The sequence below is a fragment of the Bacillus rossius genome, chromosome 16 (genome assembly GCF_032445375.1).
Source record: "Bacillus rossius redtenbacheri isolate Brsri chromosome 16, Brsri_v3, whole genome shotgun sequence".
NCBI lineage: Eukaryota > Metazoa > Arthropoda > Insecta > Phasmatodea > Bacillidae > Bacillus > Bacillus rossius.
The window spans coordinates 7,111,055-7,183,143 of record NC_086343.1 but is presented as its reverse complement, the minus strand read 5'-3'; the positions used below and the strand labels follow the sequence as shown (position 1 = coordinate 7,183,143).

Genomic DNA, 72,089 nt, shown 5'->3' with positions numbered 1-72,089 from the left:
ATTCCAGCCAGAACAAGCGGAACTCCGCCTGGGAACACCCACACCGTGGTTGTTTTCGTCGCTGGTGAACAGTGAGTGATAAGTCAAAAAGCCCATTTTAACCACAGCGAGTAGCTTTCAAATCTTTCTTTGGATATGCCACAGTAGCCACATTCTCTCTTACGTTTCAAACCTGGAAGTTCTAGATTTCAGAATCAGAAAAATGTTGAGTCTTTCATTTGAAGTTTATTTGAAGTTTACAGTTGCCCAGGGGTGCGGGGGGGGGGGGGGGGGGGGCAAGGGTATTTTGCCCCCCCTCAAACTTTGAAGTGGGGGCAAACAAGAGCAAATAAAGTCCTGTGTAATCAATTTTTATTTTTAGATAATAAAACTGCTTAAATAGCACCATTTTCCACATTGAAATATAAATTTTCCCGGGGGAGGACCCCCGGACCCCCCTGCTTCAATACGGGGGATCCATGATTCTTTATAAAAAGTTATATTGCCCCCCTTTTGGAAATTTAGTTGTTGCGCCCCTGCAGTTGCCCTATGTATGATGAGAAGACTGCATGTCAGTTCAGAGGAGATACCGCGCTAGAAGCACCAGCGAGCGTTACACTTATCATCCCGCCTCACTGACACAAATACACCCCTAACTACGAGGGCTCCTTAATAGGTATACATTACATTAAAATAAACTCCAGAGCGTCTGTTAATTTTGTGATGGATACCGAGATTTAAACCCTGAACGACTTGGCAGCAGCAAAGAAAGCTACCGACTAAGCCGCTCAGCGGCTGCCGACGAAGTGATACTTATTATTACCTAAGCTGAACTCAAATGTTTGAAGGTTTTTTTCTCAAAATTGGCTGGCTATTGAGCTTTCTTGTTTTGAGGTTTGAACACCCTAAAGAGGTACTACCTATATACCAAGTGAATTTCCCAGGTCATGCCTTCCCCTTTGCAAGCTATTTTTTATTAAATACAAATTATAATAATATTGCAAATAACACCAATATTATTATTATGAAAAATAATTATAAAATAATATTATAGCTGTAATGGATAATGTCAACCAGCATGTAAACCATGAAACACTCATTGAAAGTCTGAACGAACTCAATTTATCTCTGGGATATAAATTGTAGACTCTAGTGGAAATGTAAGGGTTATGTCTGTGTATTAATAAAATGTAAAGTCCGTGGCCGCTTCGGTGGGAACGAGGTTGCCAGTCGAAGGTAAGCGCCTCCTTAATTCGCCGCGCGGTTGTCAAAACTTTCTCAATGCCCGGGAGGCGGCGGGGCGGGGAGCCGCTCACCTCGCAGTCCACGACGTCGTGGTGGGCCCAGCAGAGCATGTCCAGCACGTACAGGGTCTTCTCGCGGGCCACCCAGATGCCGTCCAGCACCGTGAGCTCGTGGGGGCACTCCGGGCTGCCCCCGGGGAGCACCGAGCTGAAGCTCCTCACCTCCTGCCTCCGCCGGTCCATCAGCTTCGTCCGGCCCTGGGGACAAACGCTCTCCGCTCACTACGCCAGCCTGACAAGCCCGTGGAGTTGGTTTGAACCATGAGCCTAGCTGGGAGCAGACCACACACATACACACTGTTCTAGATGAGGCAACATTTTCGAACAGATTCAGTCTTCTGTCAGCTGAATACTGTGATATAAAAAAATCAAAACGAAACACAATATTAACTAATAAAGGATCAGTAACTAGTACTACTATATAGTTAACTAATAAAGGATCAGTAACTAGTACTACTATATTGTTAATATTATGTTGTGCATGTAGCTTCAAATTTAAATCCACCTGATGAGAAATTAATTGTATACTGTATTATGTTTTCTTGTACCGTCGCAAATTTGAAATTTGAAATGCATATTTGCACATGCTCATGTGGATCTTTTGGAATTTTTTTTATATACATCCTATAATTTTTTTTTTATGTAAGTTACAACTGCACAAAGTCCTGACCTGTAAACTGAATAAACTTTTGAGTAAAAAATTTCACTACTAACAAGTTATTAAAACTTGTTTTTTATCGTACATTACGAACGACGCATTGAAACATTCGTGAAACTGCCGCACAACGTAACTGGAAAAAGTGACAAACTCACGTGCACTGCGATGACGAGCACGTGTTTGCCCTCCGGGCACAGCAGCATCTTCCACTTTGACGACATGTCGGTCGGAACATCCACCAGCCACTCCGAGTGCATCATCTTGTACTTGTCCTGCGGCCAAAACCACACAGACTGTACACGTTCGCAGAGTGAGCCGATTAACTTTCCAACCGTCCGGTCCAGTGCAGGGTGTCCACGAGGAAAAAAATATTTCGTACCAACTTAGGCGAGAAAAAAGTACTAGATTTGAAAAAAAAAAAAAGTACTAAATTATAATTTGTAATGGTTTTAACAATTTAGGAAGTTATTATGACATTGCAACGCTCAAACTTAAAATATATCACACCAAACACACACACACATTCCATAGTTTTTAAAAATAATTATTCTTAATAATAAAACATATTGGAGTTACTGTAATAATATTATATTAAAGAAAAAAGTACTAGATCTGTACTTGACCACTAAAAAACTTATAAAAGTACTAGATCTAGTACGAAGGACTTCAGCCTGGTGGGCCCAATGTCCCAGGTTCGATTCCCGACTTGTGTCTGGGATTTTTTTTGCTTGTCAAAATTTTCCTTCGTGGGTTCAGCACTTGGTACTGTGTTGTCCGTACACTTCCCTACGGTGGAAGGCAGTGGGAAACCACTACGGGTTCACCACGCTATGATAACCTCAGGAGCGGTGCGTTCCCACCACTTCACCACTAACCTGGGTTTAACATGGCTGTGAACTACAGCGTGTCCCATCTTTAGTTCGCGGTGTGAAGTGTAATGGACGTTCGCTCTTCCTTTCCAACACACAATTTCTGCCAGATGTAAAGCCAGAGAGCTCCAAAAGTTCCGACACAACTTTGTAATGTTTCAGAAATTCTGTTAACGTCACGAAACATTTTTGGAAACGAAAAAAAAACAAGCTGAAATATTATATGATGTAAAAGGAAATTTTAAATGATAAACATTGCTGCCTTCTTATTGTATTTTGTCAAAAGCATAATATAATTTTCGCTTCTAAGGAGACAGAACTAAAAGTGGTCATCTTGGTTTCAACAACTTTTTTTTAATGCAATTTAAATACTAACGATTTGGCTCTGTTAGAAAAATAGCATACTGTTTAATGGAATGTCTGAATATGATAGTGACAGGCAGCTGCAGGTGTGTCGTGTGAAATAATTGGTGTTTATTATTTAATTAGTGTTTTTTATAAAATCTGCAACTGTAATGATACTGTCGACAGAACACTATTTTATAGTATTAAAAAAAAATTTTAAATATTATAATTTAAAAAAATTTATAACTTAACATAATTTATCATCTACAAAATAATTTTTTTTTAGAGTAAATAAGCCATATGAATAATCAGTAGAATGCAACTAATCTAGGTAGAATCACTCTGACAACAGTGCACCGATTCGCTCTCTACTGCTAACAGTGAGACGCTCTGCAGGTGAAAGCAAAAGTTAAATTTTTTTTTGCTGTGGGGAAAAGTATACCGAGTGAAATTTGCCTTTTAAAATTATTCTCAATTTTGTTCACAAAAGTAAAATTTTAATACTTTTTTCAAGAACAATATGCATTTTGAATTTATTCAACAACAAACAATGCAAAATATGAATTGAAAGTCAATATGCATTATCATTCTTAGGTTATCCCAATATATGGATTTTTATTATGCTCTTAAAACTCGTGCAGACAACCCAAGGATGAGGGCAATAGAAACAATTTATTATTATTTCTTACTAAACAGCTGTCCCACTGTGACTACGTTATCTTACCTTGGCTATCGATCTGTGAGGCCTTCGAGTCTTGGAGAAGATTGCTTCCAAATCCCGGGAGGCATCGAAGCGTTCGCTCCTTCGCCTAGATAAATTAGACGACACATTGACACTTAATTGATTCTACTCACTCTACATGAAGTCTACCTCAGTAATTTGTTATTTAGAAGTATCAAACATTTTAAAAAATCTGAAAAAGGTATTTTTTTGTTACTGTTATTCTTTATAATTCTGTAAAAATGTTATAGTATTGAACTCATGGTGTGAGACAAGTTTTTTTTTTTTTTAGATGAATATAACTTCATCAAACATTATTCATAACTAATGGGTTAACCATATTTCCATTGGGGAAATTGTCAAGGAAAAGGATGCAACCAAAACTGTATTATTTTTTTTTAATAATTCTGTGTAAGAGCAAAGTGATAAATGTGTTATTTGATAACATGAGGAAAAATTATTTTCCTGTGGCATGTTCATGTAAGAAAATTATTTTGGTAATTGTTCCAAAATCACGTATCCAAGTTAATCCCTTGATCCTGATGGCATGATCCTGTATAATTGATCAAGTGGTACCTGATGCTTGCTGTTTTAATTAAGTACGTAGAAAGATCCTGAAATAACAAAAATATCACAATACAAATAAGTAATATCTGGTCTTGTGAAATTTTATTTTTGTATTCAACTCTGAATCATAATTAATTTTTATATCACAAGTTTTTTCTAAAGTTCATAACCAGTTTACGTATGTACTTAACTAATGTACCACACGATCATGTGTACAAGATCATGCCATCAGGATCAAGGGATTAACTTGGATACGTGATACAGAACTTTTACTCATGGTTTGTACTCATTTACATGACCAATACAATTAAAGGTTCATGACATATATTCAGTGAAAATTGGATAAGATATTTATTGGTTAAATTCATTGTAAATGGAATGAACTTATTGTATACAATTAGTTAAGTCGATTTGCAAACATTGGCTAGATTTCTAACTGTTTGACTGTCTATGTAATTTGAAATGTGGTGATTGTTCTGACTGGTGGATTGTTTTAAAGGAGTTATTTCAAAGCACTGGCGATTGTTTGATTTCTTTGATATGCGTTTCCATGGTAAGTTTTCAAAAGTGTTGACAAGTCTTTTAAAGTTAAAGGTCATTCCGGTTGGATTAACTAATTAAATAAAATACATTTAAAACATAATCAATACATAATACGTGTAACTGACCTAACCGAACCTTAGTTTGCATGATTTTACAGTACTTTAAATTACAAACAATTTAACAGTATTTTTAATAGAGCCAACTTGTGCTGAGCAACCATTAAAAAGTGATAAACTACTGCCAAACTACTTAAAATGTCACAATGTACGTGAACAGAGTTAGAAAAAATGTTAGGAAGTCATGATAAAACGCATTTTCGTTACTGCATATTCTTTTTTTTTTTTTTTTTTCAAATGCGCCCCTTTACTTGACCAATACCAAAGTGTGTAGTTTAGATATTAACATAAAAAAGAAAGTATCCTGTAAGATGTCAATATTTCTTTGTTTTTAATGCTTTCTAAAACAAGGAATCCCTCAACATCGCCCTCATTACTACTAAGTATTTAATAATCCGAGAAAATGTATTATTCAAACTCTGCTCAGGGCCCCCTGCGATTTACGAGAGGTAACAGCAGGTACGCGAATGAACGCTAGCCTAGAAGTAAGTAATCCCACCTTTTTTGCTCCTTTAACAATTCTTGGCGTCTTACTTCTTGAGACTCTTCTTTCGACCGGCGTTTAAATTCAGAGTACTTAGGATGTGGTTTAACGACGCTGTTATGAGAATACGTAACAGAAACGGAAGATAAATTTTCCAGTAATTCTTCCATAACGTACTACTAACCGCATCAATGCAATGTGCTAATTCTTGCCATACTCCTTTGACTGCCCAATTCAATTTACCTAGATTACAAGATAAAATAATTGGGTACAGATTTAAACAATGTTTTCCATTCTTTAAAACACTGAGCGGTTTTATTCAACAGACCTGTTGTTGTTGTGTTCGCGTTGCGTGCAACCAACACACTCTACATGACTAAAAAATAATTTTATACTAACCATTAAGAGGAGGCGGGAAATGTAAAAGACGCCATATTGATTTCAAAGGTTTAGAGTGTGTTATGTTTAATACTTAAAATGTGCCTATACTAGACAAAGATAACGAATTATATATTTTGTCGTCATCCCGCCGAAGGCCGTAAAGCCCAGCCTCCACCCGCCAGTACTGAACCCTGCTAGCAGAACGCACTCCTAGCCCACCCCCACGCGTGGAGTTGTGAAGATGGCCGGAAGGCAGTTCTCCTCCGCCCTTCGCCGCGTAAACACGCGCTTCACGAGAGCTCCGGCCACGCAGTCGTGAGCCGTACACGCAGCCGCAGATGGGACGGAGTGAGCGTGTGAGTAGTGAATGTGCAAGTAGTGAACAGTGACTCCAGTGAACCAGTGCTTAGTGAGTACCTATTGTTTTCCTGCCGACATAAGCAGGACCACCCATTCACCGCTAGTTGTGGTCCGTACACGTGCACCACCGCCGACGACCCTAGTGGGACACGCGGGGGCGAAACACCCACGACCCACAACGACGAACTAGCCTGGTGCCCTCCGGAAACACTCAAGCCACCAGTCCCCACTAGGATCCACCAGGTCTCGTGCTCAAGACTGCAGGTGACACAAACAAAGATGATTAAATCAAGAATGAAATTATAAAATTAGTAAATTATTTTCAGCAGCAAGTCACTATAAATAAGCTATGAATTTTAAGAAAAAAATTTAAAAAAGAAAGCTGTGTTCGTCTAAAATATGTTGAAATCAAAATGACATATTTCGGTTTCTATTTATCTCATTAACCTCCTTGGCCTTAATTAAACCCAGGTATCATCCTTGTCTGTGCTATCCACTGCTAACAGAGCTCGTCCTGCGACATGGCCGATCGCCATCAGGGTTGTGCGTGAAGATACAGTTTATCTTTGTTTTAAGAATCAAAATTCAAGAGTGATTGTAGGTTCTTATATATCCATCTAGATATAGACTGGCAGACTCTCATATTTACATAAATGTTATTGTTGATGCCGATTCCAATCCTGTGTAACAGAGGCAATGCCTTTGTACTCCTTGTGAGCAGTCCCATAGACCCAAGACTGGTAGAGAAGAAGGTTGGGCCGTCTCGCCTGTTTTGAGTAACGGTACCCCGGAGGGTCGCGCGTGACGTCACCGCGGCGCATCCCTCTCCGAGTCTAGGGCTGACTGCCACGCATTGCCAGTTCCAGACCGCGATTTTTACCCGCCTTACTTCGGCATGAGTTCGTAGTTAGATCGGAGTGGTTTAAAATTATATTTATTTATAGTAGTTTCCTTATCCTACTTATGTTTCGGAGTTTAATGGTATTACAACCGCACAAACGGGAGAGCTGCGAGTTTTTTGTTGCTGCGATCAGTAGTCGCACGCCGTAGTGGATTTTTTTCGTGCTTCGTCGTGGATGTGACTGTGTAATAAAAATGCCCGCTTGTGCAGTTGCGACCTGCAGAAACGTTTCAGGTCGTGGTGACAGTGCGTTATGTTTTTATAGATTTCCTGAAGATCCAGACATTTCAATAAAGTGGGTGTTAGCTTGCAAGAGAAAAGACAAGTTCAATCCGAGGAATGTTAGCATTTGTTCGGATCACTTCGTTTCCGAGGACTTTGAAAGAGACTTACAAGCGGAACTGACCGGTCAGAAGAGAAGAAAAGTCTTGAAAAAATGTTCTGTGCCACATGCAAACATACCTAATAAAACTGAATGCACTTCAGACTATAGAGGAAAACGTCTTCGTTCGCGAAGCGTGAAGAGGAAGCTTGTGGAAGAATTACACAAATCTGTAAAGGCACGAAAATCGGACGATTCGGTGCATTGTAACACTGTACATGATGAACAAAAAACTCCGAATTGTCAGTTAGTTGCAGAAGACGATGTGAACTCAGGGGCTTATTTGTCAGCGAAAATGCAAGCCATGGAAAATGAAATAATGATATTAAAAATGAAAGTATCTGACCTGGAAAATGAAATAATACGGAGGCGAGAATCTGAAAAGCGCTTGGAAATGGAAAACAAAATGTTGAAACAACAGTTATTGAAAATTAAAATTCTGCATAAGCGATGTCCAAAATTAGTTAAAACTGAATTGCGGAATATTTTGAAAAATGTTTTCACGCCAAAACAAATTGAAAGATTCATAACCAAAAAGAAATGCTGCTGGGGAAAAGAAGACATAGCAGCAGCAATTACTCTAAGATCAATTTCTCGGAAAGCCTATCTTTACATGAAAAATAAAGTAGGCTTGCCACTTCCGGGATTGTCAACTCTTCGAAAATGGACCAGGAATTTAAAATGTATGCCAGGAATTCAAACTGAAGTGTTAGCAGTCCTTGAAGCTACGACTAAAATCATGACTGAAACAGAGCGCATAACAATTCTGTCATTTGACGAGATGAGTGTAGATTCAAGATTATGTTACGACCAAAGTGACGATAGAATACTTGGGCCAAATATAAACGCACAAGTAATAATGGCTCGAGGACTAGCTTCAAAGTGGAAACAGCCAATATTTTACGACTTCGATAGAAAGATAACAAAAGATCTTCTTTTCGATGTTATAAGAGCGCTCGAGGAACGGTCATTTTGTGTCGTTGCGATGGTCAGTGACATGGGCGGAAGTAATATAGGCTTGTGGAAAGAACTAAATATAACACCAGCTAGTACAACGTTTGAAAATCCCCATAGTAGCCACCCTGTGTGGGTTTTTGCAGACATGCCACATGCCATTAAGTTGTTGAGAAATAATTTTTTGGATTATGGAATACAGCTCCCTTGTGGAACAGTTATTAGGAAAGATCATGTGCAAGCCATAATTGAAAACACAGAATTGAAATTGTCTCCAAAACTTACTCCTCTTCATATTCAGCTAAAAGGGAACACTCGCCAGAAAGTAAAATTTGCTGTTCAGCTGTTTTCGCATCACACAGCGACACGGCTTTCCTTGAAATATCCTGAACATCCAGAAATCTGTAACTTCTTTGAATTAGTTGACAAGTTTTTTGATGTTATGAATTCAAGATTTATTCACGATAAATGTAAGCCGTGGCACAGTGCTTTTGGTTTTCGAATTGAAGAACAATTGTCAATAATTACAGAAATGGAGGCGATGGTTCTTAACATGAGAATCGTAGGTCACAAAACATTGATGCCATTTCAGAAAGGTTTATTAATTTCTGTGCGATCTGTAATTGGTCTACACAATTATCTTCAGAAAAATAACTCACTGAAATACATCATAACTTGTCGCTTAAACCAGGACTTACTTGAAAGTTTTTTTTCGCGCCTCAGAAGCATCGGCGGTACTTACGATAACCCTACACCAACAGATTTCAAGTACAGGTTCAGACAAATGTTACTAGGATCTGAACTTCCTCTGCCACAAGGCGCATGTGTTGAAGACGATAGTTTGAAGCAAAAACCATATCTGACCAGCCAGATGTTCATTGAATTGAATTTAAACATTCCAGAAAACAAGAACGAAGAAAACGAGGCGGTTCAAGATGATTTGTTCACGCCCTTGACTACGTCATGGGAAGAGAATGAAGCATTAAGATATGTAGCTGGATATTTGATTCATGCAAGCGAGGACGCTAATCTAAAAAGTATTGAAGAAACAGAAAACAAAGGTAGTTATCATAATTTTATTTGTTGCTATGATTTATTTTATTTTATTCTCTGTTTACTGTAGGATTGTGTGTTTTGATTTTTATAGATGGATGGATAGAAATACTGAGTCGCGGAAAATTGACTGTCCCGTCATCAAAATTTGTGAAAACTGTACAGCATGCTGAAGAAATATTTAAAACACATCACGGGTTAGGATTACAGAACGGAAAAGGTGTTGTGCGAAACTTTTTCGTGAAACTAGTAGAACATTTTCCAGATGTTAACAAAAAAGTTTTAATGAAGTTTGCAAGAACCAGAACTTTTATTAGACTTCGGCATTTAAATCGTCAAGCAAAAATTGCAAGCACGGAAAAGAAAAGGCAGAAGAAGCTTGCACAGCTTGTTCAGAAAACCAGAAATTAAGGTAACTGATATATTAATATTCGTCAATGTGCTTGTTTGAGTGACAAAATGTTATAACTGCATGCATATGAGCAATATACAATGGTATGCGCATTTTTCGAGCCATGGTTTATTTCTTTTTCTAGTCAATTTATGCACTCCCGTCTCGTGTTCATATCAGTAAGGCCGAATTGGTAATAAACACAGCGTGTAGTTTCTACACTACTTAAAAATGAACGTCTTAGTCTACAATATAGTAAATTATTAGATTATTGGTATTTGTATGACCGTCTTCAGAAATGCTCACTTAGTCACTTTAGGAGTATCCTTAAAATAAGTTTCAAACATACATAGTATAATTATAATATAATATAATTACCTTGCAAACAAAAAAACAAATACGAGTAGGTATTATTAGAATTTGTCCGACGAATCGCTTGCACGAGCATGAAACACGATGCGCATGAAACTGTTATTATGTATATATACTCGTAACAAAGTTATTTATTTTTCCTCTCCAAATTGTGACAGCCACATAACTGTGTGAGATATAAAGAAACTGTTTGATATATGTTCCAACACAGTAGCTGTATCGGCATGAAAACGAGTGAAAGATGTAGGTTTTGCCCTTAGCTGAGAGCTCAGCTGGCCGGTTCCTGCGCCGCAGTGACGTCACGAGCAGCCCTTGGAAGTACCGTTACTCAAACCGGCCCTCTCGGGCCAACCTCCTTCTCTACCAGTCTTGCCATAGACCTATCTAGGACACCATAGAGGCCAGTTGCAGTCGAGAGGCGCTCCGCTGTCATTTCGTTTTCTTTCTTGCCTTTTTTTAAGTAATTCTTCACTGCACTGTATTTTCATCATTAAGACCTGAACTGCAAGCAAATGCCATCGTTAGTTAACAGTAGAGGATCCAAAGGGGGACTAAGGGGCTCAAGCCCCCTCCAAAAGCATCTGGGTCCACTATTGTTTTATAGTGTTTGCCTTGATAAAGCTTAGCCTCAGCTGGGTCAAGCTCCTCCCAAACCAAAATCCTGGATCCGCCACTGTTAGTTAAGTAAGTTACTATGTGGTTGAAGTGGAGATAGAGTATTTCTGTAGCTATACACAAAAAATGTATGTGGGTGCTGTAATAAAACCTGGAAAAACTGCTGCCAGACATGTGAGTACTACTTTTCCCTGATGTTATCCTGTCCCAGTGAGTGTGGTAAGAGCCTAGGTAAGAGTGTGTCTACAGGCCTGTAATAAATGGGCTAACTTGTTCAGCTTAGACTACATGCCACCACTGTTATCTACTACAAGTGATGTCTGGTAAGCCAAACAGGTCGAACGATCAACGACTCTCCTCCCTGTGAGAAGTTGCTCTTGACAAGAGAGCTGGCACTGGGCAACAATACCTACACGTAATGCTACTGAATATGTCTGCAATGTCTCTGCACCAGAGCCTGGTGGAGACCATACAGCATTAACAAAAAATTATATCCCCAGTTTTCACCTGACATGACTGAACTACCGAATCCTGCATAAACATGGTATACATGTCCAGGTGGTAATTGATATTCATTCAGCTCTGCAGGAGAGGAGCCTCCACGTAGAGGCGGGTGGACTAACAGTTTGACCCATAGGTTCCACTGGAGAGTACTTTCATGCCGAGAATGGTGATTATGGAGACAGAAAACACATTTAGTTGGCTCATATATTTGAGCCCATGAGCTGACAACACACCACACTCATCTCACCCAATACTATGATGTACCCCTCAATAACCCTCAAGCACGGTCTTCACCCCATCAGCAGTCGCGTCTGCTGACGGAATGGACCTGCCATAGCTCACAGTGGTCAAAATCGCAACCTCTCAAATATGAAAAAATTGTCGCTAGCTTGACGACTCATATCGTTTTCAAATGTTAGACTGATAATTATTAAATCAATTGTAAAGGGGCCACAAGACAATGTTTTAATTAACCATGTTTCTATAAGGCTAGTATGCCAGTTAATATTACTTAAAATAAAGACTTAACATTTTATTTTTATTGATATTTTACAACTTTTTCTGTAGTTTGGCCTGATTGACCCCATCCCCCTTCTTTAGTGCCATTACCTTCCAGAATTATCCATCAGGCCGTGATCTAGGGCGGGCGTTACATCCTATTGGCATCATAAACCTTTGCTCACTAATTCATTTTGGTACATATTATTTTAAAAACCTCAACATTTTATTAATCTCTCCCCAGATATTCCCAGGTAATTTTTTTGTGGTTTAAGGCCTAACCAGACTGTCTTTATCTTCACTTCACCATGCCACAGAATTATCCACTTACAGTACTACTTGCCAACTCCAGAGATACATTTTTATTCATAAGATGCGCAAACCTCTGCTGGCATCAAAAAAATTAACATAGATTAACTGTTCTGACAGAAATTCCAGATCTGTGGTTATATTTTTGAACTTACGTGATTTGAAGTCTCCAATCATCAGCTTAGTAAGACTACTGCTGTATGAAGTGTTTAATTTGTGTGATATATTTTCAACTTAAGAACCAACAAAGTAATTTGTCGGCAGGAGCTACGCCCGTACAGTGGTACATGTCAATAAAACTACTTCTTTTAAAAAAATTTCTGTCATTCACAAGTTTTCACTAAGATGTCTGGAATCAGTACCTTATGTTGAACAAAGACTGTACATATGTATCCAATTAGATCATTAGCCTTCAAGCCCAGTGACCCATGCAAGCAACATTTGTTCAGACATTACATGGACAGAACTTAATGCAGGCCCCGAAAGTCTGCAGGCCTTAACCGAAAATGAGAAGGTGCACATTTTGCCTAACCTGCAGCCCTGTACAGGCGAAGTTGAAAGAGTCTTATCGATTATAGTTTGTTACATGAAGTCTGGGTTACAACCCACACCCAGATGATAATACATAAAATAATTACATAATAAATGGAAACGCCCCTCTTGTGGGCACTCACTATTAGGTTACACAGCTGGTGAATTTATGGAGCTCATGGAAAAAGATTGATAACCTACACTGTTGTTGAGATGTGGTCAATACTGAACAATGATTGAATGACCCTGTGGCGCATTACCTATGCGACTAGCCCGGGTGAGAAGGGGTAGTAAACTAAATGAGACCATAGAGCGCGCGCGACGTGGCCCAGTTCCCGCGAAAACATGCACTGTGCAAAAAGCGATATCCAAGGCATGATCCCAGCCTAGTCATGCTAACTGTAAAGCCAGCTTGCACAGTCGTGACTTGAGACGAAGTGGAGTATTCTTCCATTTGATTAACCTGCAGAGTTTTTTTCTCGGACTTGACTCACCTGACTCTGCAAGCGGCCCTAAGATTTGTTATTAATAAATGTATAATTAATGCGATAGAAATATATCCTACCATTTCGTAAATTAAATGTTAAAATTACTAAGAACATTTAAAAAGATGGGTCGATTGTCACGCAGGCAACAATTATTGACTCATTATGTGCGGACGCCGCTCGCCTCGCTGCACTCCGTCGTACCACACTACACTGATGTACGTTCCCGTCGCACAAAAACAGTGTTAAATGAGGAAGGTTCCATTTCATACATATAACCAATCACCAGGCAAGTTAAGCTATATGGGTTTTGAGTTAAAATCGTACTGCCCTGTGCTGTATACGAAGCCTGTGTTCCAGTAACATCCACAGCTCGTTCTATCGGTGCACATTTGGTGACGATTCTACTGCAGAAAACCAGTCCCGTTACGCATTTCTTACGAAAAACATTATTCCTTAAGGGGGATGGAAAGGTAAAATATCTTGGGAATGCTGGAATCGAATATCAAGGATAAAATCTGAACTACTCATCATATTTCTTTGCGGTTTGTTTTGCCAACTAGATAATTTAATTACAGAGGGTTGTGTGAACAGAAGTGGCCACAATAATGCATAGTTTTTTAGAAAAAAATTAAATAACTTTATGCAGAAATAAGGGGTATTAGCCACAAAATTATAAATTATACCAAAATATAATTTTTGAATGGTGTAATACAATATTATCTAGAGCTCTATAATACAGAATTTTACGTAATTGCTCAACAAGCGTGTCCTTCCTTACCTAAATGTTGCATGGCAGGTTTTAATTGGTTAACATTCCTTTAAAATTCAGCGATCAAGTGTTTTTCACTTTTATTATAATAGAGTTCTAGATAATATTATATTACACAATATAAAAATTACATTTTGGTATAATTTTTAATTTTGTGGATAATACCCCTTATTTCTGCATAAAGTTATTTAATTTTTTTTCTAAAAAACTATGCATTATTGTGGCCACTTCTGTACACACAACCCTCTGTAATTAAATTATCTAGTTGGCAAAACAAACCGCAAAGAAATATGATGAGTAGTTCAGATTTTATCCTTGATCTTCGATTCCAGGATTCCCAAAATATTGTAAATATCCATTCCCCTTAAGATGGAATCGATTTATTACAAGGGAAAATTATGTTTATAAATTGTTGGGATGACCAGTATCCATCTAAAGTATTTCTGTGACATCACTTCTGCTGTGAGTGGGTGTTGGAGGGGGGGCAGGGGAGGGGGAGTGGGAATGACAAAGAGTAACCCCTTCCTGCTATCCTGAACGGGCTGCTGCAGAGAGCAGATACTCTCACAGAGCTCCCGTCATTATTTTGTTTTAACTGATTTCATGGTAATGGTATTTTCGGCAATCTGTTTTAAACCTACATAAATTATTCCCAAGCTCTCTCTCTCTCGCCGGGTTTTTAAGGGGGCTAACCTCCCCATCCCCTTCACCAGCTGTGTACCATCGGCACAAAGGCCAGCAACAATGTGTGCGGCAGACTCCAGGCTTATCTGAGCTAAAAGTCCAGTCACCACCAGACCAGGAGACGGTGCGATGTCACATTGCGAAAACCGTAACTTGAAATGTTTTACGTCACTTCAAGCAATTATTGGGTGTTCAGCCCTCGCGATTGCAATGTTGTAGCACACCAGGTAAACCTTGCTGGGAGCAGTCTCAGCGCTCAGCACTTGACTCACATCACATCAGTGCGCTACACTCGTGGATGTAGTAATGACCCCTTTGTGAGAAATAGCAAAACAATTAATTGTGGGGGGGGGGGGGGGGGGGGGGGGCGGCACTGAAATTACACACCAATACTTCATGATGTTAACAGTACTATTTAGGAATTTAGTTTTAGTTATGAATAATCACAGTTACAATGATTGCTGATTAGGATCCTGTTCAAGATATGAAGGGTGTAAAAATAATTTAGCATAGATTATGTTCTGATACAGATGATTAAAGTGGTAATGTGTGGGAAGAACCAATTGTGTGCATTTCAAATTTAAATACGCTAAGTTTATTCCAATAAATAAATAAATGCTGCACTTCATGTAAAATCACATCAATATATGCAGGACATGAAATACATTGCACCAAGGACATTACCCAATGATTTAAAATGAGATATGATTTTCTTTAGGTACACTATAACATACATAATGCTTTATGAGGCATAAAAAAATACACAATGCTAAGTGATTCAACAAAGACGTATTTTGAACAGCAAACTTGCATTCACAACGTATTTTATTTTGTATTTTAATATATTAACTTTACATCATTAATTAAGGCATTACCTTCCATTTTGCATTTTGAAAAGGATGGAGGGAAAAAAAATCTTAATTTTTTATACACAGTTACACCAATCAAACAAGAAATGTTTATTAAGACTAAATACTATGGTACTACAGAAACATAACTTCAAACTAACGTAAGATTTAAACACTATAATTCAGTCTGTAAGTTACAATTGGCAGTATTAAAGACTGCAATTAAATTTCTGAACTGTTTTTGCATAAAAAAAAAATTTCACAAAATGCTATACTGTAGTCGAACCTACAAGTTATGGTGAACAAAAGAAGTGTGCTACTGTCAAATAATGACCAATAGCTTTATAACCATGTATCTCTACACTATAATTATATCATACAATAGTTAAAAAGCTAGTTTTACATTCTGTCCACCAATCAGGCAATCACTATATAGTTACGATCAAGAATTATCTTGTTACAATTACATTTTAAATTCTTTTATGATATCACACAATTTTTATGCGATATTACATGATACAGTTCTATCACACTGTGTCACCTTTAACTTGGCTACTAAATAAAACTTAATTCAACAGAAGAAGCCATGCATAACTACTGAAAATTCAGCAACAAAAAACAAGTTGAAATCTATACATTAAAATAAATTACTAGTTAAGCGTGTTAATCTAAAAATATAATGAATGAAGGGTAATCATAATATTATGTATGTTCATCTAGATGCAGCCATTTCAGATAAAGAGTTAATTTAAAACTGTATATCACAGGACTTTTCCAAAAATTAGAACCAGTCAGAAATGTACTACCAGTCACCAATAAATATATTCAGAAAAAAAAAAACAGACTCAATGGTGAAGTTATGAAACTTTATACGTAAAAAGAGCTTACTACACAAGACATTAAAAATCAAAATTCTAGCAGTTATTACATGATGTGAACTAAAACCATACAAAGTGTGCACTAATAAAACCATCTTTTTGTCAAAATTTGCACAGCACCTAAAATTGAGGAAAAACTGACATGCATGCATAATGCCACCATCCATGTGAATGAAATAGAACACAACACACAAAGATACCAGAACTAAACAGACTGAGGAAAGGATCATCAATAAACCAGGCTAATAATATGTAAATCAAGAGTAGTTTACGTTAAAAAAAAACCACACTTATACAATGCTGAGAATATTTTCAAAATATACAACCAGAATGATCTGAAACTTTAATTCAAAATAATTTCATGGTGTGTTCATATACATTAACTGGCAAATATATATGGCCTAAGAGGTAATTTAACATTACATTAAATTACCAGGTCCAAAAATGTGGCATTGTGTTATTTTTAGTTTTTTTAACAAAATATAAAAATATGTAGCACAATATTGTATGAAGCATACAAGACATACAAAACCTGAAATAATCTATAACCAGCTTCAATCAAACTTCTTTGACGAATCATAACTAGAAGAACAGAGAAATCATTAATAACGATAACTTGTAAAATTTTAATCGTACCGATTCAGCCTAGAGTATTAAAAAAAAATTAGTTAAGGTAGGTTTACAAATTAAGAACTTGGGAATTATGAACTTAATCTATGACAAATATTTAACTTTACTACCATATAAGTACTATTCCATCTATTCCAAGCCAACATAAAATTGCCGTACAGTTACAAAATATATTCATGAATTAATGGAGTATATTTTTACAGAATCATAACAGCAATAATTGACCAGAATAATCAATTCTCAAAATCATAAAACAAAATAAAGATTCCAACCAGGTTTTTTTTTATTTATTAGTATTTCATGCAATTTTCTTTTAAGTATCCAATTGTTTCTTGTATTACGGTAACTAATATTTTATTATTTCCTACTCCTTTCATACTATATCATAACCAACTTTTCCAAAGAAAACTTTATGTTGCACCAACACAAACTACTCTGCTTTGGTGCTTCCTACAGTTTCTTAAGGAAAAATATAAAATATAACCTCCTCTGTTAAGACATAAGTCGTTTCAATAGCTGATATGCAACACAACCCATCTTAAACAACTTTCTTTGAATACATAATGTCATATCTTAGGCACACTACTAAACCTCAATTTTCAATAGTAAACCTACCTTCATGGAAAAATTTCATGTGATAAAGATTTAGACAAATACATATTTGTGCTATTATTTGGGCTTTGTAGGTCGGAACTCCAAGCCTAGGTCTGATATCCTGTACCTGTACGATTTAAAAGCACCACACAATATTATCACCGTATTTCACGCAAAACACTTACGCATGCGTGGGACAAGAGCCCAAGAACTTCACAACACCAATACTCGTTTGTCAAAATAACCCTACTAAGAAGCAAAACTGCGATCTTGGCAAAAACTTCCCAAATTCAAGCATTATCTAGATCTCCTTCTCATTTACAACTTGGTTTACTTCAGTAACTTATGTCATTTTCAAAATAAATTACATAAACATAGTCTAATGTAATCAAGGTTTCACCAAAACACTGGAATAAGTGACATACGAATGCAGGGGAAAAAATTGTGCCACAGTTATAGGAACACAATATGTACTAAAATCTAGTAGACCATCTTAAAAAAAAAGTGTCTTTTTAAAATATGCCTGGAATGTCAAGTTAATGGTTTAAATGACATTAAAGCAATAAATTATGTGAACCGATGGTAAAAAATATGTTGAAAATAAGCAGTCTTGAGCTATCACAGGATGGTGAAGATGCCAATCAAAAATAAGCATAAGTACATAAATAAAGAATAGTAGTCTTATGACAAAAATTATAAAGCTTAACGAGAGAGAAATTATCAAGATAACAGGAAAAAAAACTCAAAGATAAGGCTGGTTTAAATAAATTTACACTTTAAAAATGTATGTTAGTTAATATAGAAGACTTCCTTTACATACTCTAAGTGATGGTCAGTACTGAGAGGGATATACATTTTCTACAAATTGTAAGGACTTTTAAATCTTCTTAAATTTAAAAGCAAAACAAATAAAACAGCCAGTCTGAATACAGTTCTCAAAAGAGAGTTTTTCAATCAAAACAATCTCCAGTATATTTTTGTAAAGATAATCTAGCTGTCTATAACATTCAAAATCACATCTGTGTTACAGGCACTAAAATTAAGAACATGAAATCGAGGCCTACTGGCCAAACACAAACATTTTGCTACATCATCATCTTACATACTAAGCAATAATATACTGCACGATTTGTCCGGTAAACCACAACAGAAATTCAAAAATTTACTTCTCCAGTGATAAAGCACATTCTAAACTGGAAAAAACATAAAAGATAAATGACAAACTGAAAATTTAATTATGGCCAAACATTTTTTTGCAATACAGCCAGGCTTCCATTCCCTCACTGGTATATATGTACTTAGATTATCCTCTAGTTTTAATCAGAAGTGGTTACACAACAATCTTAGTATATTGATACAATCAAGACAATTCTTTAGTGTATTCAATAAAAACTTTTCTTCAAACCTTCACTGTGCCAAGAATATTATATATATATGTAGAGCTACTGGACAAGTGGAAACAGAAGTAATGATGTTCATACTTGCTTTTGGGATTTAATTTCCTCAGTCATTTTTAACCATAGTGTCCATACAAATCTGCAAAAAAATCTCCCTGGCCTTCCCTGAATATTTTTTTAATACAATTTACACATTCCTATAGATGTTGCAGTTCTCCCGCCACTTAATTTATCTCAAAGAGAACCTGAATAAAATGCTTTCACAGTTCTGGGGGACGGACACAAGCATGAAATTTTCCCCTCATACCAACACTGGGGAATTTCCAGGTCTTTTCCATAATTTTCAGTAATTTCCCTGGCTAATTCTAACTTCCCTGACTTTCCAGTACATGGACACCAAGTTATAAATATTTACATGATCCTCCTTTTCGAAACATATTTTAGCGACCTTCATGGAGCTCATGTCCGCTTGCAAAGCACACACACAAAAAAATGGAATAATTTTTATGTAGAAGATGGATATCAACATGTGGGAGTCTAGGGAAACATAATTTTTGTCCATCGAAAGTTCAGGTACATACTTAACATTGAAGCAACTAACTGAAATAATGCACACATAATAACAATGTTTTTCATTATAAATTATCTCTTCAAAACTGGCTATAATTCTAACTTTTTCCTCTGCACTTCATACATCTGATTATTATCGATGTGGTGTGTACCTTCACGCCCAGTATGCAACAAAAAGAACACCATGATAGATCACAAGGTTGTACATCATTTGCTATGTACAAGTTTAAAGCTGAATGGCTGAGTGATCAGTTCACAGAATGATCGCAGTAAAAAATTAATTCTAATTAATTTAAGCCTGAAAGAATCCACATCAACGAACACGCAAAATACAACTAACAGAGTAAGAAGTTACCACAGGGCAGGCTAATGAAATGGTCGATCATAATGTATACGGTCACATCTGATAAGAACTTGAGCAGCATTCAAGCAACTGAAGCCAAAACCGAACTGCACAGAACATCAAGTAACTGAGATAGCTTTTCACTCTCTGGGTGTCCACACAAATCTGTAGAAATAATTTCCCTGACTTTTCCATAACTTTCCCCAATGAATTTTTGAAAATAATTTTATATATTTTGCAATTTTCTGAAATAAATAAACACAATCCAGCCCCCACCTCCCTACAGCTGTACTAGTTCAAACAGAACCTCACATATCCCAGTTTACTATGCACTAAAACACATCTGGAAATAAAAAAGTGTTCAAAGTACGGGTGACTGATGGCATACCAGGATGACATTTCTGCCTCAAATTATTCTCTCACCGAAAATTTTCCACTGCTTTTCCAGGTTTCAAAGTAATTTCCATGACTTTCCTTGACCAATTTCAACTTTCCTGACTCTCCATAATATGGACACCCTGACTAGTACTCTTTATACATATGGAACGTATGATAGGTCGTAGAAATAAAAACCTCAAACCTCTCCGTTACTTAAAAGATGCTCCAAAAAAACAAATACTTGTCTAGGAACACATGGCAAGATATTTCTCAGTCGCAATATACAGTTCACATGCCACATAACCGGATATCACCAAAATACCAATGAATATGCTTACAACTGCGTAATAAATCAGCACTTGCATAGCTAAGTTATACACGATGAAAATACAAATAACAACTTTCAGTGGCATGATAGTTTTTACATTTGAAATACAGAAAGTGTGTGATTATAGTAGACTTGTACACAATATAGAAATTTTATTTTCTCCCTTTGACCAAATATGAAATATCTTCACAGATAATTACAAATTCAATGTGATATTTTTATGGTAAAAAAAAAAACTACTTTTGTAATTGGAGGCTAGGACATCACTGTATAGTGGTACAGCAGTAAATAATTTCACTTTAACAACCAAAGACATAAATCCAGTCAAACTGATACCACATTACGTCACAGATAACACGTAAGATTTTGATAAAGGCTGCTACTGAAACCTGTTTGATTTTGGTACCACACATCTCTAGGCAAGTAGGACGGTGAAATCAAGAGTGTTTCACATCACAGAATTAATAGTGCAAGTTGTTATGCCTACAAAATACTAACTGGGTAGCCACTCAAAATGTAAGATTACAGTGCTCGATTTTTTTCCAGGGTTTTCCACCAGCTTAACACAATTTTATTTATGTAATCTGAACCAAAGCAAAAAAAAAAGTTACTTTAAACTTACAAATACATAAACAAGGCTAATTCCCTACAAGTGAGTGCCAAAATTCACCCTACCTATCACATTCTCCCAAACATACCGGCTCAACCCATGACAAACTGCACTTGTAAATAAGCCTATCTACTGAAGTTAAAGACAAGGTTGTATTGTTTTATTTTTTGGCCAATTTTGTTACTAAACAATTTTGAATAATGTTGCGTGATACTTGTTTCTATAAGTGTGTCATTTTGACTGATAAATGAAGCACTTTCTCAATATAATAATTTGAAATACGCATGTATATTTAGAATAAAAAACCACTGGCATATATATTCGTGTATTTAAGAATTTTCCAACGTCACGATGTAAACATGAGTTGCAAGATAAAAAAAAATTTTTCCCCAATCTATTTAAAGCTACATTTCAATACAAATTTCAAGCTACATTTCATTTAATTTGAAACAATATTGAAACATGTTTGTGTGATTTAAGTTGTTTAATTAAAAATGCAAATTAATTTCATAACATTTTAGTTGCATTTTAGTACTTAATAGCATAGCAACTTGCACATTGGTGTTATATGGTGTAACTATACATACTTTTTGGTGTTATATGCATTTACATGCTTTTTTGGTGTTATGTATTATAGCAAGTCACCATATAATTCCTACCTATAGTTTAGTGATGTCTGAATAGTACTGGAATAACTTAATAGCCTGAACAAAATATTTACACTATGTACTTTCATGCCAAATAGTTTCTGCAAACCTTTACTGCACAGTACCAGAAATTTGACTGATTTTTAGAGCCATTTCATAAACCAGCACGCTACAACTCGCCATAAATTAAACGTTGATTTAAACTTTAGAAACCAAGTCGAAAGTAGATGGCTGCCAAAGAAGTGGGCGGAAGTAAGTGTGTACATTGTCGTTCACTCTGCCTTTTGCCTTTCCTCCAAGTGGCAGTTGAGTGCCTCTACTGCTTAGAGAATTTACAGTCCCTTGCCTAAACTACACCAATATGCACAAATTAACATACGTCAGTGAAAATAACACAATAAATATGGATGTTTTTCATCTACATACAAAACAAATTTTGTTGGTTAATTTGCAATGAGAAAGTGTTATAGAATATTGCTCGTGGATTAAATTGCATTATCGCGAGGAATGGGTTGATTAGCTACTCTTGCACACATTGAAACATTTTCTTGTCACAAAAAGAAGTGTCGAAATTAATGTGGAATAACGTACAGCTTTATGAATTGTTCAAACATGACCCCAGCTTGCATGGAAATGCACAATAAACAAATTCAAACAACGGGTTTACTCTGCCCAGAAAATTTTAAATAGTTAAATAAATCCCATGGATTTTTAAGAATTTGTTAGGTTAATTCTATTTTCCTTGTCCAAAATTCTCTGAGCTTCCTTACACTTGTTAGGTTCGCCAAATATTTTAAATATACCAAGACATGCTGTGAACGAACAGTCATTTTTGAATAATAACTATTTCAATCCCCTCCACCACTATAGTTAAACACAAAATGTCCACTTGGGACAATTAACAACCTATATCGATACAAAATATAACACATACATTAACATTAATATTAGGTACTTACACAGTAATGTAAAAGGCATTTCAGCTGGTAAAAAAAAATAACAGCAGCCAGTTTTAGTTTAACTTTTCCATTGTTTTACTTGTGGAAAATCCTTTTCGTTTGCATCGTATGGTAATTAATAAAAGGGTTTACAATGAGCAGCTACTGACGAAATATATTTATCTACCTGAAAGTGCTACTGATGCATACAATTTAATGTAAACTCTATGCTAATAGATAGCACAGTAAAAAATCTGCCTTAAAGAAACTTTTGGATGCACTTGACCAAATATAACGGGCACAAAAAAGTGACAGGTGTTTCAAGAAACACTGAGATCATGTCATATGATATCTATGGCAATTTTCGTCATGTAAGGCTGCTTTGGATCTTTTTTCAATGGTCTAGAATACATCAGTAATTTTGTGGTCAAGTGAGTGATGGCATTTAAGAAATATGTTTTCTATTATGAAAGTGACTTGACATTCTATTCATTAAAACAGAATGATTCCACAAAATAACGAAAGAAATGCTTTGAATGTCTACACAAAAATTTAAGTAATATGTTTACTGTACATGCATACATGATTATTAAAAACTAAAAGAGGACTAAACTCAACTATCACACAACACATCTAATTTGTAATGGTAAAACTTTTACTAGGAAAATTATTTAAATTATATATAACTTGGATATTTATTTAGGGATATTATGGTTTATTAAAACACAATTTTTGATCACAAGAAAAAAGTTTAAAAACAAGTTAAATATATTTTCAAAGCTGCAGACCCCAATTATTAAAAAAAAATAGTTTTAGTTACTATAATGTGTAATGTTCTTCTCAAATAAGGATTACCAATGACAAAAAACCATTTTCCCATAACTGTGAGTAGCAAGATTGAACTGTGTACACAAGAAGCTTACCACGACCTTGAGATTGTTTGTTACTTTTTCACAATTCAAGTCGGCTACAACACACGCGAATTAAATTCATCCACCTTTGTGACTGCATTAAACAGTGAAGAAATTACCTGCAATAAAAAGAAAACAAAAGCAAATAGTTATGCCACCCTCTTCATTGAGCAACAGAACTTGCAAAATTGTATGTATTACATTATGTCAAAGTCCAGCCCCACCCCCATGTTTAATTTTATGTTTTTCATTAGCAGATATTTACAAAGAAATAGTTTGAAACCATAACAGTGTCTCCTATGAATGAGATTGAGTGCACTTTTCTGCCTGTTCGCTTTCATTAACTTTTTTTTATTTTGATGGATCTGAATATTTTTCCAGCAATTTTCTCAGATATGAAGGGAAATCAGTGGCTAGCCTAGTTCTTTATTTTATCTAATGGACTAATTTGTGTAGTGACAGCTTAATGCTTCACACGAATCTGTAAAAAACACAGTATATCATGAGTAGAGACCCGGAAAAATCGCGGGTTCAATGACCTCCAGGATAGACTCCAATATCCTCTACACACTCGGGCAAATGACAACTGTTCATTGGCTGCTGACTTGTGAGCCATCTCAACTGGGTGGCCTGTGAGGGTCTCTAATTGGCCCTCAGTCCTCCAGATTAACAGTGAACCAATGACAGAAGCAGCACTAAGGTATAATTATTTGAATTTTAGCATAACACGAAATGAACCCGCGAATTTTCAGTGTCTCTAATCATGAGATAGACTATATAAAAGTTAAATTGTTTGAAATTATCAGCTGCAACACAAGGGAACCAACTTACTATACCCCATGATGCAATTAGCAGAAACGCAACTTTCAAGAAAGATAATTAGTAGTCCTAGGTGAAGATGGTCCATTATATCATTATCAAAAACACTATAGAAATGTTTTTTTCCACTACAGAAAATATGCACAATTCACGGTTGGACACTAAAATATACTCCTTTTCTTGAAATAATCAGAATAACTATTGGTTATCTAGGGAGGGGCCAAGTAAATCCTCAAATCCTTAGTATTTGTAGGATTCAGTATTTGAGGAAAAGATATGAAGTAAAATACTAAAGGAAATTAAATTAAATAATTTAACCATGAAAACCTCTAAAATTTACCAAGTCAATTTTTCTTCTTCATGACTAGCATGTTAGCATTCCCCAAAAAAAGTGTATTTTTAACAGGCAATATCTAAATAAAATTTCCAAAATGTTTAAGATTTTAGTAAGTTAGTTTGTAAAACAAAAATTTAAAGGGTTGAATGTTTCAAAACCATAGTTAATATTTTTAATTTCTTGTAATCCTATTCAAGCGTATATTCAAGGTACTATTTGGGATTCAAATACAAGATTCGGATTCAAGAAAATCTGGTTAATGCACAACTAGGAAGCAAACAGCACATAACATTAGAGATTTATAGTTTTAACCCTTTTTAACATAGCACAATTTTATGGAATGCCTTGATATTAACAGTGACTAACTGTTACAAATAGGGGTAAATATGTAGTGTAACAGTATTTGCAAAAAAAAATGTTAAAAATCCGAAAATACTTTTATTCTATGCTCTTTAACTTCCTCTTTTCATTAAACCCGGCGGAGATAAGAAATTCCAAATACTTCAGGAGATATCGAATTTTTTTAATTTTCATCACAATACCTTTGCATTCATGCGGCATTCACAATTGTATCTTGTTTACGAGTATGAATTTAATTTTTCCGCGACGTAGGTGAACGACTACATAATTTTCTACTAATGACAAAGGAATTGTACAAGCCTCTAACTTAGGCGAGTTTTTAACGTTTCAAATTTTAATGTTTTATTTGTTATTTGGATATTGTTGTGCAAGTAATAAGTAAAAAAAAAATTACGTGAGTTTCTACTGTTCATCCTTTATCCCGGTTGGTTTGGTCAGGTCAGTTACATTATAAATATTTTAAAATTAAACAACCATTAAAATTAATTCACATTATTTTTAATATCCGCTTATTTTGAAAGTATTTATAATGTAACTGACCCGACCTAATCGACCATTTTAATTAATTAGGCATTCACGAACACACGGCAAAATAAAAAAAATGGTTGGGGTCGAATGATAGCACAGGTCTTGCATTGCAAAATAAGAACTGCGATATCTCCTAAAGTATTTGGAATTTCCTATCTCCGCCGGGTTTAATGAAAAGAGGAAGTGAAAGAGCACGCATTAAAAGTATTTTAGGATTTTTAACATTTTTTTTCCTAGCAAATACCGCTACACTACATATTTACCCGAATATGTGTTTATGAACAGAATTTTTTTATTTTTCGGGTAGCATCACCCTGGCGAAAGTGGTCGCGACTTACTCCGCGGAAACAGGGCGGAGCGACTAAGCGAACTTGGTGGTGCAGTCGATGTACTCCAGCAGGCCCTGGAGGCGCTTCTTGACCCGCTTCTGGTCGTCCAGGGTGCAGCCCAGGACGGCCGTCTCGAAGCTCTTGTCGGCGGGGCCCTGCGGCTGGGACGAGCAGGAGTTCATGAAGGACAGGCAGCGGGCCTTGGCGCCGGCCGGGTCTCCGCGCAGCCCCACCACCAGCGCGTCGATCAGGCCGTTCACCTTGTACAGGGCGTCCTCTTGCATGCGGTCGCGCGTCGTCCTCACGTGCACCTCCACCGTGAGGCAGCGGTTCGAGATGTGCTCCGCGTAGTGGAACACCTCTTCCTGCTCACCTGCACAGAGCGGCCACCGGCGCCACGCTCTCCCGACCGTTCTTTCAACAGGGGAGTCCTCGGACTGTCTTTACCCAACGTCGCAGAGAAAACCAGAAAAAAAAAGGACGCTGTCCGTAAAGTCGGCTCATGGACGATAACTTCACGCGACGTCCAGAGACCGAGAAAAAATTCGCGGATTTACTTCACGAGCAGCCCGAAATTCACGTACGTAGTTACACCTCGGCGCCGCCTCCGCCGTTGGCTCGCAACCCGCCCGGACGGACTCCGGGCCGGCGAGAGACGCCCGACCGAAGCTTGTGTCGGAATCGCGGGCCGCTACGTTCGTTGGGACACCCTCCGCAAGACGGCGGCCAATGAGAGGGTGACATTTGAGACCGAGCGTACGTAGAACTATAAAGTTCATCCTAGAGGTTATTGAACCCGCATTTTTTTCCGGTCCCTAGCGATGTCTATGAAAACATTGACAAAAAATTGCATACTTTTTTTAATTTTCAAATATTATTTAAAGTTTTTGCAAATTTAATTCAAACAATTTGTTTAAATATAATCACGAACAACTAGTTTAAAAGCCCGCCCTAACCTGTTTGATATTACACAAGATTTTCTCGTACGGTGGTTGGCCGGTTCTTGCACGCTCGGGCTCAGGCGGAACGTGACAATTTTTCGTGCGTGCATCAATTTATAAGACAATTTATAAAATGGACAAAGAAACATTGACACACAAACATACTGATGGCAGGAACAGATCTCGGCTCCCGAAACGTCGCAACCGGTTTTTGTCTTGGGATGCCTACGGTGTAGATCTGTGCTTTCTGTTTTTTTTTGTCAAGAGTGCCAGCTTAATTTCATCGCTGGGTTCACGCGGGCATCATTGTACTGTCTCGTCAATGCCAACCCACTGTGTATGGCTGTGCTGCGATATACTGTGATTCCTATCACGGAATTCTCTGTTTTGTCTATACAGTAAACTCCCTATCATCCGCGGTGCGGATTATCCGCGCATGCTACGAAAAAATACAGCACATATGAAAAATCTGTATTTTATTACAAGTGAGCAAATTTGAACTCTACTGACTGAGTGTATTGTGTGCAGTAAACAGTAAAACGCCACAGGCCTTCTCGGAACTCACGCAGTGTCTAATGAAGTCTCCGAGTACGTACAGTACTGTATCCTTGTTCCGAAGCAAGTACCGAGCACTTTTATGTTTACATTACTGAAATATGTATGTTAATTACAATTGAAACTGAAATTAATGTTTCTTTTTTTGTTTCCCATTTTCGGCTCTTTTGCGGATTATCCGCGATTTTCACTATCCGTGCTGGCCCTGCCACTTAATTTCGCGGATAATCGGGAGTGTACTGTATATTTAATAATATCGGCTAATTTTGGCTTGTTTTCTGTGTGTTCGTCTGTTCTTCTGGTTTTCTCTACGACATTAAGTACCAACTAGCAATGTGCTATGGCCAAAATGTGGATTTAAATTTAATATCCATGTTCTGTGTAGTTGTAGGTAGAGACGTTTTAGTTTTCAGGAAATGTAATTTTGGGAAACTTTTCTGATAATTTACAGGAAAATTTTTCAGGTGGCTGTCAATTAACAGAAATCCACAAATAAATTTAATAAACTTTTTTTATACAAACAGAATCAAATAAAACATACAGTTTGTCTTACTATACCTCAGTATTTGAACTCTTTTTTTTTTTTTACAAAATATCACTTTCATAAGTCTCATACCTCCCATTTTTCTACAAATGCCAAATGATAAATATTCACTTTTCAGCAAAATAATTGGTTCCCTCTTTCAGTACAAACTAACTGGGTCTAGTTCAAAATACGATAACGGTCTTACTATTGATTGAAAATAAAGTGGGGGAAATATGTACGATGTCATGGAAGTTGGCCAATGATACCAAATTGAATTGTAATATGTATTGGCAACAATGAAAGCAAACATTGGGGTGAGAAAAAAAAACCCATGAGAGTTTTGGAGCGACTTTTGTATGAGAAGTGAATTACTTATACAACATGCTATTATGGGAAGTATTACTTCGGTATAGTACCCTATACTAGAATATGTAGGGCTGTAGTATAAAAGGTAAATATTTGTGTACGGATTAGTGCCAAAAAAAATCGTACAAATCTGAAATAACTTTCATATGCTCTTTTACGTCCTCTTTTCATAACCGCCTGTGGAGATAAGAAATTCCAATTACTTTTGGAGATATCGCCGTTCTTATTTTGCAATACAAAGACCTATGTAATCATTCGACTGTCGCCATTTTATATTTTGCCATGCGCGTGAATGCCTAAATAACATAAATTTTCTGTTAGGTAAGGTTAGTTACATTATAAATACTTCAAATTAAACGGAAATTAAAAATAATATCAATTTATTCTACTTGTTGTATAGTTTTAAGTATTTATGATGTAACTGACCTGAACCAACAAAACGGGACAATAGTAGATTAGGTCAGGTCAGCTACATTATAAATACTTTGAAACTGAACGGACATTAAAAATAATAAAATTAATTTTAATGGTTGTTTAGTTTTAAAGTATTTATAATGTAGCTGACCTAACCTAACTAACCGGAACAAAGGATTAACAGTAGAAATGAACGTAATTTTTTAAAGCATAAAAATTTGAAACGTTAAAAACTCACATAAGTTGAAGGCGGCCTATTGGTTCATTTGAATATTGGCCTATCACGAACTATCACGTGACAACATTATCAAAAAAAAAAATACAATTGATACTCGTAAACAAAAAACAATAGTAATAGCAGTGTGAATGTGCAGGTATAGTGATTAAAATTTAAAAATTCGATATCTCCAAAAGTAATTGGAATTTCTTATCTCCGCAGGCTGTAATGAAAAGAGGACATAAAAGAGCATATAATAAAAGTTATTTCAGATTTTTATAAATTTGTTTTTACAATAATTAAAATTTAAAAATTCGATATCTCCAAAAGTAATTGGAATTTCTTATCTCTGCAGGCGGTTATGAAAAGAGGACGTAAAAGAGCATATAATGAAAGTTATTTCAGATTTGTACTATTTTTTTTGGGCGCTAATCCGTACACTACATATTTACTGTATAAAATATGATACCCGAAAGTTAATAGAGAAAAATAGTTTGTGCAAAACAAGCATCTGAATGTACTCTGCCCAAAACCCCCATATTCCCACGCTTGTCCCGTAAGAATTAAGGGGTGGAAATGACATCAGCACCGCCATGTTGGTGACGACAATATATTACGGTATCAGGATCTAGACTACTCCCAACTAACTTATAAATGCGGTGCATAACACTAACTTTAAAATTAAACATCATAGGTTTTAAACCAATGCTGATTCAAAGTGGCACTGCTGTTTTGGCTTGCCATATATAGTATTAACTGACATAAGCACAAAAAACACCAAATGAAATCTTTCTCATGGTATACTTCGCTTCATGCAATTCTGGTTCCAACATTAAGCATATGTATGTAAACAGTTTAAAGCAAAAGTTGAAAAAAGTGACTAGAAAGTTAATTAGGGAAAAAATATCTTTGGAATAAAAACCGGCAGGTAACATTCAAATTCTCTTCGAAAGCACCAACAAAACTAGCCAAAAATTTCTAAATGAATGATAAAATAATACTGTACCTAACTAAATTTAGTAGCTTATTATTAGAAAAATTAATACATGCAAAGAAAAAAAGCAATGAATTTAACCAACAGGGGTCAATTATAGAATGCCATACCAACAATTGAGTAAGCTTATAAGGGAGGTTGGGGAATTGAATGCTGTCATAGTAGGCCAATGAGAAAAAGGAATTCAGTGGTTTTTCATTCATGAATTGGTATCAATGTAGGAGAGGATAGTGATGTACGATTGATTTTGAAGTTTGTGAGATAAATGAAACAGGCAAAGAACTAGTGGAAATAGTATAAATTTAAACGTAGAAAATTTTTCTCTTGGTATCGTGAAGTAAGAGTACACCTGTGTACTCTATTTGGTGATACTTGTATTTAATGATGTTAAAAATGTGAAATACATTATCAAAATGGCAATGCCGGTATACAGAAGGTAATAAAAGTCTAAGCTGTGTTATTGGTTTCGTTATATATTATACAGCCCGGGAGAGGGGGGGGGGGGGGGAAAGGATTACCGGAAAATTATTATAATGAACCGACATAAGCGAAAAATTTTCCCCGCCCAAAACACCCACATATTCGCTCTTTTCCCGAAAGAAAGTAGAAGTGGTTATGACATAAGCAACGCCATCTTGGTGACGTTATGAAAATTGTATGGTATCGTGTTCTAGAATACCAACAGTATAAGAACTTCCTTACTTTCATGAAGTTCGACGATAACCTCAGAATTCTTAACTGTGTCCAACGTTGTTAACAGAATGTCTTTTTCTTCTTCCATTCTTAAGGCATCGCGCCTCATTCGCTCCACTAGTTTCTCAACTCTATCCAACATTGAAATAAGCTTATCTTTAGGAGGTTTCTCAGAAATGCTTGAAGTCGACTCCTCTATATGAGGCTGGGTACTGTCCGGTTCAGCAGATTCTTGATAATTATCAACCTCCATTATGTTCCAACTTTCGTAAAACGGAAGGGCAATTACTGCGTTAGACGCCAGTATTGCTAATTATGAAATAACAAACGGTAATATATAACTACTCAAACGTTCTAGCACAATCAACAACAATTAAGAACGAATGATAAAATTCGTACACCACAGTTAACTACAGCTAAATATCACACACTTCAAAAAACACTGTAGCGTTTGAGAATTTATAACGACCACGGACAACTACAGACATGAGCAAATCTTTCCTAATCTTTGGTGCAAAAAACTAGATCTATCTCGAACATGAAAAAAAAACACTCGATTGTTCGTGAAAGAACTAAAGCAAGTAATGAGAACCACATTTCGATAAGAATATATGAGTGGTTGATTCTATTTATTTTATTCAATATATATTAATTTATTTTTTTACCCAAAGTAGGTTTTAGTAATGAACTATTGGGACCAATTTATTCCCAAAATTTGGTTTTATCTATAATGATAAAATTTTGTTCTTTTTGAAAATACCTCTTTTTTAAAATAATATATTTACAGGATTATTCATAATTTGTTTCGACAGTAAATTATATATACTACTATTTAATTTTGTCATTGTGTTTTCTTGAATTGTTGAACCTAGTTGACTGTTAATTCACCATCTTTGGTGGTTTTTGCGCGGGAGTAAAACATTTTGGCGCGCAGCTGTCATTCACTAGTTGTAAAAGTTGTATTGGTGAAGCCGAATTGGGGATTTGTAGGAAGAAGATTTCGTTCACTGGTTTATTATGTTTTAAATATTAAATACGTATTAGTTTTTAGCTGTCACTTATAACTTCTGGTGTTGTGAAGAGTAAAGAATCATGCCTGTTCCTGTTGAGGATATCAAAACACAGTGAGTATTAATTGCCCTCTCTCTTTCTAGACTAAATAAATAAGTCTTGTGTGTATTCATTTCTAATTCATTAAAAAATTTCATTCAAGTAGTGATGGGTATCATTAATTTTATACTATACTCTAGTTTATGTACAGCGTCATGTGGGAATGGTATTTTATTTATTATTACCTATTATAGACAAACATTTACACATTGATAGTTATAATGATAGGGTATTTTTTAGATTTTTATGCATTTTGTTTAGATTATGATTATGGTTGGTATTATATATAAGACTATGGAACATGTTATTTACACATAACTTATTGTAAAATTTACAGTTTAATATAAAACATTCTACGAACTAAAGTGATGTATTGATACCCTGAAATATATATTTACAATAATATGTGTAAAGTTTCAGAAAAAAAATATATATATATATATAAAATTTATTAATCTTACAAACTAAATTAAAAAAAAAATCTTACAATTTACAAGTCTCAGCGTTTATTATCTATTCCAGAGACACAATGTCACAGTACTGCCCTCTTCGATCTTAACCCGTTTCCTTGAACCTCCAACCAGCGCTAGTGTCCGCCGTTTTCAAGTTTCTCGATTGTAAACAGGACTAGTATCACTTACTGAGTTCTACAGCATTTGCCAAAAACATAACACTGTTTTAGTAATAAAGTAATAAGCAAGAGTTAAACCTATAGCGAACTATACTTGATAAACTGCACTTGATCGCATTGTAAAATGGTCATAGCTAGTCATATTTTTTATAATACTGTATTGTGCTTGTGAAACGCTTATGATGATACATGTTCGGACTTTCCCCAAATTAAAAGTTTCGCAAGTATTAGCAAAGTAATTTCGAGAGGAAATGACTGACATCACCCAACTGTGTAAGATTTTTTTTTAAATTTTTTCAAATGTTGTTTTAGAAAATAGTCATACACTCGAGTGATTTAAAGAACATTTGCATTCACATTAGCGAAATACATGCAAATATTTCTAAAAAAATTTGATGATTTAAAAAATAATATTAAATAAGACAAAAAACTATGAATTTCTTAGCATTTTTATAAGTAAAGCTTTTTTTTTTTTTACACTTCAAAATTCACTTGTTCCTTTTTTTTGATCTGTCACAAAACAAACAAACAATTGGCTTATTACGGATCAGTATGGCTATTCGCGGAATAGGATGCAATCTTTGATAAATGTGTGATGGCTTCACCGGTGGTACCAGCGTATGAGCTAGGGTGAGCGTCAGTTGTGCCGAAAATTCGTACCGACTCATATTTGAAAGCATAAATTTTGCATTTGCGAATATTGACGACATATATTTACATTCATATTTGCCAAAGCCTAGAAATTGACTTTCGTTACATCACTAATACATACTATTTAATTACATGTGGAAGGTTCTGTTTCAAATAAATTAAGCGGAGAGAGAACTCGGTCAGCTATGGGGATGGTGATGGCTGGAATTTTCTTTATTTATTTCGGAATATTGCAAAAGAGGTAAGTCATTAGAATAAATGAGGGCAAGTCAGGGGAATAACGTTACAGATTTGTGTAGACACAGTGCCGAAATACCTAATTTCCGGCGGCGGAAATTAGGTATTTCGGCACGACACCTTGTGAAAAGGGTTTTTAGCTTCAAAACGCAAAAGTCGGCACGTTCTTGCTTACTATGAAAAATGACACTGTGTTACAAAAACATTTTACAAAATATTTTAAAAGGTCTTGTATAAAAGTCCTAAAATGTTCTTACTGCTCAAAATTCACTTGTTCCTGTTTTTGAACTGTCATTAAATAAACAAAAAAAAAAAAAGATTGGCTTATTTCGGATCAGTTCGGCTGTTCGCGGAATGAGATGCATTGCTCGGTCGCGGGGGGGCGGGGGAGCTCACTGGGGTTCTGTGTTCGCAGGTTGCTCGCCCTGAGACGAGACCTGGACGACGGGCTGCTCACGAAGAAAGGCTTCGGAGCGAAGAGCTGGAAAATCCTCCAACCCCACGTGCCATGCTCGCTGAAGAGCAAACTGCAGGCCCTCAACTCCAAACTGGAGACGCTAGATTTGCCAGAAGTACGATTTCTTCCTTCCGCGAGGAGTATTTCTTCGCCCATAAGTATCGAAACCAATGTCGCTCTAGTAAATTTCCAGTAAATGGGTTAAACGTAGGTACATACAAGGGGTTCCCACAGTCAGGAAAAATCTGGAAAACAGGGAATTTGAAATTATACTTCAAAACCCTGGGGGGGGGGGGGGGGGGGGAAGGAAAAATTACTAAATTTTATTTACCAAACTGGAACCAGTGGTAATTCAAGGTAGTTATTTGACGGAAAAATTCTATGCTTTCGGTTATCACTCAAGCAATATATATATATATATATATATATATTATTATTATTATTTTTTTTTTTTTAGTATATAGTCATAAACTCTATAAAATGGGATATGAAAAGTTCTATTTTACTTGTAATTTTTTTTAATATAATTATATCACAACAATGCCATAGTTTTGTTATTTTTTGCAATTTATATGAAAACTGAAAAATAGCTCAACTATTTTTAAAAAAATATATTGGAATTTGAAATTGTCGTCATGATAAGTCGAGGAAATTTTATTGAATATTCGTGTGGACCCCTTAAGTGTGCAATGTGATCTTGTGAACCAGCGAGAAATACAATAGTTGCTCAGCGAAGGTTGAGCTCTGCGGTTATAACCTTCTAGTCTAATGGTCAGAATGTTCATCTTGTGAAGATTGATAGAGTATCATTTGGAAGGGGGATATTATGTTTAGTACTGCTAAGGGCCAGAGGGCAAACAATTTTGCAGGCTGCCACATCGTTAATTAATGTAAAAAAATTCAAACCACAAATTAAAAAAAAAAAATTAAAAATACTAAGCTTTACCATAGCCATAACTGTAAAGGTGATCTGTATGTGTAGCATAAATTGTAGGTTTTCCGATGGATTTTTTACAGCATTAGACATAATTTTTGTCCCATGTGGGTTAACACACATACAAACAAGAATAATCATGAAACCTAGCCGTCTACTACCCCCAGTGCTCTTACTTGTGGGAGTCCCAGGGGCTATGATGGTCGTTGCAGGAGGACTATCACGAGCAGGTGGTCGGCCTGTTGGAGGACGCGGGCTCGAGCCACGACTGCGACGACGGGAGCGGAGCGGAGGAGGTAGAGGCCCGGGTCTCCGCCCCCCGGACGGAGGGCAGCGCCGGGGGCGACGTCCCAGGGCCCTCGGCCGGTCCCGCGGAGCCGGAGGAGCCCTCGTGTTCGGGAGGTGAGCAGAGCTGCTCAGTGTGGCCACGTTCCGGGAAGTCAAGGATTACTCGGGGAAGGTGTAGCTGGTCTGGAAATCCATTTGAAATCTCAGGAAACATCACAGAAATTCCTCGAGCGATAGTGGTTTCAAAAGGGGAAATGCCATCCTACATTCTGCCATCACCCAGATTTGTGTTAAAGGAATTTTTTTTCAGATGCTGTTTTAGTTTGTAGTCGTACACACAATGAATAAAATTCCACATGCAAAGTTCTGTTTGAAATATGTATATAAAGTGGAGAGTGAACTAAGCCTTGTATGGAGATGTTGAAGGCTGAATTTTCTTTGTTTCTTTTAGAATATTGTAATCGAGGAATTTTATATAAAAAAATTTATATATGAAATTTGAAATTTTGGTCAAAGTTAGGTACAAATTGTTACAGATTTGTGTGGACACTGTGGCTGGTTGTTGTTGAGAAGGGCAACGAAACATGAGCAGAGCCAGAAACTGTTTTCGGAGAGGGAAAGGGTTAATAATTTGTGCTCAAATTTGTTAAAAGATTTATTCATTATACTTCAATACATGTTAGTAAGCGAAACATTACTAAGCATTTCACAATTTAAAAAGTTTTCCTGCTCAATGAATTGAAATAATTTTCACAATGACCTATAAATGTAATTTAAATCTAGAGTATTTTTTTTTACTTGGTCAGTAATTTTCAATTTTACTTCAAGTGATACATTCTCACTCTCCCACTGCTTACACTAAACTAACAACGAAGGAAGTCCTATGGCGTTACGATCCCGCAGCCAATAGCGTGTTATCAATATTTAGTTCAATGATAGAAAAAATTACCTTTTTAACATTTATATAATGAAAACTATAGGGTGAATAAATATATTTATGGCTCTTATGCACACAGTAATTTTGTATAGTGCATTAGATAACAAAATTAATATTCTTGAAAAAAAAAATTTTCCCGCATAATATATTTTACTAAAAAAAATTTCAAAACTTGATGCAACAATTAAAAGTATTTTAAAAATTGATATTTGCATATTTCATTTTCTTTTACTGTTGCTAACTATCATTAAATGACGCAAATTTTTGTTTGGCCTCTACTTGGCCAATTAGTAGGGGCAGGCATTTTCCGCGAATAAACCTGAACGCCCGTTAAGACTGCAACAAGGTACACCCGCACCAGAGGGTTTCTTCCTTGTGACTGGCGCGGCCGTCTGCGAGAGAAGCCGTTGCCTTTTTTTTGACCGAGCCACTCAAGGACGCGTTTGCTTCCGCACTTAATGACTGCGATTGGTGTTGTAACAATCGACATGTAATCACGAAACACAGACGATGCTACAGTGTTTTAAACTTGTAACTAGTCTCGGAATCTTTTCGCGAAATATGCACGGGCCCCCTACTGATTAGTGACGGACAAATGTAAGAGTGCAAAAAAAAAATAATTAAGTGTTGAAATGGGCGTGGGTATGTTTGGCTTCAGCGACTGAAACGAAAGAGAGGAAGACATCCGGCCAGAAGACCATGGACATGTTCCTGAAGCTGCAGGCGAGGAACGGCGTCGAGAAGCGAGAAGAGGAGAAGGCGACCGCGGCGGCTGTCCAGGACCCGAAGCAGGAGAACGGGGACGCCCGCCCGCCCCAGAAGAAGCGGAGGAAGCTGGCGGCGGGGGAGCCCGAGGAGGGGGGGACCGCCGGCGGGGAGGGGGAGGAGGAGGAGGAAGGGGGGGCGAAGCCCCGCCCATCGCACCACCCGCGCTGCCACGCGTGCCGGCAGCTGCTGGAGGGGCCGGAGCTGCGCGTGTACCAGGGACACCCCAACGACGCGGTGGAGGAGTACGTGGCCCTCACGGACCCCCGGCTGTCGCTCTTCACCGGCGACGAGGAGACGGTCCACGAGTACGACGCCCACCCGCAGAACAAGATCACCTGGTTCAGGTGCGTCCCGCCCCCCGCGTCATTATACGCTCTGGAAAAAAAAAAATTTTGTACTTTTACGAGAGAAATTATCAACCAATTTTTAATAAAAGACGGATAGACCATAAAAAAAAATTATGAATAAACGTTGTGATTATAGCGAATAAACGAAAGAATAAACAAATGTAGGAATCGCAAATAGTGAAAGGACGAACTTAGCGGTACATAATTATGAATGACCAAATGAGATTAAAGTAGGAAAACAATATTAATGAAAAAGTGAATGAATGTATTCATGGAATAAAATGAGGACTATTTTAATAAATGATGAACTAACTGGCTGGAAGAACGGCACGAATGTACACCGAAAGAAAATTTTGTATAATTTACAAGGGAAATCCTTGGAAACCCTTTTGCCAAGGATATTTCTTGCAAAACTACAAGGCAGAGCCTTTGCAAAATCGCACATGGTACAAAACTCTGCCTTGTAGTTTTACATGTAATATCCTTGGCAACAGCGTTTCCAAGGATTTTCCTTGTAAAATATACAAACATTTCTTTCGGTGATACATTTGTGCCGTTCTTCCAGCCAGTTAATTCATCATTTATTCAAATAGTCCTCATTTTATTCAATCGTTCATCATTCCACGAATACGTTGTTTCACTCTTTCATTAATATTGTTTTAGTTCTTCAATCACATTTATGACATTTATAATTACTACTAAGTTCGTCCTTTCACTATTTGCGATTCCTACTTTGGTTTTTCTTTCGTTTGTTCACTATAATCATGACAACTTTTACTCATAATTTTGTTATGGTCAATCCTTTTTTTTATTAAAAATTTGTTACAATTTTTTTTTTTTTTTTTAATTTAAGTCTTCCATCTATTTTTATTTTGTGAATGCGTTTATTTATAATACGATAAAGCAGCACGTGACTTGACCGTTTCGGTAAGCTTCCCTGGATAGTAGTGTCGTATTCTGGTCTTCTCGAGAACATTTATGACCTAGGTTTTACTGTAGCAAGACTCACACACTCACTGGAGCAAGTTTGTACTGTGCGGGTTTTATTGTTGGAACGGTGAACAAGGGAAGTTAAAAGTTATGGTGTTCAATTTCTTTGGTGTGTGTGTATCTATTAATGAAATGAAAATGTTTATGTAAGTGATTATGTGTATAATTTAGATAAAGTGTACTGTATATACTCGTGTATAGTGTGCCCTTTTTTCCCTCAAGTAAAGGAAAAAAATCAAGGATGCGCTCTATGCACGGAAAAAAAAAAGTTGAGGGGGGGTGGCGGGGAGAAGGAGTGGTTGACGTTAACTGCCGGGTGATGGGTGACCCCACACATACGCACAAGCAAGGAGGCCTCTCTTACACACACGCACACACACACACGTGCGCACGCGAGGTGAGTCATCTAGTCCTCCGCGCCAGCTTAGCGGCGCTTAGCAACGGTGACGGGAGTGGCGGTGTTTAGTCCTGTCAACTGTCAAGGTTACTTGATGGTCATAGCCCCATTCCTGCCTGCCTCCCTCCCTCCCATCCTGGTACCAGTTGTGACGATACAGCGCTTCATTATCTTCGTCTACACAGCAGAGTTTAGCTTGCTCGGTCGTTTCAGATGGTACAGTATGCCACAAAAGTTTCGCTTTCAGGTGGAAGAGTATTTTATTTATTTTCCTGACACATCACCACACATCAATTTAAATAATCATTTATTTCATAAGTAATTACTTAACAGGTACCACAAAATGTTATTAAAATTTATTTATGGGGAAAAAAATTAAATTTTTTTTTTGAATTCGTTGCATAATTGTGGTGCGCTCTATACACGAGGGAACGTTATACAAGAGTAAATGCGGTATATAAAATCTTATAAAACCTTAAATTAATATCGCTCAAAATCCTGTGACGACATTTCTAAAGAAATTACTGAAATCTAAGCAGGAAGAACGAAGTAAAGTTACCATATTAAATATTAATGTTACTATAACAAAGGTTAGATGTATTCATTTTCAATTTGAATCATGAATTCAATGATAGTTTACTGAATAATTTTTTTTTTTGCGAGGAGTGTCTAGTGTTTGGTTTGTTTGCCTTCAGTGTTTATGACAAAGAAGGCCATCTGTGTCCTTTCGACAACAACCTCATCGAAAAAAATGTTTTGCTGTACTTCTCCGGGTACGTGAAGGCCATCTACGAAGAAAGCCCCGGGGTCGAAGGTAAGTTTTGTGACTGATGGTTGGCCGTTGGTGTATCGAGTGGAAAGAAGTTAGTTTGGAATGGTTGTTAAATGTGTTAACAAAAAAAAAATTTTTACAACTCATGCTTTTATAGAAGCCTGCAAGGCATTTTCTGAGAGGCGAATAAAATACTTAACTGGCCATTCGTGTAAGTTACAGAAACTTTTTTAATTTACGTTCCTTCTCATACATTCTTTAAATTTACATTGTAACTGCCTGCATCATAATCAGACATTAAAATGACCTTATTTAAAATTTGGACTTAATTTATATATAAGTTTTAGTTACAGTATGTGTTTGAAAACAGTTTCTAATTTTTGTGTCTTAATTTAATGTAAATTACTTTGCTTGGGCACTTAAAACTTTGGATATTTTGTGTAGGTACATACCAAATTTTTTTCATTTCAAGGTGCACATTATTTTATTCTGAAGATAGGGTGTATCATAGAATTAATGTCATCCATATTTTTTTTTTATTTTTTTTTTTATTTGTTAATAATTTTAAAAAAATATTTAACTATCAGCAGAACTTTTCCTACATGTTCATTATGATAAATTATCATTATTTACAAGAAGCACAAATCCAATTCCTTTCTAAAGTAATGTAGAAGTTTTATGAAACAACTTGATTATTCGAAAACTCGTATGCCATCGTGATTTGGGAGGCCTTAAAGCTCTGATCTGGCGGGCCTAAAGGCTAACCGCTCCCTTTACTTCAAATCAAGAACCCCCGTCACTGAGTGGGGCCCACTCGCACTTTCGAAATGGTGGCTGCTAAACAAGAGTCAATAAATGCAAACGTTAAAAAACTGGGTTTTATAGAAAACATTCTGTATCCTACGATTGACTGGCACTAGAATCATTTGGAGAAGGCCTGTTGTTAATATCTACCCCAAGATCACTCCCGGCCAGTTTATACAGAGCCCTACCAGCTCCCAGCTCTAACTTGATACGTTATTCGTGAAGGCTGCGTTATACAATGCAAGTTTTCTGCTTATTGCGTCCGTACAGACCAAAATATAAGGCAGTATAAAACATAATCAAGCACAGTATTTAGAGATGACTTGTTGGATATCCGGACGCGCATGAATAGGGGCATGCAAATATTGCGAAAAGATTTCGAGACTAGCTGAAAGTTAAAAAACACTGTAGCATCGTCCGTGTTTCGTGATCGGGTGAGTTTCTCCCAGGCACATATCAAGTGTCACAACGCCAATCACAGTGATTCAGTGCGGAAGCAAAAGCGTCCTGAGTGGCTCGGCCAAGTAAGGCAACGACTTCTCTCACAGAGACGACAGGTGCAGGTATACCTTGTTGCAGTCTAATAAATGTTCAGATCTTTTCGCGAAAATTGCCTGCCCCTACGCATGAACTGTCAGGCCGTCTCGGGCCTTCCCTTAACCAAGTTGGAAAGGTTTGCGCCCCTGGTTGCGCGAGCCGGAGCATGTCGCGAACGCGTCTTCTTCCTTCCAGGCGGCATCCCCACGAAGGACCTGGGCCCGATCAACGAGTGGTGGGTGTCGGGCTACGACGGGGGCGAGCGGGCAATCGTGGGGTTCGCCACGGGGTACGGGGAGTACGTGCTGATGGAGCCCAGCGACGAGTACGCCCCCTTCATGGCCGCCGTCCAGGAGAAGATCTTCGTCAGCAAGGTCGTCATCGAGGTGCTGTCGGACGACATATCCACCACCTACGAGGACCTCCTGCAGAGACTGGAAGTACGTTTCCCTTTTTTTGACGTGACGTCTAACAAATCGATGAACGCCGGCTGCACGCACGAAAAAGGATGACTCATTGTACGCTTGTGCCACATCTATCTCTCTTCCACTCGATTGGAACAACCATCGATTTGACTTTTTCCTTCACATGATCCTTGAAACACTCTCATTCGTTTCCTACTTTTCCTATCATCGTCCTATCCTTAACAGAATAACACAGATTGGAAGAAGTTAAATAGCAAACATGTATAAAAGTTATAGTTAAAATAATCTCTTCGTTAAAGTAATAAACATATTTGAATTAATGAGTGCAAATAAAAGTAAATTTATCAATTAAATTGTAGATTTCATTTCACTCCTTCTTTGTATCCATTTAAAATAGTGATAATTCAATAAAAATGATTCAATTTTATTCATAAAAGTATGCAATCATTTCATTAATGTTTTGTTATGACGTAATGTTAAAATATCGTCCGTAAACCGACTTTACAGCGACCAATTTTTTTATTTATTATTATTAAGGGTGCTCCTGTTTACCCCTGATGCCTTCCGTGATCGCTCAAATCAAATCTCGTCAACCCTCGCCGTCTTTTTTTGATGATACCAAAGTCGAGTTGCTAACCCCTAATTCGTTCATCCACCCAGCCTCCACGTCTTAATCTCACCCTGTACTGCAGCAGTTGCTAATGTCATGAGCTGTGATTTTCAAGGTTCGTCCCAGTCGGGGAAATTTCGAGAAGGTGTATTCAAAACTTGAAAAAGAAATTACGTTACCAAACTGGGTTTACAAAATTTGAATACTAGTGTTTTCTGATTAACATAATATTAAAACCAACCCTTATTTTAATTTAAATTCCGTGTGTAGTTGAAAACCCATCTGTTTTTGTCATCAAATGATTTGAAGCACCATCGCTGCAGATTCATTCATGTGGACACATAATTTTTTTTGAATAGTAGTTGCGTAAAATATAGAAGTTTGATACTACATACTGGCAGCAGTACGAACTGTATATATTTGGGGGGGGGGGGGGGGGGGGGAAGAGAGAGAGAGATTTTATGTTTTGTTTTGACAGGTTGTGTTTGGTTGAAGGGTGTCGGGACGTAGAAGGAACGACGAGGGTGCAAGGGTGGCCGGTGGATGTGCAGATGTTCGTGCCGCCCGCCGGCGTGGCGACCCTGACGGAGGAGACGCTGCTGCGCCACGCCCAGTTCGTGTGCAGCCAGGTGAACAGCTTCGACGGCAGCGCGGGCGACGAGGACGACCTGCTCATCGCGTCCCCCTGCATGCGCACCCTGCTCAAGCTGTCGGGGGCCGCGCCCTCCAAGCGGTAACTCTCGCTCACTCGCTGTCTCACGCTCCCGCTTTCCCCGCTCGCTTGCTCTTCTTCGCACTCTCACGTTTGTTCACTCTCACTCTTGTACTCTTACTGTCTCTTACTCTTTCTTATACTCTTACTGTCTCTCACACTCTTACTCTCACGCACTCTTACTCTCTCACACTCTTACCCTCTCACACTCTTACCCTCTCACACTCTTACTCTCACTCTCACACTCTTACTCTCTCACACTTACTCACTGTCTTACTCTCACATTCTTATTCTCTCACACATTTGCTCACTGTCTTACTCTCACTTTCCCACTTTTAATTTTTCACTCTCATTTTTACTCTCACATTTTCACGCTCACTCTTGCACACTTTCACTACCTCACATTCTCACTCTTTCTCATACACTTACTCTTCTTCACGCTCTCACATTTGTTCACTCTCACTCTTATACTCTTACTCTTTCTTATACTCTTACTGTCTCATAAACTCTTACCCTCTCACACTCTTACACACTGTCTCACTCTTCACTCCCACTTTCCCACTTTTACTCTCACATTTTCACGCTCACTCATGCACACGTTCACTATCTCACATTCTCACTCTTATTCCTACTCTCTCACACTCTTACTCACTGTCTTACTCTCACACACTTACTCACTGTCTTACTATCATTTTTCCACTTTTACTTTTTCTCTCTCACTTTTACTCTCACATTTTCACGCTCACTCTTGCACACTTTCACTACCTCACACTTTCTCACATTCTCACACTCTCACACAAACTCACTCTTACTCTTTCACACTCTCACTCTCTTACTCTTTCTTATACTTGTATTCTCTTTTACACTCATTGCTCTTTCTTACGATAAAATGTGTGTTTTGCAGAATAATTTTTAGGCATGAACACTGGGTTCAGATACACCATTCAGTGCTATGGTTGCTGTTCAAATCTCACAGTTGTCCTGTGCACGACGAGAAGACTGCGCGCCAGTCCAGAGCCGACATTGCGCTAGAAGCACTAGCGAGCGTCACGCTTGTCATTCCACCTCACTAACAAATACACCCCTGGCTAGGCGGGCCCATTAATAGTGAAATTACATACTTAATCACTGAACTGTTACTAATATTAAAAAAAAATTTACATGGATCTGGGAAAAATATGTTCTAAAGTCAGGAAATTTTTTTTTTCCCACCATGGTGATGTCAGGCTGGCTCTGAGGAGAATGGTGGTGAAAGACTGCAAGCTGCAGAAGTCTGCGCGATGGATGAAGGCTACGACCACCCCGCTCGTCCAGAACGTGTTCGAGTCGTTCTTCCGAGACCAGCTGGACAAGGAGAGCAAAGAGGACACGGTGAGCATTGCTTCTCTCGTCGTTCGACGCTTCGTGTCGCAAGTCCTTCGGTCGGAGATTAAAACAAGCACGTTCTGTTATCATGGCTCCATTTATGTATGTTCAAAATGATATTTAAATTATTTTTAACTGATGGTTGGAAACATTAATGTGCTTTTTTAGTGAAACTTTGAAGTTGCTAGGAGTAGATTTTTAGATTATGTCTCTTCTTACATTATTCCTTTTTTTTTTTCCCCTCCTTCTTCCTGTGCAATTTTTTGTTGTTGTTTTCCTTGAAAAATTATTTTTTCAGTTTCTCCCTTTTTTTCCAACTTCATTCTTTATATTCTCCTGTTCTTTTGGTTATTTTTGTTATCATTTTTATCACTGAACCTATATTCATTAATAGCCTTTTTACTGTACCTTTGACTATGACTACCCATTTCACCCTTTCTCACTTTTTTTTTCTTCCACCATTTCTCCTTGATTGGCCATCTTTACCATAGACTTGTTTCTATTGATCGATTCTTCCCTTTTTCTCCGATTTTTTTTCCCTTATCATTTTGGCCCATGATAATGTTTCCATTTATTCTTCTCCCTAATTTTTTTATTATTAATGTTTCCTTCTTTGTGGTGTCGTCGGCAACCGGAGTTTTACCCGGAGTTTTTGATCCATTGCAGGAGATAGCATGTGATGTCTGTGTGCTGTTATAACCTTGAAACCCTGGTAGGGGCCTCCCTCTCTGTAACGCCAGGCACAGCGCTCACGGTGCGATGTGCTGCTCAGGGTCCGCGCCGCAAGAGGTGTGGCGTGTGCGAGACGTGCCAGCAGCCTGACTGCGGGGCGTGCTCCGCCTGCAAGGACATGCTCAAGTTCGGCGGCTCGGGGAAGAGCAAGCAGGCGTGCGTCAAGAGGAGGTCAGTCGTTGCCTGTCGAACCAAGGCAGTGCAGGCGTTCACAGCTCTGTTCCCCTGGTTTCAATCATTCAGTGGGTGTTTCTGTTTTTCCAACTTGGTTCCTTCTTCGAGGTTAAATAGGTTATGACTCTTTTTCTCTCTCCTCTTGTCTCTCATTCCTCTCTCCCTTCTCTTTTTCCTCTCCTTTCTCTATTTTCCCTCTTGATTTCTCTCTTGGGTTTTAATCTTATTCTTTGTGTCTCTGCCTCCTTTCTACTTTCTCTCCTAACCTCTTTCTTTTTAACTCTTCTCTCTTTCCCTACTCTCTTTGTTTTTCTGCTCTTCGTCTTTTTTGACAATAGTTAAGTCTCATATGTTTGTTTCTTGTGCTAAGTAAGTAAGTGTTGGCGTGGGGAGGCCAGACGGCTGAGCAGTGGCGTGCAACTCCTGACGGGGCGGTGGGCGGGGGTGCAGGTGCCCCAACATGGCCATCGAGGCGGCGGACGAGTCGGAGCCCGAGGACGACGTGGACGACCTCGCGGCGCCGGGGGGCGAGGCCCCGGAGGAGGCGGCGGACAGCAAGCCCGCGAGGGAGATCCGCGACACCAAGCGGAAGGTCGAGTGGCTGGGGGAGCCCGTTGTGGCGGAGACGGCCCGCAAGTACTACAGGTGCGCGAGCAGGGGAGGACGCGGTCTGGCCCTCGCAACGGGCCCGGCGTGTGGGGGCAGGCGGGTGGATACCCCCCCGTGCGTCTGCCGTGTTGTTGCAGCGCGGCGCTCGTGGGCGAGCTGGAGGTCCGGCGGGACGACTGCGTGCTGGTGGAGTCCAAAGTGGCCAACGCGCCCCTGTTCGTCGCGCACGTCATGTACATGTACCAGAACATGTTCGGGGAGAAGAAGTTCCACTGCCGGTGGTTCAGGTGAGTAGTCTTGTGGGTCGCCTGCCGACCCCTGGGACAGGCTGCCGGTATGAGTGAATCATGTATCGGTCAAGATGAGACTATTTTGGTGAAATATTTACACACTAAGAAATATTTGAGTTTCATGTTACTTAAATAATGCAGTTATTTGTTATTTTTTTTTATAATAAATACAATTACAAAAATTGAAACAATAGTGCCGAAATGTCCTGTTTTAAAAACTAGATTGGCCTAAAAATCCACTTAGTAAAATTTGTAGCACTGTCTGACATACAGCAAACGCACAGCTTAAACTGGTGAGTCCACAAGCTTTAAATTTTGCGCAGGAATTCTTTATATGATGTAGTAAAGCACTAAGAAAGGATTTTTTAAAATTCTTTCCTGAGGGGGGTCAAATAGGGAACGAAAGTTTTGTATGGAATTTTGTAAATATGGAAATTGGTGTTAGGCCTCCGTTTGTAAATGTAAGTCGGTTGTATCATTGTTTCTGGTGGTTGATCGGAAATGAGGATGAAACACGGCTGGTGAAACCGTGAAGCCCGTACCCCTGCACGTGTGTGTGTGTGTGTGTGTGATCGTGCACAGCCGGGGGACAGACACGGTCCTGGGGGAGACGGCCGACCCCGCGGAGCTGTTCTGGCTGGACGAGTGCGAGGACTGCTCGCTGTCCGTGATCTCGCGCACGGCCGTCGTGGAGTACCGCCCCGTCCCGGAGCGCTGGGCCGCGCAGGGCGGGGAGGCGGCCGTGCCAGAGACGGAGCGTGTCGATGACGGCAGGACCTTCTTCTGCAAGAAGCGGTGGGTGTCCCGCGGTGGCCTGGTCGAATCTTCCAGCACCGCGGCATCATCGAGTGTTTCGAAAATCTGAGATTCTGTGGGGGAAAAAAAGAGGGGGTTGTCTGTAAAGTCGGTTTACGGACGATAATTTTACGTGATAACATCATATCAAATTTCTTTTAAATTGCTGCTTTTAAAAAGCCCGCCTTAACCTGTTTGATATTATAGAAGATTTTCTCTTTGCGGTGGTTGGCCGGTTCTTGCACGCTCGGCTCAGGCGGAATGTGACAATGAGTCATGCTTTTTCGTGCGTGCAGCCAGCGTTTGATTTATAAGACGCTATCACGTCAATATTTAAAAAAAAAAGTTGTAATGTGGAAAGTCAGTATTTCAACACTGACTCTGAAATTTTATAAAGTTTAATTGAGGTTATTTATTCTCTGTAATTATTTATCATCCCGCAATATATATATATTAATTTTTTTATTTTATTTATAACATGCTTATGAACAGTAGTTGTGTTACTTTTTGTGGTTGGTATAACAAGTCCGGGAAAACCTGGAAAAGTCAAGGAATTTTTTTTTATGGGTCAGGCAAATTTTTGAGATAAGTTGTATATGTGGATATAGGTACGAAACACAATTTATTATCAGGCACATTGCCATATGTTTAACCAAATACATTTTGCTTGTAGCCACCATATGGTCACAAATTGTTCTGTTCTTGTGCATGACATCACTATTTTCACAGGCTTTTAAAATGTGTGATTTTCATATGGTCATAATTACTCCAAATCTGCTCACAATTTCCATTCATTTTTTACAGTTTTCCAACTGGAAAACAGTTTTTTTTTTTTTTTTAACCTAATTTTGTACACATGAAAAAACTAATCTTTTAAAAATGACTGATGTTCAATTTGAGCATAAAATCTTAAGTTTTTGAACTCCTAAATGTATTTTTTTTTTAACTTGCGTATGTATAATTTAATTACCTAATGTAGTAGTGAATTGTGTTACTCAAGTCAAAAGGCAATTGGCGATAGTCTCTACTGACAATTATTTATGAACATCTATGTTTGATGAGAAATAGTGGTATATTTTATACTTTTAAGGCTTTTTTAACTTTTGAACATTTAATTTGCTTCAGGTACGATTCTGTTCAAGCAAGATTTTTAGATCTTCACTCAAGCATGCAGTGTGCTGACGAGAAGAGAAAACACAGGTATAATTTTAACCTTAGTTGTATTTTTAACTTGGAAATTAATTTTGGCATTAATGTTCTATTAGCTTATGTTTTGTTTATGTACAGATTCTTGATTTATACCTATACCCTATGCTGGAATATTTACAGAGGTCCATATTTAAAAAAAAAAAATGGCTTTGTAATTTTTTGTGATTATTTGGAATATAATTATCTATTAGAATCAAAATGTTATGAATTTTTTTTGCCTTACGTTTTGAATCATTTTCAATGGTTGTTATCTGACAGGTACTGCAACGCCTGTGATTACCTTCATCACCAGAAGTACGCCCACTTGATACCGAATCTCGAAGAGAGGCTGGAAACTCCAGGGCCCAATGGGGAGGTATGGCTCGTGTGAAAATCTACGACATTCTACGTTCGTTCTCATTTGCAGTTCTCTTAAGTGTCACAAGAATAAATTTTATATTGCGTCTTATAGACGTACTAGGTATTGTTCCGAATTTTCAAAATTTTATACTTCTTGTATCATTTGTTGTCATGTCACAGAGGAGCATAACTTTTAAAATTATGATTTAAAAAAAATTTAATCAAAATATTATGTCCAATGATCATAATGTAGTAATAATTCAATAATTCACTCTGTACTGTGTTTGTTACTTTGCTGTTGTAGGTAATAGCAGCACTATACCGTGGTTCTTACACTTCTTAATATCTTTAAAAAGGCCTTATTGTGTCTTTAATTGAATAAGGGTCCCTTAAAGTCCTTAAATTTAACTAATCTGTTTTAAAGCCTGATGGTTAAAGACAAAAATTCAAGGTTTTATTTTTAGTCCTAGTTCGTTTTTAGAACAGAAGACTTTGGTGTTACTGTTTTTATTTTTATAAAAGCTGTTTTGTAATACTTAATGCATCAAATTAGTTAATAATAAATTGTTCTAAAATTTCAATTCGGAACACAACTGTGAAAAATTGCTAAATCATTGAATAAATGGTGATGAAGTGCTGTATTGTTATTAATATTGTTGATCTGTAAATGTCTGATGTTACACTGAATTGCTGATTAAAGAAATGAAGTAAGTATGTACTTATTCTGTATGTATGCTTACGGAAACTTTACACAGTATGTGAATTTAGGATTATAATGTTTATTATTCTATTTAGATATGCTTAAGACATGCTTAACCAATAATTATACATATGTATATCAAAGTATTGTATGTTAAGGTTGAATGATAATCACTGTTCTTAAAGCAAAAAAATAATATTTTTTTATACATTTTCCTTATTTTAACACTTTCCTGCATTTTACAACCTTTCTGAGTGCTTCTGGTTTATTTCTGAAAATCATTCTCTGCACGAAAAATTATTTAATTTATTGAGCCACATAATTTTTTTTAATTCAGGGTTACTTTTTTTTTTTATTAAATTATCACTAAAAATATCTTTATCATTTGAAATGCCTTGCGACAGCTGAAAATCAATATCATGCAAAACTAACTTCTTTCTGACCTTCTCATTGCTGTATAACAATGCTTTCCTTCTCTTGTGACTGTAAGTGAGAATCCCGCATCCCATATAAAAAATTTTTTTACAAATTTACCTCTACACAACACGTTGATACATCTGTTTGCAAAAATCGGAACTACTTGCATAACATTCTTGTGCGTTAGATGAATTTGCTTTGCAGCTGAATGGAGTTAAAAGAGAGTTAAAACCATGTAGTCTCGTAGCCTCGTAGCCAGTTGAAGCCTTGTGGTCTTGTAGGGGTCGTTACCACAACGCCGAAATGCCACAACACCGAACGTACAATAACGCCGAAATACCATAACGCCGAATGTCAAAATTGACCACAACGCCGACAGCTTGAAAACTGCTGTGTACCACGACGCAGAATTACCACAACGCCGAAAAATGATTTTACAGGGAAGGGGGGGGGGGGGGGGGGGCCACAGGAGCAAAATGAAAAAAACAACTGAATGAATTTGTGTGCTAACCTTACCTAACGTAACCTTTGTGGGCAGTCCTGCAATGACATTTTTCGGCGTTGTGGTGCGTCCCTGGTCTTGTAGTCATGTAGTGTAGTATGAATGGTTTAAAATAGGGATTCTACTGTATTCAACGTTTTGCGCACACTCGCAGAGCTCAGTGCATTCCCCTCGGTCCCTCAGGTGCACTACGGCCTGATCAGGTGGAAGAAGATGAAGTTCCGTCCGGGCAGCTGCGTGTACGTGCTGCCTGGGGTCTTCAGGCTGAAGAACAACGTGAACAGTGCGAAGAGGCCCGCTCAGGACGACAAGGTAAGGTGGTCACTTGCGGCTGTGACTGTTTGCTTCTTGTCAAGTGTGTTAACAATTGGACGGTCTCCAGGTAAAAGGTAACAATTAAAGAATTCACTTTTTGCAGGAGAAACAAAGAACTCTTAGATAAAAATTGAATTTAAATGCACTTAAATATTTCTTGCATTATTCTTTTGTTTACCAACATATTCACCAACATAGTTGCCAATGATTAAAAATCCATTACATATTCTAAGTATACTTTGTGACTTATTGCTGGAATAAACTAAATATCACCAAAATGTGACTTGTTACCTTTTACCCGGAGACCGTCTAATTGATCTTGTATCAACTCATTCTTCAACCCTCGCGTAGTTATTGCAAGCCATTTGCTGATATAAATTCAAATTTTTCTAATGTTTTTACTGTGGTCTGGCATCTTTTATATTACTCCACACTGCGCCGTTTTCACATTTTTTTTTCCCAGCCATCTCTGTGCTTTCTTCTGGCAGGTTGGGCCATCAGAGCCCTTTACGAGGAGATTACGTAATTTTTAGTTACTGTTTGCCAAGTTTTCACTTGTAGAGTTCATCACGTATTTACATCATGTCCAGGGACGCTAGGCCACGTTGGATCACTCATCGTGCTTATCCTTTTCAGTAAGATGACCTTTTAATTTTAAAAGCTGCTTTTGATTATAGTGCGATCTCGAACATGATATGACTTTAAATGTAACACACTATTTAACATAAGGTGATGATTGGTGTAAACACTATAAACTAGATTGAAAATAATATGAATGACTGAATTAAGCTTTTGAGTGGTTGATGGTGCTGGCCCTGGAAAGATACTGTCGCCGGTACCGTTGTGACTAGTCATATAGTTTTTATTTACAAGTTGTAACCCTTCTTCCTCCTTAATTGGAAGAGGGGTTGCGTCCCCGACTCACTCTGGGCGCGAAGGGAAAAAATAAATATTAAAACCAGGCATAAAAAGCTAAACAATATAAATTCCCCACACCACTGCCCAGGGGTCAGGCCAAAAACTTCAAAGGATATAATAGCAGAGTAACCATTAAACAAACAAGAGGCAAGACTTTGGACGTATGTTATTAAAAAATAGAAATTTGCAAAAATAAATTACAAGTAAAAATGTGGCCCTGCCGGCCACAAAGGGTCACGTGGGGGGGCATGGTGTTGATGGGTTGCGATGTCGTGAAGTACTGCGGGTGTGCCGTGCATGCAATACCGGCCGTGTGACATGGGACTTGTGTGTGTTGGCTCGCGTGTGCACTATAGTTCACTGTTATCGCAAGTGAAGGTGTTATCCTTTGGCCGGAATGAGATTGTTTCTGTGCGATTCAAAACGACTGTGCCGTACAATGTCAAACAGATGACTTCTGTGTAGAACAAACGACCCACATTAGCAAAAACAGTAACGTCACAGGAAGTCATAAAATTTAAAGTTTTTATTGGGAAGTGTCCACTGAAATCAGTAGATAAACCATCCCTGTATATAGGATTTAGCTTTTGAACATAATAATCTGTGTTTTTCTTCTGATGAAGATATTTTTCGTATTATATTTGCTCTTGTTAAAATGTCCTCAATTTGTGAATTCATGAAATTAAAAAAAAATTCTAAGAAAATTTTATTGAAAAGACCTATCTTGAAATTTGTTCATCTCGTAATCGTAGACTCGGTGAACATGAGACAACTTGAAATGCGAGATGACATCAAATGTAAGACACGCTCGAATATAAAGAAAGGTGACCTCAACTATAAGATGCCTTAAATTAAATATTATAAATTTAAGATAACTTAATTAATATTCAGTGACTTCATAATCAGTTTAAATTATGCCTTGGACAAGTTTTGGTTTTAGTCTTCCAATATTTTATGATTTTTAAAGATTGTATTATAAACAGCACGGCTGTTTGATTAGCAAGATTACATTAATTATTTAAGTGTTCAATGAGTTTGCAGAGTTAAATAAGGGGTGTGTGGTGTGTGTGTGTGTGTGTTTTTTTATATTTTTTTTAATTTTATTTTACATAACCATTGTAAGGTATCGGTCACAAATGTCAAATGACATTTTGTATGCCTTTCAGAAACAAGTGGACGAAGATATGTACCCTGAAGTATACCGGAAGTCATCGGACCGCATCAAAGGCTCGAATGTAGACACGCCAGAACCTTTCTGCATAGGTAGGGACAAAATTTTGTGATGAATTTGTTATTAAACCTAGATAACAAATTAAACTAGGTATCTTTATCTTTACACACCACATATCACTGAAATGTTAACACCAAAAACGAAGGTAAAAATATAAAATACAGCAAAAGTTTTAAACACAGTAACTCATATCTCTACAGTTTTTATATTCTTAAACACCCTGAATGTTATAAATAATGTGTTTCTGTAATTATCTTTGGATTGTGGTATATGATATAGTATATTAGAAAATATTACTCATTGTATTTTCTATTGTAGTTCTCCTCCTATTATACATGGTTTGGGTATTTATTTGAATTTTTTTTTTTTTTTTTTTTCAGATAAATATTTTATCGGGGAATGTCATTTTAGACATTTATAATAAAACTTTTTATGATAGTTAACTTTTTTTTTGTAGCCAGGAATGTATAGTACTGTATTTACCATAGTTTTGGTCGCACATTTTATTCTGATTTTTAGTTTTAAAAATTTTTTGTGATTCTTATGCAAATTTATAACTTTGGGTAAAAAAATGTAATTAAAAGAAACTGACTAAGGGTGTTAGTTTTTCTGGAAGAGGAAATGTTTTTAAAAAATACAACTGCCAGGAAGGGATACGCAGGTGTCTTTTTGTTATTCAGAGGGGCGGTAAACCAGTGGGGGAGAGGCTTTCACTCCCTTTTACAGTAAAAAATATAGCACAGGAAGCAGACAAAAAGAGGGTTAAAACCAGAGCGGTATATCGTAAGCATAATTATTTTCAAGTGGTTATCTATGCATCTGTGCGTAAACAACAGATTATTTACCAAACAAATACAGCATGATGTACTCTGTCTCAATGAACGTGCTTTTAATTTATATTATATATTTTATATTTAATATTAAAAGTGTGGTATTCACCAAAAAAATTTTAGAAAATGTGTTTCTGCTATTTCTTTGTGAAGTGTGGTCAGTTACTATAAATATATTGGTTCTTGTACCAGGTATTGGGTGGTGGTATTCGGGTATCGGTATCAGGAAAGGGGTCATCGGAACGATTCCAAAACTTGAATACATGTAAGCGAAACGGAACTGTGCGTGAAACTGTAAAACGTTGAATATTGGTTCTTGTACCAGGTATGGGGTGATGGTATTCAGGTATCTGTATCAGGAAAGGGGTCATCGGAACGATTCCAGAACTTGAATTTTACGCAAGCGAAACGGAACTGTGCGTGAAACGGGTAAAACGGTGAATGCGCAGGCTACATCAGCACCATGTACACGCTGAGCGACGAGTCCCTCGTCCCGGTGCAGAAGGTGTACCTGAAGGTGAACAAGATGTACCGGCCGGAGAACACCTGCAAGGGCGCGTCGTTCTGCCAGCAGGCCGACCTCAACCTGCTATTCTGGAGCGACGAAGGTAACGTCCTTACCCCGTCGTCTCCCGGCAGCGTGAGCGGCCAGGACTGGTGGCCTGTGCGCAGCTTCGCGACTGAGCAGATCAATCGAAGCTCTTTTCATTTTCAATTCGACTTGGCCGAGAAACTTGCTTTTTGTTTCATTTGAAGTTTCGGTTGTGGTGTTAAGCTTCACGTTTGTTGCAAAGTGTGAAAACGTTGGAAGCCTAAGATTCACCCATGAAAATACAGGATTTTTAATTTTTAATTTCTGTGTGTTTTTTGTGTGTGTGTTTTATTGTGTGTGTGTTTTATTGTGTGTGTGTTTTATTGTGTGTATATACAAATATCAGGACACTTGCAGTCCTCGCTGACCATGCCGGTCATAGTTAATTCCCCCCCCCCCCCTTTTCTCTCTCTCTCCCACCCATCCCTTTTCCAAGTTGGGAGTGTTGTCTATGTTCTGTTCTCATCTCATCGTAAGGGACAATATTTTACTGTGAATTTCGAATAAACTGAAATAACACCAAAAAGCATCTTGGCACAACATGCAACACTCAAAGTGCAAGTTAATACATCACTCAGCACCGACATGAAACTGAAATCACGAAATAAATAAGCATTTAAAACTAAACTTTGCTCGTGTCCTGAGTCGTCTGGTCCGCGCCGTCGGCGATGCGATGCAACGGGAAGTGGTGGGCGGTTGTCCTTCTTGCAGAGATGGTGGTGAGCCTGGACAAGGTGGTGGGCCGGTGCCACCTGGTGTACCTGGACAACCTGTCGCTGCCCGTGGGCGAGTGGTCGCAGAAGGGGCCCGACAGGTTCTACTTCTCGGAGGCCTACAACGCCGCCAAGAAGAGCTTCCAGGAGCCCCCTCCGCGGGCCACCAACATCGGCCTGACCCTGGAAGTGAGTTCCGACACCCGACACCTGGGGACACCTGTATTTCGCGATTTCATTTCGTGTCGAGGTATTTCTCAAAACACTGTAGCTTTTTCCAAGAGTCATGGCAAATTGTGATGGTGCAGCAGTACGGTGACCACATTCTCATTGGCCCCCGTCAAGAGCGGGACGACACACCTCTCACCGACCTCAGCCAATAACCACGGGAGAAAAGCTACACTGTTTTGTGAAATACCTTGACACTGAATGTTTTCGCGAAATACAGGTGTCCCTACCGATACCCTATATCAGCTGAAAACAAGGTATCGGGCACAGGTATCGGAGGTATCCAGAAAATATATACATACTCAGAATTTTCAATTTATTTTGAAGGGGAAAATTTCTTTAGCCGCGTTGAGCGATTTTTGGTAGGGGCAAAACATAGGGTTCACGTCGCCGGCATGCTAGTGATATAATACCAGAGTTCATTTTCTTACGTACATTTGACGTAGAAATGGTCATATTACACATTTAAAAACAAAGTTTTAAGTTTTCACTTCTGTTGGCAATCCCCATGACTGCCTTTGAGATTTTTTTAAAATACTTGGTATTCTTGTGTGTCGTAATTTTAATAATATTTTTTATCATAAATTGAATTATTTTAACTACCTTTTTAAAAGCAAATTATAAATATCAATAACTGTTTTAACTTCAAGTAAGTAGGAATATTGATGTTTGCCTAATGTATAAATGATGCACAATTTTCAATATACTTAATAAAGATCGCAAAAAAAAAATTGCCGTTTCTGGATTTTTTTGGTTACATGAGGAGAGGGTAACCACATCGGCCACAGTGTTTACAGAAAGCCAACCCACAGACAGGTATCCACAGGCGAGTTCATGCGAGACTTCAACTTTGGTCAACAAGGCTAGAGCCATTTGCGAAGAAGACAGTATTGGGGAAGAAATTAAACATCGTAACAAGTGTTCTTCAAGCAAATGATTATTCAAAATCATAGATTAGGAAAGCCATGAAACCAAATCAACAGCAAAAGAAAGAGCACCTTCCTAATAAAGCATTCATTCCTTACATCAAAGGAATTTTATGCCAAGTGGCAAGAATTTTGAGAAAGCATGAAAAACATGCAATTCTCATAATTATAAACAAGATTGAGGGGTCTCTGACATCTGGGAAAGATAAAGCTCCAACCGAAAACCTAGCTGGTGTGTACAGGATTTCATTTGTGGCAAAGTGTTTATATAGTACAAACTGGTAGACAAATAAACACAAGGGTTAAAGAAAATATCAGCAACACTAAACATGAAAACCCACGAACAGCTATAGCAGAACACACCTTGGGAACCATACACAGCATTGATTTTGACCAGTTCCACACCATAACCAACATCCGACAACACAAGAAAAGATATATTTGAGAATCAATAGAAATAATTAAAACACCCAGCAAACATGAATATAGCAGATGGCTACAAATTAAGCAGAATATGGGATCCACTCTTCAGAAAACCTCGAAACCTAGCTCTGCACCTCGACCAATCACGGAGGCCCAGCTCCGATTGGCCAAACCAACAGGCCGACCAGATAAAAGGTAGGCTGTAACTGGCCCACAGCTGCAGTCAATTGAGAAACACTCCTCTCAGATGAGAGTATTAAAAGGCGGGAGAACTTGTAATAACCTCAGTAGGTAGTAGGCTTTTGCAATGTCTTTTTATTATTATTATTATTGTTATTATTATTATTCAAATGAGTTTTGAATTTATTTTAAAATTATTCTTGAAAACCAAATATTTTTCAAACATTCAGTTGAACAACTTCATAATACAGTAAAATAAAAAACGAGTAGTGTAACACACAAACTGGAAAATTATTTTCCTAAACCAGTAAAATTTTATGTTAAAAATTTTTTTCTACCCAACTTACAATTTTACTAATTACATAAAAATAAATTATTTTTTAATCATAATCACAAGTTATCTGTGACATAAATGTTGCAGAGCACAAATCAGATTTCATTATGGTTTAGGTTCATGGTACTATGTTACAGGCAGCTATGACAGCTAATAAATCTTTAAAACTTGGGCTGGCTATTATAGTATCTATTGGACTATTGGTAATGAACTAATGCATGGTTTAAAAAAAAATGGTTTGATTTAAAATCTTGAATCAAATAATAATTTATTAATTCAAATTTAAAACTTTTTAATACTTGTAGACCACTAGTTTTAGCTTAAATTTTAAGTTCTGTCCATATATACAAGCATTTACATATTTAATCTTGTGTGCTTCTGTATGATTTATTACCTATCTTCTTTTGGGTCATAAATGTGCTTGTATTGTGTCATATTTACCAGGGGAGAAATGTCTTAGATGTTTGTTAAATTGCTAGTTTCTTTAAAACATATAAGTTAATGTTGATGTACGTACTTATAACACCAATGTTTAAAAAGTAAGGTTGATTTTATATTTTGTTACATTATCAGGAAGTAAAATTTCAGGAGAAATTTTTAGATTATATGCAGTAACCATTTGCTTATTGTTTTGTGTTCCAGAGCAAAGGTAAAGGCAAAGGAAAAGGAAAAGGCAAGCTGCGAGAGAAAGAGAGGAAAGTTGACATAGAAGTACCCGATTGGCCGATACCGAAGAAGCTGAGGTGTCTGGACGTTTTCGCGGGCTGCGGAGGTAATGTCGTTTTCTTCAGTGCTTACTTTCGTGTAGCAGCCATGCATTTCCACTTTCACTCGTTACTTGATATCTGCGGGCATAGGCTACACCCTGTAAAGAATTATAATTATGTTGGTAGTTATGTGAAGATATATGTAGCTGAAAAGTTGTGAGCAGTGATTTGTCGAAATGGCTAATAAAGATGTTTGTAGTTAAAGCGTGTATTTTAATAATAGGCTTAGACAATGAATCATGATCACAATATACTGCAATAACTAGTATCATTATAATGCCTATTAAATATTGAGTTATTACACACCCTGCCTCATAAAAAAGTGCACTGTTTCAAGACAGATTCATGACAGACATGAGCTGTCATTCCACATCAATTATTCCATTAAAATAAGTCAAAAGTTCAGTTGAATGACATTATAAAGGTTTTATAACTTTCTAAAAGCATACATATTCCATTGATGGTTTGATCCACTTCCTCACACACTTAAAAAAAAGGACCATTTCTATATATGTTTCTCATTTGTTTGTGCTTGGAGCGTGGACATGTCACAGTATATTTTTTTTTTCGTTTGTTGGTTGGATGCGGACGAAAGCTTTCTCCTAGCTTGTGTGTGTCCGACAAAAAGGCAGTAAAAAATTAAAGATGTCCGCCTGGACACAAGTTGGTGCCGGGCGCTGCTAAGAGTTCACCAATTTTCGAGTGGATTCTTTAACTTCCGTGGTCACGGGAACACTGTGATTACTGGCGGGCGTGCCACGAAGTCGGCACCACTGCTTGTCGTAGACCCTTGTCGGCCAAGTGTGTCGGCTCGCTGTCTCACTGTCTGGGGTGCGTCCCCCTCCTCCTCGCAGGTCTGTCGGAGGGCCTGCACCAGAGCGGCGTCGCGGAGACGCTGTGGGCCATCGAGAAGGAGGAGCCGGCGGCTCACGCGTTCCGCCTCAACAACCCGGGCTGCGAGGTCTTCACTGACGACTGCAACGTCCTGCTGAAGCTGGTCATGGCGGTGAGCATCGTAGTCTTGCAGTCGCTGAGTTGCACATGACAGGCCTTCCACGCGGTTGGTCATCGAACCTAGCGTCTGCTCGACGCGTAGGTCCATAAGGTTTATGAAAGGCGACGGGAGGGCGAGATGCAAGTGCTATCTCTGTCTTTCTCTCTTTTTCTCTCGCTTTCTCTCTGTGTGGGTTTTTTTTTTTTTTTTTTTTTTTTTTCCTGTTTGGTTGCATCTCTCAAAAAAAAATTTCAAGATCTACTATATTATGTTCAAGTGAAACAGTCCTATCACAGAAGGAATACTTATTATTTTATATAATATCATGTGGTTAGGTGGAGGTTTTTTATTAATTTTAACGTAACCAACGTTGTCAGCCATATTTTTTTTTTATTATAGTAGTAACATTTCTTGAAAATTCAGAGGGAAAAATTGTAAAAATTCTGGAATTTCGGTTTTGCCTAAGAGAGTGACAAATGTTCGGTGTGCGCTCGTTGCAATTTGCCCCGGCCCCTGTCCCGGGTTGCAGGGGGAGACGAGCAACGAGCGGGGCCAGAAGCTGCCGCAGAAGGGCCAGGTGGAGCTGCTGTGCGGCGGCCCGCCCTGCCAGGGGTTCAGCGGGATGAACCGCTTCAACTCCCGCCAGTACTCCCTGTTCAAGGTGCGTCCGTCGTCCCCTCGCCCCTCTGCCTGGCGCTGCTGTTCCGTGAGCGAGGCGATGAGCAAGTTCACGAGTTGGTTAGCTTTGTGTTTGTGGTATGATGGTCCCTATAAAATAATCTGTTTTTTACCCCTTGATTTTTTATTGGCTTAAAGATGTAAACAAGAATGTAGATTTTGAGACACGTAGACAACATTAAGTAGCTTGGCCTTTAGAACTCCTCAAAACATATCTCCACATCCAACATCACAGACAGATCGCCCCTGATTGGCGAAACAGCCCCAGCCAAACCAGAAGGAAAGGAATGGCTCTGATTGGCCCCACGGCTGCAGCCAATCAGGAAGCACCTTCCCCTCGGGCGAGAGTGTGTGAAGGCAGGATAACTGGTGAGAACCTCAGTAGGTAAACTGCCCCCTGATGATGGCGACTGCAGTGTCGACCGAAACGTCGGTGAATTATTCGCCAAGGACGCGGCTGCAACCCAAGCCAAGCCTCTTCAGACAATGGCCGTGAAAGCCTGCGAACATTATTGAGGCATCTCATTGGTTACCAATATCGGCACTGTAATTACTGCATCTAATAGTGTCTTTGATGAAATATAATAATAGGATTTTCTTATTTCTTTCAGTAGTCTTGAGAAATTTCAAATTTTTGATTAGGGAAAATTTTGGGAAATTGTGTTACAGATTTGAGATTTGTGTGGATACAGTGATTTGCATTTAAACTTCTGTGTCACGTCTAGGAGATGGTGGAAAAACCTCGCACGAATGAGAGGGTTTCATTGACATGGTTCTTGCCAGTGAGGGTTTCGCTCTTGCGAATTCTTGATTGCTTCTGTGGAAACTCTGGAACGTGGGTCCCCGACGTTCTGATGCATGATTCTGTCGTGTGGTTCCAGAACTCGCTGATCGTGTCGTACCTGTCGTACTGCGACTACTACCGGCCCAGGTTCTTCATCCTGGAGAACGTGCGGAACTTTGTGTCGTTCAAGCGCAGCATGGTGCTGAAGCTGACCCTGCGCTGCCTGGTGAAGATGGGCTATCAGTGCACGTTCGGCGTGCTGCAGGCGGGCAGCTACGGCGTGCCCCAGACACGGCGCCGGTACGACTTGACGGCTTGTCAACATTCTCACCGTTCTGTTTTCATGCCAATTTCGTTTTCAAAACAGGAGATACCAATGATATTGGTACGTGCCCAGTGGCGTAGCCAGGGTTTGTGTATGGGGGGTATTAAGAAGCATGCCGCTCCGTATTAAAAAGGGGGGGGGGGGGTCTGGGGGTCCTCCCCCGGGAAAATTTGAATTTAAGGTGTAAAATAGTGCTATTTGAGCAGTTTTTGGCACTTAAATTTAAATGTTGTAATGGTAAAATTTTATTAATTTTAATATGAAATTTGTTTGATGATGAATAAGAAATTAATTAAAGATTTTCTGCTAGGGGGGGGGGGGGGGGGTTTGAACCCCTAAAAAAAAACCCCCCTGGCTATGCCCCTGACCATGCCACTGGTTCAAAATTTTCATCGTTCTATTTTCATGCTAATTTTCGTTTTTAAAAACAGAAGATTTGTGTTGTTATCATTTTTATATTGTATGAATTCTGTTTTAGTCTCATTTTCAGTAAAAAGAATATGTTGTCCCGGTAAATACAGTTAGGTACAATTGAAATCAGGCCGAATAATGGCTTCATTTGGTGAAATGGGGAAAATGGTTTTAATACAATTATTCTTGTAGTACAATACTAGATGAATAACAAGAGAATATTTTAACCAATCGTCAAAGTTTAAAAAAAAAAAAAAAAAACTCTGAACATGATCTATGATACTGATTTCTCCAAAAAAAAAGTGTCATTTTTGACTGAAACACTTATGCACAGTTTTAATTTAATGATTTGTAAGTTAAGCATGGCTTACTTTTAAGGATCAAACAAAATAAATCTGTTAAGTATTTCTGTACTATTTAAAAAAAAATGCTCTCAGGTTGTAATGTGAAAATCACGGGCCTGGCAGGATTGGCGTGAACCAAGTTGGTGATGTGCGAATAAGCACTTTAAAAATTTTTTTGAAAAAATTACGAAGTGATTATCCGGACGGTAATATCGGTTTCACTGCCAGTAAAGGATGGTTTTGGAAGTTTCAATTATGTAATTTTTTGAAGACTTGCACGGTGATTTATTTACAAAAAATAAAAGTATTGAATCGGTTTTGCGTCGGTTAAAGAAATGTACTGGTAGTTAGAATTTTTTATTTATCCCAATCACCCATCACTAGAGACCTGCAAAATTCGCGGTTTCAATGGCCTTCAGGATAGACTGCACATACACTCGGGCAAATAACGCCAGATCATTGGCTGCCGACTTGTAAGTCGTCTCAGCTGGTTTGTCTGTGATTCGATCCTTCTTTGGTTGAGGGTTTATAACAGGTTGAGATTCATCCAGATGAACAGTGAGCCAATAGCAAAATTATCTAAGAGGTATTATGTATTTGAAGTCTAGCCTATCACCGAATGAATCCGCGAATTTGGCAGGTCTCTACCCATCACTACTATTAACACTAGCTTTCACTGTTGTGTGTTGTTGTGTTGTATTGTATTGTATTGTATTGCTCCGCAGGGCCATAATCCTCGCCGCAGCCCCTGGTGAGCAGCTGCCCAACTACCCTGAGCCCCTGCACGTGTTCAGTCCGCGAGCGTGCCAGCTGACCGTCATGGTGGATGACAAGAAGGTAGCAGCCTTGCTCGTCCCACGTCCCTGTCCGTTTCAGTTTAATTATACATACATTAAGTTTAAATGTTAAATGTACACAGAGGTGATGGTTCGAAAACAAATGTTTATGGCTAGATTCATAATGTAGTCCACATTGCTAATGTTTAGAATTTTCCACCTTTTAAATTATTATTATTATTGTTGTTATTATTATATAAATCGTACTTAAAGTAATTGCTGTTGTTTTTTCTGAAATTCTCATGCTCCGAATATAAGAAATATTTTGATTAGGTGCGTTCATTTTAGTGAAAAGACTTCTTAAAAATCTGACCAAACCATTTCACGCTCAAATAGTGAAAAAAGTACATAGTGCTTGCCCATGAAACATATGTCCATATCCTGCAAGATATGGTGCTAAAAAAAACACCTGGGAACTAAAATTAATTTAATATTGATACGTTGATCTGGTTGCAAATTACAGTAGAACATTTTTAATGCGTGTATAATTGGTAGAGTCCCGATTTTATGGTGTTATTTTTTGATCAATTTCGTTTTAAAAATATGAGATTTCGGTGTCATCGGTTTTATTTTTAGTAAAAGATAAAAACCATCGTTTATTAACAAAACTAAATAAAACCAGCATTTTATAACTTACAAGAAACAGCAATATACAACAATACTCAATACAAAAACGGCCACTCAAAAAGATGAATTTTAAAATGTGTGAAAACTCGATGGCTTGACGCTAGAGTAATGTTTCAGTGTCGCAAAGCACTAGTATACCATCCTTATTGGAACATGCTCTGAGATTTTTTCCGCCTAATCTAGGTTTCACGTCTTTGCATTGTATGTATCTATGGACTCTATGAAGTGAAGAATCAAAACAAAGCACGGACATTGTACATGTAACCTGTATTTCATTTTATAGTGGTCTAGAATGGAATTCAAAACATGCCGAGTTGATTCCAGCCATAATGATGCTACGGAAACCTGAAGTTTATGTTAAATAAATAATAACAGCTACTGAATGTTGCCTATTTTCTTGTTTTGTCGTGTGTTGACATGTTTTTCGGTGTTTTGTCGCACGTTAATGTGTTTTTCGATGTTATTTCGTTTTATCGTGATTCACCATATAATCGGGACTCTAATAATAGGTTGAAAAAAAAATTATAATTTCCAAGGATATATATATATTTTTTTTCCTTTATTGGAAACCTTGTTGGTTGATTGTTCATGTAACTCGCATTCTACGAAGTAGATTCTGTGTTTGTGTCTAGTGCGGCTGAACTTGGATCTATTGTCATTCTTTTTCTCCTCTTGAGGATTTTGAATGTCGGTGAATGTTTATTTATTCATTCACTAATTCATTTTACATTGTCAGGACTTTCCTTGTTATTTCCGTTGTGTTGCTTGCTTGCGTGGAAAGTGACCGTGTGTTGTGTTGCGTCTGTGCAGTACGTGACGAACTGCAAGTGGGTCTCGAACGCGCCGCTCCGGACCATCACGGTGCGAGACGCCATGTCCGACCTCCCCGAGATACGCAACGGCCATCGCAAGGAAGAGATGCTCTACGGTGGAGACCCCCTGGCCCACTTCCAGAGGAAGGTGCGGTTTTTCTTTTCTCCTTCGCTTGTTGTGTTCCGCTGACCAGTTGGCGATTGAGGTGCGAGAGTCGTGCTGACCAAAATGACGGTCCCCTTGTCCTTGGAGACCTGGAAAATTTGTGATCGTGATAAATAGGGCCCCACTTCATGGTAAATAAAATTAACAGATTTTGTCATAAAAATATCTTGATTTCGTCATAAAAATATTCTCATTCCGTCATAAAAAACTGCTCTCTAAAATCATGGAGAAAAATGGAAAAATACAAAACCAATACATAAAAATATAAACCATACTGCAATCATAATCCTTAAATTATACTAGTGATTGTGAGTTCCATAAAAGTAATTTTAACACTATCAAAGTTTAAAAATCATTAAAAGAATAGGCCTAAAAATAACATGTGTTTCCAGAATTGACAATTCAGTCTCCTAAAGTATTTGGAATTTCTTATCTCCGCTGGGTTTAATGAAACGAGGAAGTTAAAGAGCATAGAATAAAAGTATTTTCGGAATTTTTAAAATTACAACTATGAAAATTAAAAATTTGATATCTCCTTAAGTATTCAGAATTTCTTATCTCCGCCGGGTTTAATGAAAAGAGGAAGTGAAAAAGCATATAATAAAAGTATTTTCGGATTTTGAACATTTTTTTTCGCAAATACAGCTAAACTACATATTTACCGCCTTCACTTTCAAATTCGAATGCACGATCGAAAACAGTCACTACTTCAGGCATTTTGAGCATACAAGGCTTACATTTACACAAAATCTCTTTCATACGAAAGCGTCACGATCTATGTAAACAATAACATAGACACATTTGCCTTTGTTCTTATTCTCCTCGTGACATGGCCGTAGTAGTAATCTGTGCAGCCAGAGATTAACTCACACGTTTTACAAAACGTTTTTCGCAGGCGGTAATTTCATTTTAAGGTATCGATTCTCATATTAAATAAACCATAAATGGGACCGAGTTGTATGGATATGTTAAACTGATGAAATACAGGAAGAAAACTATGATTTTAAGCGTAAACGTGATAGCGAAGTATACAACTCGATTCTTGAATCAATACTTTCGAACTCAAAACGTCTCGCAAAAGTCGTATTTATACAGTTGCTACCGAAGCCATTATGTTTGTTTTGATACATGTACGAAGACGAAAAGTGGTTAATAAAGTAGTCTTTAGGTGGGAAATTTGTGTTTAGGAATCTGTACTGATTTTAAAATGTTGTCTATGTTGTTATTAATTTAATTGACCTTTCCAGTCAAAAAATCGTGTACAAGTAAGCAGATTTCGAGTTAATTTCGCGAAAAGGTTTTTTTTGTGTGTAATTTCGTGTTTTAATTAAAATTGCTAACATTTCGCGTTATTTCGCTTTGTTTCGCGGTTCTCGAAAATTTCAGTGCCCTAGTGATAAACCTTGTAAAAATAATGTGATTTCTGGTGCTTTTGAACTTGATGTGTAATTTTCTGATTTTTTTTTTTTTTTATCTTTTACACAAAATCCTATGAAAAAAGGCTCTCATTTTACGAATGTTAACCATTTCCTGTCTTTCTCGGCAAAAAGCATCTTAAAAACGGTTTATTGTAGAGAAAAACGTGTGGAATAAAACATGTGACCTTGTGCCACTTTTGTCTTCCTCCTGAACGTAAGACATTTATGAAGTAGAATTTCTGTAAAGTTATTTTAAAGCGATAGGTAATGATTTTTTTAAATTTAATATTATAAGTCATTACACAAAAAAAAAGCACATAAATTAAAATATCTTCACTTTTTGTTGAGAATTGCATAAGAAAATATTCATATTTAATGCACACATGCAGTGTGATTCTTAAAAGACTAAATCAATCACACAACGATAAACAGCAACGGATTTGGTCTCTTGTATGTGCCTACAGTATGGCAGCAATGAGTCCGGTTGGTTCTTGCCGTGATAATAATTTAAATTTGTCACTGTGACATATAGGTAACTACAGTCATAGTATCTGCAAATAACCCAGTGAACACATTTTTTTTTATTCAGAGCTGCTTCAGTATCTTTTGATAAAAATTTTCTGATGACGTCATTATACCAATAAGCATGAAAGCGAAATAAAAAAAAAAATTGTACGAGAAGATCCGCTTTTCCCATTAGGGAATGTGCTGATTTCTACGTCGCAACGTTAAAACCTAAACCACCTACAAATTTAAAAGTGCCATGACTTTCTGCACCGTTACATTTTATTTGAAGAATTTTTTTTTTTGTGGATTTCGTAACCAGTCCTTCAGTTTCGTGATTTTTGCAACCTGTAGATACCCTGGCAATGTGTTACGTCTGGGAGGTAAATTAGATTTGTACACTTGTACGCAGAACTGTCAAACTGCGAAGTCTTTCCGTAATGCTCATAAAAAAAAGGCCGATGGTGTTGCAAGCGGGAACCTGTGTGCTCGGACGTGTGACGTTGTGTGCTGCAGCTGAGGGGCCCCCAGGAGCAGCCCGTGCTGCGCGACCACATCTGCAAGGAGATGGCCCCCCTGGTGGAGGCCCGCATGGCCCACGTGCCCACGGCGTCCGGCTCCGACTGGCGCGACCTGCCCAACGCCGTGGTCCGCCTCTCCGACGGCTCGCTCACCAGCAAGCTGTGAGTGTCCGCCACTCTCTATCTCTGTCTCTATCTTCCTCTTTCTCTCCCTGTCTCTCCCTCTCTCTCCCTCTCTCTCTGTCTATCACTCTCTCTCTTACTTTCTCTATCGCACTCTCTGTCTTTTTCTATCCCTCTCTCTCTTTCTCTCTCTGCCTTTCTCTGTCTCTCTTTCTATCTCTCTTCTCTCTGTCTTTCTCTTTCTCTCTCTCTTACTTCCTTTCTCTTTCTCTCCCTTTTCACTCTCTCTGTCTCTCTTTTTCTTCCTGTCTCTTTCTCTCTCTCTTTCTCTGTCTTTCTCTCTCTCTCTCTCTCCCCCCCCCCCCCTCCCCCCTTCCTTGCACTAGCCTCGAGCCACCGCGGACAGGGCTCATCGGTACAGACGAGAGATTATGTTTGTGTTGTTAGCCCAGTTTTGTTTTTAAAGCAGAAAAATATGCTGTTAATTTTACAAAACCTGTTTTGTAATACGATTGCTGGATAAAACACACTATATATTAAAAACCAACACAGGAGATTTATACATAATATACTCAAATGACACACTGCTGATATGAATTTAATTTTTTTTTTTCTACCCTGAGTGAAAAACTTTCATACGGGTCACAATATAAACTGAAAATCTGCATAAAATGTGCATTCGTATGGGTGTATATACTTTTTTTTTTGTATGAAAATTTAAAGTTAACGTGTAATTATTTTTTTAAAATGGTATTGCAAAAGAATGTGTGTGAAACCGTATTTTGATTTTAAGTTCAGATTGTTTTAGTCCCTTTAATATTGGGTGAATGCATTAGTTACACAGCACAATCTTGTAGGCTGTGTATCTTTACTTATCTCTTGCTAACCACATACAACACACACTGTCATGGCGACATACCGCCTCCAGTTGTTACCCACTGCACAAGGTTGTAGATGGTGTCTACAACACAGATACCGTGACTGAGCGTGTGCGAGGGTGAGACCGACAGCGTGGCGTGTGGTCGCTGTGCAGGATGTACACCTACCACGACAAGAAGAACGGCCGGTCACGCACGGGCGCCCTGCGCGGGGTGTGCGCGTGCGCGGCGGGCCGGGCCTGCAACCCGGCCGACAAGCAGAACAGCACGCTGATCCCCTGGTGCCTGCCCCACACGGGCAACCGCCACAACCACTGGGCGGGGCTGTACGGCCGGCTCGAGTGGGACGGCTTCTTCAGCACCACGGTGACCAACCCGGAGCCCATGGGCAAGCAGGGCCGCGTGCTGCACCCCGAGCAGACGCGCGTCGTCAGCGTGCGGGAGTGCGCGCGCTCCCAGGGCTTCCCCGACGCCTACCGCTTCTTCGGCTCCGTCCTCGACAAGCACCGCCAGGTGGGCCTTCTTCCTCCTCCTCCTGCTCCTGTTACTCATCTTTCTCTTCCTCTTTCTGCTCTTTTCCTCTCGTCCGCCTGCGTTTCATCTCTTCATTCCTCCTCCTCCTGCTCCTGTTACTGCTCTTTTCCTCCTCCTCTTTCTGCTCTTTTCCTCTCGTCCGTCTGGGTTCCGTCTCTTTATTCCTCCTCCTCCTGCTCCTGTTACTCATCTTTTCCTCTCTTTCATTTGGAATCTGAAACCAGTGGCGTAGCCAGGATTTGTGTATGGGGGGTGTTAAGAAGCATGCGCCCCCCCTTCCCCTCCGTATTAAAGTGGGGGGTCCGGGGGTCCTCCCCCGGGAAAATTTGGAATTTAAGGTGTGAAATAGTGCTATTTTAGCAGTTTTCGGTACTTAAATTTAAATATTGTAATGGTAAAGATTTTATTAATTTTAATATGAAATTTGTTTGAGTGATTAATAAGAAATTAATTAAAGATTTGTATATTTTGTATATTTTTACATGTACATATTTTCTTAGAATTGCAATTTCTGTTTCATCATCAATATACACAGCAAGTAAGCAGCTTGCACTGTGTTACATGATGTTAGATCGATTGTAGCGATCAGTTTTAATATAATGGTCATCGTAATGGAGTGTCCCCCAGGTTTTTTTGTGCTGTTGTGGCCCGTGATTGTTAGCATATATCAATTATTACCACTTCCTGGCATGTTGTGTGACAAAATGAATACAAATACAATTTTGTTTCCGATTTCGAAATTACAAATGTGTCGTGTTTTGAATTGTTCGTGTTTAATTATTCCATTACTGTTTAGCGAGACAATAGGAAAAAAAAAAATTTACTACTTGTTGCATCGTCAAAATTTTGCTTATTGTTCATGGAGGTTATACCATTTGGTTCAAGCATTACCTTTGGCTAAATCATATTCAGTTACCAATATTTATGCCTTAATGTAATGGAAAGAGGTTGAAACTAGGGGTGTGCGGGAATAGGTTTTTGTACTGCGGGAAATTTTCGGGAAAAATAAATTATTCCCGCGGGAAACGGAACGGGATTGGGAAAATTAAAAAAAAAAAAAAAAAAAAAAAAAAAAAAAAAAAAAAATTAATTATAAAATGAGAAGATGGCTATTTGGCCATTCAAACGTTTCTTGCAAAGTTAGTTGTTTATTTGCTGCTATTTCTTTTGTCTGCTTCACTTGCCCTTTTTTCAGCGGCGACTTCATATTTTTTAGCATCCTCAAATTCTTTTTTTATAGAGGGATGTTTATTGAGATGTCTTAGTAATCCAGATGTGCTACCATGCTCACATCTCAAAATTATTTCACACGAGACACACTTTGCCAGGGATTTACTGTCTGTCAGACGTTCAAAATACTTCCAAATACTTTTAGGTTTACAAGTAACAAGTTGATCGGTTGCGACCTCCATTATTTGTAGGCTGCTAGTTTGTTTTAATATACAACGGCATCGAAAATAGGAACATATACTTTGCACAAGCCTTAATAATGTAACGTCAGCCAACAAAGCCCGCCAAACTAAACAGTAAACAACTATTTTTTTCTCCCAAAGCAAAATCATAGATGTTTAGATACTCGTGAGCAGTGGTGTAAAACTACGTGATTTCATATTTTTCAAAGGGCCAATACAGTTCTCTACATCGCCACTGCTATCAAGTAATGAGAACGGTTACGCTTCGTTATGTAACGCAAGTCTAGTATTTCTTATATCTTTGGCGAAAAGGTTGGCTTGCGCATGTGTTTTGTTTGTGTCTAAGGACACACAGTGGTTTTAGGTTAAATATTCTATGGTGATGGCAATAACGTTATATAACTGACTATTCACGTATCTTGCAAATTTTTACCCTTGAAGAAATATATTTATGAACGCATACAATATTTAAGGTACTCCATGTACGTTTTTTATATTCCAATTAGATATGTGTAAACGATTATCATAATTCACTGCACACTACAGCTGTCGCTACGATTGGCATATGTTTAAAAGATGTTTTGCGTTTAAATAGTACGGAAACCCTTCAAAAATGTACGAATCCATAAAAAATATTGTTGTAAAAACAGTTTGAATTGATAGAAAACATTTTCACATGATTAGTAAACATTTGTAAATTTTTAAACAATTTCCCGAAAAATTCGGGAGTAATAAAATTCCCGCCCGGCATTTCGGGAAGCCTATTTTCCCGACTTTTTTCCAGAAGCATCGGGATCCCGCACACCCCTAGTTGAAACCCAATTTCTCAAATCCAAATCTTGAATCAGAATCTCAAAAAGTTCAGTGAATCTTCCTTTGGAGTTAGAATTCTGTCTGAAAGTTTCAAATAAATTACGAAACTAGTGTAAATAAAAAAAAAAATAACTATGGTGTTGAAACAATTAAAGGTTTGTTTTACAAACTAATTTTCCAGAATCAATATTTTTACTGAGATAATTTCATATTAACAGTACAAAATATATTTGGAGAACAGTAATTCGAATTCAGAGTTGTCAGTGTTAAGTTTTTGAATTTGTTTCATTTCCACCAATATTTTTCATAGGATACTAAATATTTGATGGTATTTGAGGATTGTATTGGCTCATCGCTGCTTATTGTGCTTAGGGGTCGTCCATTAATCACGTGATGTTTTTTTTAGCAAATTTTTAACCCCCCCCTAGTGATTTGTGGTGAGGTTTTAGACTACCCCCCTCCCTCCCTCAATAAATCACGTGTATTCTTTTGGTACAAAATATTTTTAAAAATTTCAGAATATTATCTTTAAATATAGATATAATCTCATTTAATACTGATAAAAATGTCCAGACACACATTAAGGTTGCAGGTTTATTCTCACTGGCATAAAAATAATAAAGGAAAGGCTTATATGTGATTTACGCATGTATTCGGTGCCAAAATCACAGTCTTACTGGCGACTGGCAAGCCGAGCCGGGTGGTTCATGTTGCGGCGGGCGGGGATATTGTTGCCTGGCTACGGCGAGTCAAGGTCACGCGTCGCTTTTCGGTTTAGTAGAAATCGGGCGAAAAAATAAATACACTTGATATCTCTCTACAACCCCCCCCCCCCCCCCCCCCCTTCACCCAATTGTGATTTTTCCCGACAACCCCCCCCCCTCCCCCCCTTTTCGAGCCTCACGTGATTAATGGACGATCCCTTAGTTCTGGCAGCTGAAAATATGTAGATAAACTTTTGGTTCATAGTTTAAAAAGAAAAAATAGAGAGGTTTTTATTGTTCAGACTAAGTTGAAGCTCCATTTTTGTTTTCTTGTTTTCAGATTGGCAATGCGGTCCCACCGCCCATGGGTGCTGCGATAGGATACGAGATTCTAAAATGTGTCAGCGCTGTCGAAGAGGAAGAGAAATGACAGTGCTGGTGGCAGTTACTTGGGAGTACACTACAACGAGAGTTTACTGTAACAGCACTGATTGTCCAAAACTGTCGGCACCCACTCGCCCAAGACTTTTGTTGGGTTGTTAACGACTTCGCAGAAGATCAACTTTGATTGTACTATTTTTATAAGTGAAAATGGTGATGTTTGTATATTATGTTGTAATAATGGAGGTGTTATTTTTAAATGTTTGTCAGTTGTGTAGTGTTTGTGATTCAATAAAATTTTGTCAGTACACCAAATCACACCAAAATTCAAGTTAATACACCACAAAGCACAGAAATACAATTTAAAACTTGAAAATAATCAGTGTTTCTAATCAAAACTTACCTCTCATAACAAATATTGAATATGTAATCTTTTAAATATTATATTCAATGAAAGTAATTTATATAGCATGACGTTTGTGCCACATTTTATGCAAAAAAAATTTGGAAAAAGTTTTCTTATCGTGCAAATTTTATTAGTTACTCATTATTACATTACGCCATTCTACTTTTTCAAAGCCAAAAATACTTAACAGATTTTATTTGTTCCGAAAAGTTTGACTTTCTTATTACAAATCATTATATTGTAGAAGTGCATTATGTATCAGTAAAAATCACACTATTTTGGAGAAATTAGTATTGTAGAACGTTAAAGTGCCATATTTATTTTAATAAAAAGATTTCGTAAAAGATAAAAACCTGTAACACCCAAATCTCTTGTTTTAAAAATGTAACTGGGCTGGAAAAAAACATAAATTCTCGCTTAATTTGATAACTAGAATGACAATATTCTCAGGGCTACTTGCAGTTATCAGTAAAATCCAAGGGAAACTTTTGCAGGCTAATCAAATGAAGGAACACTTTCAGAAAAATTATGTTGTTTTTTTTTAATTTTTGTAACAGCAGTTTTTTTTAATAGTTTTTCCACAAAAGTAGTGGTAAAATTTATATGCTGCATTTTTATTATAAAATAATTTAAATAGATTGGTCTCAAACATATTCATATTCATTGGTTTAAAATACTGTGTGTTTTGTGTATTGAATGTTAGAATATTAATTTTGCTTCAAATGTCTTCCATAGTTGTAACAACCTCAGAGTAATTACAGACTGTACTTTATGTGCCAACGTCCATCAATTTCACTGCCCAAGTTAAATTATTTTGAAGGTGTATATAAAACTGATGATGTAGGTTTGAAAAATAATTGTTTTAGATGATGAGAATATGCCTGTATCCTTCTATCTTTTTTGAGTATTCCTTTTTTTTCAATCAGTGAAAATATGCTTTTGAAATTTAATAATAATTCCAATAATTATAATTTTAAATGTATATTACTATATATATATTTTTTTTTATTTTAATATTTTTATTGTAGAACCTGTACTTAGTTTGTGTGTGTATAAATTTTTTTTTAATATGCCTGAATGTGTATTTGTTTTCTCTGCATACCCCTGCTTTTTAAAACTAGACAATTTTGTCTTAAGAATGCTCATTTATTTACTATTTGTTGGTCAGCAGCACTCTAAATTTGTTCAGTTCTATTAGTTCAAAATGGATTTTTGTCATTTACTGCATTCATCATAAGCGATACTCATTTAAAAATACCTTCAGATTATGCATTTTGTGCCACATTTGTACCG

General features: G+C 37.8%; 3 protein-coding genes across 3 annotated transcripts in view; 1 reads left to right on the top strand and 2 right to left on the bottom strand.

Moving 5' to 3' along the window:
- LOC134539935 (snurportin-1) overlaps positions 1-5,939 on the bottom strand; it is a 9,067-nt gene extending 3,128 nt beyond the window's left edge. The window contains exons 1-5 of the mRNA XM_063382299.1: positions 5,602-5,939; positions 3,880-3,964; positions 2,097-2,213; positions 1,296-1,481; positions 1-28 (exon numbers count right to left, since the gene is read on the bottom strand). The exon at positions 1-28 is cut by the window's left edge and continues 383 nt beyond it. Of these exons, the coding sequence (XP_063238369.1) occupies positions 1-28; positions 1,296-1,481; positions 2,097-2,213; positions 3,880-3,964; positions 5,602-5,756 (571 nt within the window). The 5' untranslated portion in view covers positions 5,757-5,939. The remainder of the gene's footprint in view (positions 29-1,295; positions 1,482-2,096; positions 2,214-3,879; positions 3,965-5,601) is intronic.
- A 9,777-nt stretch (positions 5,940-15,716) lies between these two features.
- On the bottom strand, positions 15,717-31,417 carry LOC134540399 (BAG family molecular chaperone regulator 2). Its single transcript, XM_063383109.1, has 3 exons — positions 30,939-31,417; positions 26,233-26,596; positions 15,717-23,969 (listed from the first exon to the last, which is right to left on the bottom strand). Exons 1-2 carry the CDS (start codon positions 31,180-31,182, stop codon positions 26,256-26,258), a joined length of 585 nt encoding a protein of 194 aa, XP_063239179.1. The 5' UTR covers positions 31,183-31,417; the 3' UTR covers positions 15,717-23,969; positions 26,233-26,255.
- A 430-nt stretch (positions 31,418-31,847) lies between these two features.
- Positions 31,848-71,887, top strand: LOC134540301 (DNA (cytosine-5)-methyltransferase PliMCI-like). Its single transcript, XM_063382960.1, has 27 exons — positions 31,848-32,053; positions 33,974-34,130; positions 35,162-35,351; positions 36,833-37,286; positions 39,372-39,490; positions 40,985-41,229; positions 42,376-42,557; positions 43,763-43,907; positions 44,674-44,804; positions 45,258-45,452; positions 45,554-45,703; positions 46,289-46,501; positions 47,627-47,701; positions 47,969-48,065; positions 49,852-49,980; positions 52,068-52,164; positions 53,412-53,570; positions 54,266-54,456; positions 57,001-57,130; positions 57,980-58,131; positions 58,649-58,780; positions 59,679-59,881; positions 61,387-61,498; positions 62,935-63,084; positions 65,541-65,707; positions 66,702-67,059; positions 70,350-71,887. Exons 1-27 carry the CDS (start codon positions 32,022-32,024, stop codon positions 70,437-70,439), a joined length of 4,455 nt encoding a protein of 1,484 aa, XP_063239030.1. The 5' UTR covers positions 31,848-32,021; the 3' UTR covers positions 70,440-71,887.
- Positions 71,888-72,089: the final 202 nt, after the last annotated feature.

Excerpts from the sequence above, each read along its gene's own strand:
- LOC134540301 (XM_063382960.1), top strand. The coding sequence starts at position 32,022 with ATGCCTGTTCCTGTTGAGGATATCAAAACACA. Across the intron at positions 37,287-39,371 it reads AACAAGATCACCTGGTTCAG|TGTTTATGACAAAGAAGGCC; the intron begins GTGCGTCCCGCC and ends GTTTGCCTTCAG. Across the intron at positions 53,571-54,265 it reads GCTATTCTGGAGCGACGAAG|AGATGGTGGTGAGCCTGGAC; the intron begins GTAACGTCCTTA and ends TCCTTCTTGCAG.
- LOC134540399 (XM_063383109.1), bottom strand. The coding sequence starts at position 31,182 with ATGGAGGTTGATAATTATCAAGAATCTGCTGAACCGGACAGTACCCAG. Across the intron at positions 26,597-30,938 it reads TATCGTCGAACTTCATGAAA|GTGAGCAGGAAGAGGTGTTC; the intron begins GTAAGGAAGTTC and ends CGCTCTGTGCAG.